This window comes from Pholcus phalangioides, unplaced genomic scaffold (assembly GCF_987345545.1).
Source record: "Pholcus phalangioides strain wild (caught in Gottingen) unplaced genomic scaffold, Ppha-v1.0 ptg000020l_1, whole genome shotgun sequence".
In the NCBI taxonomy this organism is placed as follows: domain Eukaryota; kingdom Metazoa; phylum Arthropoda; class Arachnida; order Araneae; family Pholcidae; genus Pholcus; species Pholcus phalangioides.
This window is the reverse complement of record NW_028301613.1, coordinates 79,878-151,966: the sequence shown is the minus strand read 5'-3', so window position 1 is coordinate 151,966 and position 72,089 is coordinate 79,878. Positions and strand designations below refer to the sequence as shown.

The 72,089-nt window shown below is 44.1% G+C and overlaps 1 protein-coding gene across 2 annotated transcripts; it reads left to right on the top strand.

Moving 5' to 3' along the window:
• The first annotated feature begins 18,695 nt into the window (after positions 1-18,695).
• LOC149070688 (uncharacterized) lies at positions 18,696-70,442 on the top strand. 2 transcript variants are annotated; one of them, XM_089248459.1, is made up of 11 exons: positions 18,696-18,990; positions 46,452-49,807; positions 61,625-61,720; positions 62,839-62,944; positions 63,059-63,483; positions 65,190-65,300; positions 65,435-65,601; positions 66,391-66,536; positions 66,642-66,722; positions 66,844-66,994; positions 69,262-70,442. In XM_089248459.1, exons 2-11 carry the CDS (start codon positions 46,499-46,501, stop codon positions 69,554-69,556), a joined length of 4,887 nt encoding a protein of 1,628 aa, XP_089104585.1. In that variant the 5' UTR covers positions 18,696-18,990; positions 46,452-46,498; the 3' UTR covers positions 69,557-70,442. The 2 variants fall into 2 exon arrangements, with proteins under 2 accessions (XP_089104585.1, XP_089104587.1); XM_089248461.1 differs by having other exon boundaries at positions 18,916-18,990; positions 66,844-66,998; positions 69,262-69,356.
• The last annotated feature ends 1,647 nt before the right edge of the window (positions 70,443-72,089 follow it).

Sequence of the window (72,089 nt, the reverse complement as noted above, 5' to 3'; positions counted from 1 at the left end):
TTTTCTTGCTTTTTGGCATCATATTTGGCGACAATTACCAATTTTTCGTACTTGAAATCCTGATTCCCCTCCCCCCCATATTTTTTAACGGGGTCAGCCTGAAATTGCATGGACTGGAAGAGTGGATTCCTCTTTCAAGGGATTTTTTCCATTCAAACAAAGCTCAATTTGATTACTCTTAGGGATTTTTGTATGAAGGTACGAAAAATCGGAAGCATTTTGGCACCTATGCTATAAATATAGAGGGAGGGGGCCGTGTCCTGGGGGGAGCGCGATCGCTAAACATCTGTCTCCTTGAAGCTTACTGAACTGGCCCATCCCTCATCAGGACAGAGATAATCTCTTGGTCACGCGCATGTTGGCACACTCTCTAATAACTTTAAGTAACTTTAAGTTTTAAGTTTTATTAGTAACTTTTGAGATTTTGCTGACCTGGCCCCTCTTATGCTTGCATACTGGCCCCCAAAGAGGCTTTTGCGGAACAACAAGGTTCCACAAAATACCCAGTTGGGAACCTACGCCCTGCCCAGATATCCATCCCGTGGAAGGTCGAGGAGGACGTCATTCGGAAGTGTCATTTTCATCATCATCATCCTCCATCGTTGTAAATGAATTTAAAATTTCACAAATAACGGGAGGGGAGGGAAAGGAGCCAACGTTGGCGAAAATTTAATAAAAAATCAGCCAAATACGAGAAAATAAAAAAAAAATCCCTTTTACCTTATCCCGCACGTCTTCGTTGTCACGGAGCAAAATGAGACGAGGCGGGAGAGAGAGTCGTCTTCTCGTTCTCCCTCCTTCATCTCTCTGATACCGCTCACCCTCCCCCCCCCACACTTCCCACAGTCACTCCGCCGCACATCGACAAACGCCCGACCGCGATTACAGACGCTCTTTAAAATCCCGCCGCAGGGAGCGAGCGAGGAGGAGGAAGGAAGAAAGACGACCGGGTCGGGAAGAGAGGAGAGCACACACACACACGGTGCTCTTTCCTCTCTCTCTCTTATCACCCCCGGCAGCGAAGTGTCACACGAGGAGAAGGAGAAGGGGAGAGAAGAGAAGCAATCGGGTGGCAAAACGGAGGCGGGAGAGGAAAAGAGAGTGAAGGGGAGAGAGAGCCACCCACGGCGGATCGGAGAGGAGGAAGGAGAAGAGCGCGCCGCATCTCCATCCATCCCCCAACCCCCTCCTCTACTCTCTTCACACCGGACGCGCCTAAAAATTTTCGTTGGAGAGGGGTGTTCGCAGTTCGTATGGAGATCGGGTATTTTAGCGGGATGGGCTCGCGAGGGTTTTTAAAAGAGATGATGATGTGTGCCTCTCTCTCTCTCTCCGTGCGATCGCGTTCTCTGTGGTGGAAGGCGTGCGTGAGGGAGGAAGGAGGGTGGAGGAATGAACAACGATCAAAGGCGGTGGGAAAAATGGGGGGGGGGCGGGTGATCGGTGGTGGTGGTGGAGGGGCAATTTTCGAAAAGCTCTTAAAAGCGCGGAATAAATTCTTTCGTTTTTGTGAGGGGGAAAGGGAAAAAGTTTTTAAGCCTTAAAAAAAATATATATATATATATATATTTGAGATTCAAGCTAAAAAAGGAATCTGTGTGCCCCACCCCCTTAAATCCTTGAACCGGGGTCCCCAAGCTCGGATCTTCGATTGCCGAGTTTTTCAAGGAACGACCCCCCTCCCTCCCCCGAATGTAAAATTTGTTTATACACTTCAAATTTTCACGGGCCTGAAATTACAACTCATTCGTGTTTCTCGACAAAATTTCCACCCAGCCCGTGTGACCCAGGTTTTTTTTTTGTGGCTCCGGGCTGTAGCTCTATCGACCCTTCGCGGGACATTTTCAGATCACAGAAATGACCCGGGACAGTTCCAGAACACTTAAGCGGTCCGTGACACATTTAGAGATCCCTTGAATGACATGTGACGTAGTTTTAGAGCCTTTAAGTAGCCAGTGTGGTTCTACATCACTCAAGTCAACCGCGGCACATTCTCAGATTATTTAAGTGATCTGCGGCATATAATTACGGCTCATGCGTGGCACAGTTTCAGAGCACTTAAACGGCCCGGACACTTTTACATTTAGGGATCACTAAAGTGGCTCTGTAGGGCACTTATCAATGGGGGGGGGGAATGTTACTTCAAGTGCCCACAAACTATCGAAAGGTTTTTCCCGTTTTTGGCGCACCCGAATAAGATGCCATTAAGAATATTTAATATTTTCATAAAGGGTGGTTGATGACGTAAGCATTATCCAAACACCCCCCCCCCCCGTCATCAAAAGTCAGCAAATCGGAAACCCCCCCCCCCCCATCGATGCTGACGTAATACTTGAATGGCCCCAAATATCCCATCCTGGAGGCATAACGGGATACGGATACCTCGAACCCGCAGGTAGAGGCGAATCACCGAGAGAATGCATTGCGAACGAGTGGTTAAGGAGAACGTCCACCTTCGCCTTCCCGCTTATGCCAAATGATGCAATTTTTTGTATCAAGCCCAATTCGCGACGGGGCCGGTCACATCGCGAATTGGCTAAGAGTTTTTTGGCCATTTCGCGAAGTGGCATTAAGAGAACAAAAGAGATGCCAAATGAGTGATATCGGGACAGTGAATGAGATAGTGAGTCATAGCCCTATGCAGAATTTTCTCGGGGAGGGTGGGGGGGTTCATATTTTTTTTCCTTCAAAAAACCTTACTCGGTGCAAAATAACACTATAATCTTGGCTCAAGGGGGTGGGTTAGAACCCCAAAACCCCCCTTTGCGTACGAGTGACCGAGTAATTGATATCGGGAGGACGTGAAAGACCGAGTGACTCTAGGCTTTATTTTTTTTTACCAAACATGGCCCCGCTCTGTCCCTTGCGGGATATAAGCGGATTGTTTTTTTTTTTGTTTTTTTTTTACCAGGCAGGGACCTGGCTCTGTCCCGCTAGGGATATAAGCCATTTACTCAGCTGAGTTGGTCCGTGCTGGGGGGTGCTGGATGTGCCCGACCGGGGCGCCTTCGAGATACATTCGGTAGCTCCGGCACACATCCAACCCTCTATCCTCCCCCGTCCCATCAGGCTGGCAAAGCAGTAGGTGGTGCCCCTGTGGGCTGAGTTACTAGTCTGTAGCCCCCTCCTTCAAACAGCGGTATTGACATTTAATGTCGGATGTCACATCCTGGACCAGGATTGCTTGTCAAATTGTCGTAATCTGGCGTTGTCGTAATCTTAACAGCTGCCAACAAGTCAGCTTCCCTTGATGCATGGTCCGCCACAATCGTGCCAAAATGAAGAAAACATTGGGAGGGGTGAGAGTTGCTGGTCGTATATACAAGATTTAGGCCCACACAGAGGAGAGGGTGCATTGCATTGTTTTTTGCCTAAATTATTTGGGGGCTCAGCCCCCCCCCCACAAAATTTTTGGAGGCTCAAATGGCCTCAGCTCCCTAGGTTCCCGCGCCTATGCGAGTGACTCATACCAGGAGAGAGAGAGAGAGAGAGAGAGAGAGACTGAGAGGCAAAATGAGTGCTATCAGGAGAGAGTGAGTTAGTGATATCGGGAAAATAAATGAGCCAGCGAGTGACCAAAAGTGATATCGGGAGACTGAATGAGAGAATGTGTGATTGAATGCATGTTCCCTAGGCTGGGTTCTTTTGCGGGCCCCTCGGTCAAACTTTTCACTTGCCCTTCCATAGTTAATCTATAGCGTGAAAAAGTAAAAAAATATGAGAATTGTCCCGAGACCCCATCAGCCCCCCCCCCCCGAGGATGGAGGGGGGCATGTGGGGGAGGGCATGAGTGAATGAGATAGGGAGTGGCCGAGTGAGTGAGTGATATCGGGAAAGCTTAAAAGACCGAATGATTGATATCAAGAGAGAGAGAGAGGTCAGAAAAAAAAAAGAGTGATATCGGGAAAGTGAATGAGGTAGTGAGTGACCAAAAGAGTGCTATATCGGGATGGTGAATGATGTAGCGAGTGACCGAAAGAGTGCTGTCGGGATGGTGAATGAGGTAGTGAGTGACCAAAAGAGTGACATCGGGAGACTGAATGAGGGAAAATGTGTGAGTGAATGAGATAGCGAGTGGCCGAACGAATGAGTGAGTGATATCGGGATAGCGTGAAAGACCGAGTGACTGGCACCACAAAGAGAGAGACTGAGAGGTCAAATCAGCGATATTGGGGGGGGGGGAATGAATGAGGTAGCGAGTGACCAAAAGAGTGCTATATCGGGATGGTGAATGAGGTAGCGAATGACCAAAAGAGTGCTGTCGGGAGACTGAATGAACAGAATGTGTGATCGAACGAGATAGAGCGTGGCTGAATGAGTGATGGAGTGAGAGAGAGTGAGTGTGCACATTCGTGATGATGAAGTGCTCTCGGAATTCCCCCACGGAGAGAAGAGAAAGAGACAAACACACACATGCGCAACTTTCCTACTAAAGAACCTCATCCATTCGAAAAGTGCTCAAAGCGAGGACGATTCCTCCCTGAAATTATCGGACCTCTAATTTTGTAAAAAAAAACCCGGTTTTTTAACCCATTTTGTGCTCGTTATCCCCGATATAAGTGACATCGGTGCTCGTTTACGTCTATGAGAAGACCACAGGTGCGCGCGAGTGCGGAAAACCTTGTATGATTCCTATTCTATAATAAGAATGGATTCTTTAAGATGGGAATCCGATGTGGGGATCCGTCGTTGATGGAAGCATCGATTGTTCGCCTGGAATGTGATCCGGATAATGTCCGGGAGACATCGTAATTTAGGTACAGGGTTGATTTCTGGGATCGAACCCTGCTGCGTGCATTGTTATGATTATCAGGGGCGTCCGGAAGTGTTTCAAAACTGTGGATGCGCCCGTCTTTAGTTTTATATGGGAAATTTAAATTTTTTGAATCAACTCTGGGGATGCTCGGATCCATGCCACAAATTACCGTGGGTGCTTGAGAACCCACAGTACCCCCGGCTCCGACGCCGCCGCTGATGATTATTATATATTTTTTCGTTCGCCACAATTCTTTAACCTCCACGACACTCTGCGCATGCGTGAGGGAGGATTAAGGTGCGGGCATATGCGTTTGTCACTTGAACTAGGAATCCTAAGTTCAAACGCTAGACCGGGGGGGGGGGGGGTTATTCACCTATGGGTCACCGGGGCTTCCGAGATGGGTCGTTATCTGCTAATAACCAGGGATTCTGAGCTAAGGGGGGAGGGGGTCCCGACTCAAACGTGATTCGCAGGGGCTATACCGAGAAGGGTCCAAAGGCTATACCAGAAGGGTACCGAGAAAGTACAAATCCACTAACAGCCAGGGATTCGTGAGCTAGGATTATGCATCAAGACCGAATTTTCATTCGCTTGGGCTTCCGAGTTGGATCGTAAAAATCCATTAAGCCAGCAGCTCGAGCTATGGGTCACAACCCAGACTTGCTTGGCAGGGGCTTTCCGAGATGGGTCCAGAGGAAGATTTAACGGCGGGCGCACCGGGCCCCGACGTCTCTAAATGCCCCTGAAAAACACAACTTCACACTTTTTTTTCTAATTTAAGGGGGCCCAATATTTTCTTTTGCACCCGAGGCCTCGACCAACTTTAATCCGCCACTGGATGGGTCGTACAAATGCACTTAAGCTAAGAGTCACATCCCAACTTGGTTCAGCAGGGGATTCTAAGATGTACGTACAAATCCATTAAGGGTTTACGGAAAATTCACCGACAACAATTCACCGCCGGAAAATTCACCGACAACAATTCACCGCCATGCAATTCACCGCTAGGAAAATTCACCGACCAACAATTCACCGCCATGCAATTCACCGCGAGGAAAATTCACCGACCAACAATTCACCGCCATGCAATTCACCGCTAGGAAAATTCACCGACCAACAATTCACCGCCATGCAGTTCACCGCTAGGAAAATTCACCGACCAACAATTCACCGACGACAGTTCGATGCGAGTCAGTTAGCGAGGGAATGAGCGATTGAGTTACTGAGTGAGTGAGTGACCCACTGAGTGACCGAGTGAGTAAGTGATTCAGTGAGCGACTGAGTGACCGAGTGAGTAAGTGATTCAGTGAGCGAGTGGGTTACTGATTCAATGAGCGAGAAAGTCAGTCCGTGAGTGAGTGAGCGAGCTGCTAAGTGAGTGAGCGATCTAGTGAGTGAGCGATCTATTGAGTGAGTAAGTGCCATGTCCTAAAGATACGGCGGAAAGTTTAAATAATGACTTTATGAGAAGAAATTCAGATGATACGGATTCGGGTTGCTGTATTTTTGAAATATATGACATCCATATTTATTGTGGGCATCTTTTTCTCAGCCACTTCGCTGGGTATTTTGCCTGTTGTGGCCTTGTATTTGTATAAATTACAAATTGCTGTTGCCCAATACAAGATAGTATATTCAACAAAATTCCATTAACTCGGTTTTACTCAGAAACTTCTAATGGAATGTTAAAAGGGATAATAACAGAATTAAAAGATAATAAAGTAAGTGGATACGCGATAAATCAACCCCCTAAAAATGCTTAAAATCATCTCCTGTTATAACTTTGATATTATAAAAAAACATCGCTGATCATCAGTAACCAATGGATTTTTTTTATGATGAACTAGCTGCTACCCGCGATTTCACGTGATGAACTTTCAGGAATCCCGCCCTAGTGCGTATCTAGTATATCTATATGTACTTTATATTTACTATATACGTATATATATATATACTTCCTATGCAACGGAAATTAGTGACGATTTTTTTATTACGGGAGTCGGTGACGTTTTTTGAGTGATGGAAATCTGTTACGTGTTTGTGTTACGGAAGTCGGTTACGATTTTGGGATCAAGTTTTCATTTAACTCTTGCATATATCGGGACCCATTTGACACATCGGGACCAAGTAATGTGCATGTACCCCGAGTTTCCCACATCCTACAGCAGGTCCCCTAAGCTGAAATGGATGGCGGGCCCCCAAACCAGCTTTTTCACGGGCCCCTCTGTGCTTAATTTATAGTGTGAAAATATCAAAAAGCGATAAGAAACATTCCGGCCCCTGTCAGCCCGGCCCTCGTGGGGGTCATGCCGAGAGGTATGTATACGTAAAATATACATATATCACCAGTGCTCCCAACATACAGGATCGGGGTACCCGGGGATTGCACATATACCTTCATGGGGAAATTAAAAGGTTTCATTTCCAGGGGTCCTAGCGATAGTGGAAGCCCAAGGTATATCCAGTCTGGAACCCCATAAAATTTCGGAATTCGGTCAAGGGTAAATTCTTTAATCTCTGCGCAGAGTCCCGGCATTTCTTTCTCCTAATCAATGTGATGGTTTTGTCCACTTACAATTTGCTCCATCCGAACTTCATTCAAACTCTGTTCTCTTTTTATGGCACCGATGAACTTCCACATATCTGGGTGGTGAGCAGATAATTGCTGTTGGAACGCTCGATGCCATCCTTCTATAGAATTGTTGGTAAATCGTTACGCGTTCCTTGAAAGCAGTTCCGAATGTCGATGTCAAAGCGCGACGACCACCACGACGAAGAGGACGCCCGATCCAAGTGTCTTCAAATCTATACTTCATCATAAATACGTTTTCGGAACAATCGGATTTTTTAATCATTTGTGACACTACTAGGTTAAAAACTAACTAACTAACCAATTCACTCACTCCCTCACTCACTTACTGACCATTCACTCACTCACTCACTCACTTACTGACCATTCACTCACTCCCTCACTTACCAATTCACTCACTCCCTCACTCACTAACCAATTTACTCGCTCGCTCAATCACTGACTCGATCAATCACTTACTCACTCTGTCACTCACTCACCCGCTCAATCACTGACTCGATCAATCACTTACTCACTCGGTCACTCAATCACTGACTCGATCAATCACTTACTCACTCGGTCACTCAATCACTGACTCGATCAATCACTTACTCACTCGGTCACTCAATCACTGACTCGATCAATCACTTACTCACTCGGTCACTCAATCACTTACTTACTCGGTCACTCAGTCACTCACTGGGTCACTCACTCACTCGGTCACTCAATCACTTACATACTCGGTCACTCAGTCACTCATTGGGTCACTCACTCACCCGCTCAATCACTTACTCAATCGGTCACTCAATCACTTACTCGGTCACTCAGTCACTCACTGGGTCACTCACTCACTGGGTCACTCACTCACTCAATCACTGACTCACTCTGTCACTCAGTCACTCACTGGGTCACTCACTCACTCAGTAACTCAATCACTTACTTACTCGGTCACTCACTGGGTCACTGACTCACTCGGTCACTCAGTCACTCACTGGGTCACTGACTCACTCGGTCACTCAATCACTGACTCACTCGGTCACTCACTCACTCGGTCACTCAGTCACTCACTGGGTCCCTCACTCACTCGGTCACTAAATCACTGACTCGGCCACTCAATCGCTGACTCGGTCACTCAATCACTGACTCACTCGGTCACTCAATCGCTCACTCCCTCGCATTGAACTGTTGTCGGTGAATTGCTAGTCGGTGAATTTTCCAGCGGTGAATTTTCCTAGTGGTGAATTGCATGGCGGTGAATTGTCGGTCGGTGAATTTTCCTAGCGGTGAATTGTTGGTCGGTGAATTTTCCGGCGGTGAATTGTTGTCGGTGAATTGCTGGCGGTGAATTTTCCGGACACGTCCATTAAGCCAGGGACTGGAGGATTTGCTTGGCAGGGGGCTTTGGAGATGGGCCGTACAAATTCACTTACAGTCAAGGGCTCTTGAGAATATGAATCACGACCCAAACTTGATTCGCAGGGGCTTCCGAGATGGGTCGTACAAATCCATTTACAGTCCTGTTATAACTGCACTTGTTGCGTCACAGGTTTCAGTATAATTTCGGAAAACAAAGTCACACACGGGTCGCTAAGCTGATCTTGCTGATTTTGGGTCGCGGCTGAAAAAGATCAAGAACCCCTGCACTAGACAATATCATGACCCCTACAAAGGGGGGGGGGCCGACAGGGCTCTAGCCCTGGGGCCGGGATAGTTCTCATCATTTTTATGTTTTTTCACGCTATAAATTAACTACAGAAGGGGGCCAGTGAAAAGTCTGACCGGGGTGTCCCGCAAAAGATCCCAGCCTAGGGGGTCCCGCTCCAGGATGTGGGGGGGGGCATGGACAATATACAGTATATATATTCGCTAGCCAAACACCACTATTGATAAATGTATGCTACTTAATCCAAGCATTGCGAAGCCCACCCCCTCCCCCAAATTAAAATCGGATCTTGATAGCACATCATTTGAAACGAAGCCGACCAGAGCCGCCATTAAAGAGCAATCAAGGCATAATGGCTGCTCTTTCTTTGCCCTATCGTTTCATTTATCTACTGTTGTCTCGTCCTTGCGTTCATTTTGAGCTACTTTGCTCCCCCTCTTAACTAGTATTCATCTAATTCAGACATCTTCAACAATTTGCTCGCGAGCACCACGGTGCTCCCTGAAGCACCCAGAGTGCTCGATTCCTTATATATATATATATATATATATATATGCGCTCGCTACTAGAAAAAGGCTGAAGACCTCTGATCCAATTCCCAAACTTTTTGTCCCATCGCCCGCCTCCTTCAGGAATTCCCATCGCCCCAAAACTCAAGCGATCCCATAGGATCCGATGCCGTTACCCGTAGCTTCTATTCCCCCCGAGCTATTCTATCGCCCACCAGGCAGGGGGCGATATTACCCACTTTTGGAAACACTGCTCTAGCGTCTATTTAGTTGCTGCTGTCTTGCTATAGAGTTCATTCAGTTGTTGCTCTTTTGTCCCGACATCCATTTATTTTGCTATAGCGTTCATTTAGCAGCTGTTGCTCTGCCCTAGTGGTCATTTTTCTACTGTTGCTCTGCCATAGTGTCCATTTCGTTGTTGCTCTCTTGTCTTAGCCTTCATTTAGCTCAAGCTCTTTTGCCATATCGTTTCATTTAGTTGCCGCTCTCTTGCCCCATAGACTATTTAGTTGCTGCTCTCTTGACTCCCTTGACATAGGGCACATTTAGTTACTGCTGTTTTGCCCAAGCGTTCACTTAACTGCTCTTCTTTTTTGCTGGTATTCATTTAATTGCTGCTCTCCTGCTCTAACGTCTATTTTTAGTTCCTGCTCTCTTGCCGTAGGGTCCATTTAGTAATTGCTGTCTTGCTCCATAGTCCAATTAGTTGCTCTCTTGCTCCATAGTCCAATTAGTTGCTCTCTTGCTCCATAGTCCAATTAGTTGCTCTCTTGCTCCATAGTCCAATTAGTTGCTCTCTTGCCCTACCGTCATTTAACTATCCTGCTATAGAGTCCATTTCCATGTCCATTTAGTTGCTCTCTTGCTCTTGCATCCATTTAGTTGCTCTAGCATTCATTTAGTTGCTGCTCTCTTGCCATACCGTTATTTAGTTGCTGCTCTCTCTTGTCCTAACGTTCATTTATTTTGCCGTAGCGCTCATTTAGCTGTTGTTGCTCTCTTGTCTTAGCCTTCATTTAACTCAAGCTCTTTTGCCATAGAATTTCATTTAGTTGCCGCTCTCTTGCCCCAGTGACTATTTAGTTGCTGCTCTCTTGCATTACGGCCCGGGGACCTCAAGAGAAGAACGGCCTCACAAATATGAAATAAAGTTGAAATTTTCGAGGAGTATGCATGTAAATTTAGCTGTTAAAGCCTCAGAAAAATCACTTGGCACGGGGGCACAGGTGTTCTTGAAACTATCTTGGTCTAAAGCCGGGTTTTCCTAGGAGCAGGTTATCTACACCGTGTGCAGCGTGAAAACGCTGATTGGTTAAAACACGTGAATTTCAGGTTTTTAACCAATCAGCGATTTCACGCTGCACGCACCGTAGAAAGCCTTTTCATAGGAAAACCCGACTTTAGCCTCCATTTAGTTGCTGCTCTCTTTTGTCCCAGGGTTATTTAGTTGCTTCTATCTTGCTATAGGGTCCATTTAGTTGCTTCTATCTTGCTATAGGGTCCATTTAGCTGCTGCTATCTTGCTATAGAGTCCATTAATCTCCTACGATAGAGTTAGTTTACTGGTCCCAAAGAAGAACGGCAATCCTTGCAGCTTTATTTTAAACTGTTTAGACTGGACTTTTGCAACGGGCCCCTCTAAGATTTTTTTTACCTGTGAGGAATTGTTATTGACCAACCGTGCTTGGAATAGTTCAAGCCTTTTTTTTTAACATATTAACTGGGGGGGGGGGGGGTTTGGCCCACCCCACCAGTAAAAACTATTCATTCATGGGCTATGGTCTTCTTATATTCTTCTACCAATGATTGTGACTCCCGCGCTACACTGTATGCCCTTTTTCTACGGGGCTCACAAGTTTGGATTTCTTCTAAAATGGCCTTTTTGACATCTGCGTCAGAGAGGGGAATGTTATGGTCCCGGGTAGAGAAAACTTATAGCGGCACACATTGCATGTACGAAGGTGCCGAAGGCCTGGTGCTCCTGCGCCGTTTATCCTACTATTTTTCCGTTAAAAAGTACGGAGAGTGGAGCGCCCAAAATTGATACTGAGCCGCGGGCGACAGAGTAAATTCGCGTTTCTAGTTGCGGTCCCCCCCGACGATGACACGTGTTAGAGCGTTTGACACGTGTAGGCCGCTCTAATGAGAAACGCTTGTAGGAAAAGCGCGGAGGAATGAACCAAAATTCATGCGAAGACTCGAGAACAACTTCTTTTATAAAACAAATGCCGCTGATGATGACGACGATGCATTCGGAACATCCTTGGCAAGAACTTCACACGCACAACGAGTGCTTTTTTTTTTGGAGGGAAAGACACCTTAGAGTGATTATACTCTAATAATTGTAATATACTCTAATACTTATAATTGTAATGAGACGGCAGATGCGTGTAATGGAGAAACACAAACGAAACTAAAGCCGGAGTTATTTTTTCAAGGAACAGGTTTTGTGCGGCGCGTGCAACGTGAATCGCTCAGCGCCACACGCCGTCCACTAACCTAGAGCAAAATAGTGTGGCTCGCCACACGCCTCGCGCCAGCGGTTAACGCCGGACGGGCGTGATTGGCCGACTGCTTTTGGAGGAATCCAAATGCGTCGTGCGTTTCGCCCATCTTCCAGAACAGCAAGAACGAATCCACGGGGAGAGGGGGGGGAGCGAGGGTTGATCAACCGGTTTACGGAAAATTCACCGCCAACAATTCACCGACAACAATTCACCGCCATGCAATTCACCGCTAGGAAAATTCACCGACCAACAATTCACCGCCATGCAATTCACCGCGAGGAAAATTCACCGACCAACAATTCACCGCCATGCAGTTCACCGCGAGGAAAATTCACCGACCAACAATTCACCGCCATGCAGTTCACCGCTAGGAAAATTCACCGACCAACAATTCACCACCATGCAATTCACCGACGACAGTTCGATGCGAGTCAGTTAGCGAGGGAATGAGCGATTGAGTTACTGAGTGAGTGAGTGACCCAGTGAGTCACTGAGTGACCGAGTGAGTAAGTGATTCAGTGAGCGACTGAGTGACCGAGTGAGTAAGTGATTCAGTGAGCGAGTGGGTTACTGATTCAATGAGCGAGAAAGTCAGTCCGTGAGTGAGTGAGCGAGCGAGCTGCTGAGTGAGTGAGCGAGCGAGCTGCTAAGTGAGTGAGTGATCTATTGAGTGAGTAAGTGCCATGTCCTAAAGATATGGCGGAAAGTTTAAATAATGACTTTATGAGAAGAAATTCAGATGATACAGATTCGGGTTGCTGTATTTTTTAAATATATGACATCCATATTTATTGTGGGCATCTTTTTCTCAGCCACCTCGCTGGGCATTTTGCCTGTTGTGGCCTTGTATTTGTATAAATTACAAATTGCTGTTGCCCAATACAAGATAGTATATTCAACAAAATTCCATTAACTCGGTTTTACTCAGAAACTTCTAATGAAATGTTAAAAGGGACAATAACATAATTAAAAGATAATAAAGTAAGTGGATACGCGATGAATTAACTTCCTAAAAATGCTTAAAATCATCTCCTGTTATCACTTTGATGTTATAAAAAACATCGCTGATCATCAGTAACCAATGGATGATGAACTAGCTGTTACCCGCGATTTCACGTGATGAACTTTCAGGAATCCCGCCCTAGTGCGTATCTAGTATATCTATATGTACTTTATATTTACTATATACGTATATATATACTTCCTATGCAACGGAAATTAGTGACGATTTTTTTATTACGGGGGTCGGTGACGTTTTTTGAGTGATGGAAATCTGTTACGTTTTTGTGTTACGGAAGTCGGTTACGATTTTGGGGTCAAGTTTGCATTTAACTCTTGGATATATCGGGACCCATTTGACACATCGGGACCAAGTAATGTGCATGTACCCCGAGTTTCCCACATCCTACAGCAGGTCCCCTAAGCTGAAATGGATGGCGGGCCCCCAAACCAGCTTTTTCACGGGCCCCTCTGTGCTTAATTTATAGTGTGAAAATATCAAAAAGCGATAAGAAACATTCCGGCCCCTGTCAGCCCGGCCCTCGTGGGGGTCATGCCGAGAGGTATGTATACGTAAAATATACATATATCACCAGTGCTCCCAACATACAGGATCGGGGTACCCGGGGATTGCACATATACCTTCATGGGGAAATTAAAAGGTTTCATTTCCAGGGGTCCTAGCGATAGTGGAAGCCCAAGGTATATCCAGTCTGGAACCCCATAAAATTTCGGAATTCGGTCAAGGGTAAATTCTTTAATCTCTGTGCAGAGTCCCGGCATTTCTTTCTCCTAATCAATGTGATGGTTTTGTCCACTTACAATTTGCTCCATCCGAACTTCATTCAAACTCTGTTCCCTTTTTATGGCACCGATGAACTTCCATATATCTGGGTGGTGAGCAGATAATTGCTGTCGATGTGAAAGCGCGACGACCACCACGACGAAGAGGACGCCCGATCCAAGTGTCTTCAAATCAACACTTCATCATAATGGTCGGCTGAAGTTGGTTTTCTGTGGTTCCCAACTTCAAGGCGCAAATGCGAGCCGATCTCCCCGTTAAAAAGTCTCGCCACAGAGAGCAACAGTCCTACAACGGTAAATCATTCAACCATAAATAAACTAACTTCACTCATAGTTAGTAAAACTGGGGGCAGATGACAGCACTACACATAACAAGCATTACACAGAAACAAACTTTACGTCAGGTTGCACTACACGTACACGCACATTCCCGCATGTACCGATTCGTTGGGGGGTTCCGCGGGGGGGGGGGGGGGTGCATGTGTGGTGTAGCAGTAGTAGGTAGGGGCTCGGGGATCCATGATGTTCTTAAGTCAGCCACCTCGTTGGGCAATTTGCCTGTTGTGGCATTGTATTTGTATTTGTATTTGTAAAAAAATACGTTTTCGGAACAATCGGATTTTTTAATCATTTGTGACACTACTAGGTTAAAAACTAACTAACTAACCAATTCACTCACTCCCTCACTCACTTACTGACCATTCACTCACTCCCTCACTTACCAATTCACTCACTCACTAACCAATTTACTCGCTCGCTCAATCACTGACTCGATCAATCACTTACTCACTCGGTCACTCACTCACCCGCTCAATCACTGACTCGATCAATCACTTACTCACTCGGTCACTCAATCACTGACTCGATCAATCACTTACTCACTCGGTCACTCAATCATTTACTTACTCGGTCTCTCAGTCACTCACTGGGTCACTCAATCACTTACTTACTCGGTCACTCAGTCACTCACTGTGTCACTCACTCGGTCACTCAATCACTTACATATTCGGTCACTCACTCACCCGCTCAATCACTTACTCAATCGGTCACTCAATCACTTACTCAATCGGTCACTCAATCACTTACTCGGTCACTCACTTGGTCACTCAGTCACTCACTGGGTCACTCACTCACTCGGTCACGCAGTCACTCACTGGGTCACTCACTCACTCAGTAACTCAATCACTTACTTACTCGGTCACTCACTCACTCACTCACTCACTGGGTCACTCACTCACTCGGTCACTCAATCACTCAGTCACTCTCTGGGTCCCTCACTCACTCGGTCACTCAATCACTGACTCGGTCACTCAATCACTGACTCACTCAGTCACTCACTGGGTCACTGACTCACTCGGTCACTCAGTCACTCACTGGGTCCCTCACTCACTCGGTCACTCAGTCACTCACTGGGTCCCTCACTCACTCGGTCACTCAATCGCTCACTCCCTCGCATTGAACTGTTGTCGGTGAATCGCTAGTCGGTGAATTTTCCTAGTGGTGAATTGCATGGCGGTGAATTGTCGGTCGGTGAATTTTCCTAGCGGTGAATTGCATGGCGGTGAATTGTTGGTCGGTGAATTTTCCTAGCGGTGAATTGCATGGCGGTGAATTGTTGGGCGGTGAATTTTCCTAGCGGTGAATTTTCCGGCGGTGAATTGTTGTCGGTGAATTTTCCGGACACGTGATCAACCCTCCTAAAAACCGAATGATATGAAGTAAATTTGTCCGTCCCTTAAAATACGGGATGATCTGATGCACCTAAACAATTAAGTTGCTTCTCCGACACATTGCCCTGGATATACGCCTGCCTCCGCTATATTCGCAGTTGAAGACGTTTGCCTCGGCTTCATTCGCAGCTGAAGACGTTTGCCTCGGCTTCATTCGCAGCTGAATATGTCTGCCTCGGCTTCATTCGCAGCTGAATATGTCTGCCTCGGCTTCATTTGCAGCTGAAATTGCCTGCTCGGCTTCATTTCGCAGCTGAAATTGCCTGCTCGGCTTCATTTGCAGCTGAAGATGCATGCTTCTACTCCATTCTCAGCTGGAAATGTCTGCCTCCGCTCCATTCGCAGCTGAAGATGTCTGCCTCTGCGAGAGGGGGGAGGATGAGGTGTGATCGTGTTCTTCTGAACAACCGAAACAAGTGTTCTTAGACTTTTAAAGAGTGCGGTGCCACTTCATCGGTTTGGAAAGACTGTCACGGACCACTTTGGGGATCTGTAAATGTGCCACGGACTGCCTGAGTGATCTTTAAGTGTGTTGCATGCTGCTTGAGTGATCTGTAAAAACCACGGGGTGCTCGAGTGATTTGTAAATGGTCCAGGATCACTTAAGTGATATGTAAATTTGACGTGGGTCACTTAAGGGATCTGTAAATGTGCCGCGGGTGACTTTAAATGAACGCTCGATGCATCCATCCCGTGAGAATGGGATGAAAGGCGGGATGTATCTGATCTTATATTGTCACTTTAGGGACCTGCAAATGCAACGATACTTTAGTTATCTGTAAATGTACCGCGGGCTGCTTGAGGGATTTGGAACATCACCGCAGTTCGCTGAAGTGATCTTAAACTGTGCCGTGGATCACTTAAGTAATTAGTAAATTTGCCGCGGGTCACTTAAGGAATCTTAAGTGAATGTACCGTAGGTCACTTAGAGAATCTCAAAATGTACCGCGGTCCGCTTTAAAAATCCATAAATATACCGTGGTTCACTTGAGGGGATCTATAAATGTACAGCGAGTCACTTGAGGGATCCGTAAATGCACTGCGGGACGCTTTAGTGATCTGTAAATGTGCCAAGGATGGCTTGAGAGATCCGCAAATGTGCCGCGAAAGGCTTGTGTGATCTGTAATTGGGCCGCGGACGGCTTTAGCGATCTGTAAATGTGCCACGTAAGTGATTTGTAAATGAACCGAACCGCGAGTCACTTGAGTGATCTGTAAATGTGCCGTGGGTTTAATAAATTTGTTTCATATTTAATAACAAACGAAAAGTCAAAACTTTTAGCGGAAATTCTCTCAGTCTTAAAATCTTAATTATGGTGAGACGTTACGATAAGATCGTAAATAAGAACTAATCAGAAATCGAGAAAAATTCTAAATTATAATCATAATTCCTTTCGAAACCGATTTCTTTAAAAAAATCGTAAATTTTTTTCAAAAAACCAAAAAAATTGTTATAATTATAATTAATGAGTTTTTTAAGTTTAAGATTTTTTTGGATTTCGATCCTGATTTAGGATGAGATTTTTTTTTTTGTTTCGGAATATTTTTCCGAAAATTATATATTCCGAAACAATTTTTTAAAATCCGTATCTATTTTAATCCTAATATCTTAATATAGCCTATTGTGATAAATTTTCTTCATTTATAAGAAATCGAAAAGTCAAGACTATTAGCTGGGATTAGATCATTCTTAAAATCGTAAATATGCTGTGTTACGAGGAAATCGTAAACTAGAACTATAAGATTAGCAATTTAAAAAAACTTTTTAATTATAACAATTTCTTTCAAAACCAATTTCCTTTTGAAATTTCAAAAACATATTTCGCAAATTTAAAAAAATGTTGGCATAATTAAAAAAGAAATTTTCTTAGTTTAAGATTTTTTTCGGATTTCGATCCCCATTTAAAAAGGTGAGATTTTCATTTTTTTCCGAACATAGTTTTATAGCATAAAAATCGTAAACTAGAACTAATCAGAAGTTTAATCATACCGAGGAGTTACGATAAAATCGTAAACTATAATAAGAAATTTTAAAAAAACTTCTTAATTATAATCATAATTCCGTTCGAAACCAATTTCTTTTTGAAATTTTCAAAACATATTTTCAAAAATAGTAATTACTAAACCGGAAAAAATTATATTTGGCATAATTAAAAATTTTTTTTCCTTAGTTTAAGATTTTTTTCGGATTCCCGAACATAGTTTTGTAACATAAAAATCGTAAACTAGAACTAATCAGGAGTTTAATCACACTGAGTTACGATAAAATCGTAAACTATAATAAGAAATTTTAAAAACTTCTTAATTATAATCATAATTTCGTTCGAAACCGATTTCTTTTTAAAATTTTCAAAAATATTTTCAGAAATGGTAATTATTAAACCAAAATAATTGTTAAAAATTCAAAAAGTTATATTATTTATAAAATTTATTTATATTTTAATTATGGCATAATTAAAAATTCTTTCCCTTAGTTAAAAAATTTCCGAAAAATAGTTGCATAACATAAAAATCGTAAACTAGAACTAATCAGAAGTTTAATCATACAGAGGAGTTACGATAAAATCGTAAACTATAATAAGAAATTTAAAAAAAACGTCTTAATTATAATCATAATTCCGTTCGAAACCGATTTCTTTTTAAAATTTTCAAAACATATTTTCAAAAATGGTAATTACTAAACCGGAAAAAAAAAATTGTTAAATTTAAAAAAATTATTAATTATTAATTATACGATTTTTTCTTTGTTCCTTCGGATTTCAGTCGTGATTTACGATGAGATTTTTCTTTTTCATTTTTTTCCGAACACGGTGAAAAAAAAAATATAACTTTTTTATTTTTTTTTTTTTAAAAATTAATATTTTATTCTTACTTTTTTTATTTTATTCTTACTTTTTTTATTTTATTCTTACTTTTTTTATTTTATTCTTATTTTTTTTATTTTATTCTTATTTTATTCTTACTTTTTGTTTTATTCTTTAAATAATAATAATAATAATAAAACAAAAAAATAGAGGGCGTAAAAAGACTCATCGGCTGCCGCCGCCAAAAAGCGCTCTTTATTTTATTTATTTTGCTTTTTTTTCTCCCCCCCTTCTTCCTCCTCGTCGTTTGTCGTCTGCTGCGCTTTCGCCCTCTCCCGTTCGGTTCAGTTCAGTTCAATTCGGTCGGTTGCTGCTGCTTCTGCTGCCTGCCTGCCTGCCTGCGTGTTTGTTATTATCGTCGCAGCCGCGGAACGAGGAACATCGTCTGCGCGTTGCTCCGTATCTTCCCACTGTTCTCATCCCCGTTTCGTTCGCGAACTTCCGACGAAACTCTCCGCCCGTTTAGTACGGCGAATCGTGTTATCGGACATCGTTTATTTATAACGCGAGATTTTTTTTTTTTTTTTTTTTTAAGATTTTCAATACTGGGACTTTTTAGTATGGCAAGGAAGAGACGTTCTATACGGTGAGTACGTTATTTTATTTATTTTTGATTAATTGTCCATTTAGTGCGATGAACTACGGTCGATTCCGTTTATAACGTTTTCCCGTTTACTACGACTCGTTTTCGTGGTCTCAACTCCAAGTAAATTCTCATTGAGATTTCCCGTTTTTAAACGTTTTCCCGCTTACAGCGTTTGTTCATGACGGTTTTTTTTTTGAAAAGCGTAATAAGCGGGATCCTCTGTATATTACGTTGCTTAAACCGCGTAGCACGTGCAAAATTAAAATTTTTTTTTACTGAATAATTTTTAATCTGAGATTAACTATTTTTTTTGCATAAGACGTTATTTTACCCGAGCGATAGTTTAACGGTTTCACATATAAAAACGTGTATGTACAGTCGATGCTCGTTATAACTCCCCCAATCATCCCACACGGACGTTATATTGAATGACCGTTATACTGGATGTTAAACATACAGGATATCTCTTATATAAAAGCATTTGGGACTTATCCTGCCGGTCGTCGTAATGCAGTGGTCGCTATAAAGTTGGATCGTTATGACGAGCGTTGACTGCATGTAGAAAATCGTTATCGTCTTAAGCGGGTTCGTTTAATGTATGAAATTTTGGTTTGGCATTGTGACTAGTGGAAAGTCGCTGTATCGAATTTTGTAATGTGGTTCCCGTTTCACTAATTTATCGTATAAATTAAATACAGCGTAATCTCGATATAACGACACTGCTGTGAGGAAAAATATCGTATTAGAGAGATTATCGTTATATGGAGGGCAGCAGTTTAACATGAGTGTAGACATTTCCAAACAAGACTAGGGAAAAAAACTCGTTGTGGAGAGATTTATCGTTATATTGAGTATCATTGTAGCGAGGTTTCACCGTATATCTTGTAGCATCTCTTTCATTAGTGCGCACGAATTGATACAGTCGGTATAAGACCGAAATAACAGATTAATAAGATAAATTTGTATTCATTGTATCGGGGTTGAGATTAACACAAATATAGGCTATACGCAGAATAATCAAACAAAAACAAGAGTCTGTTATGTCGGGTTTCGGCTGTATGTGGTAACCGCGAGTGAAAGAAAAAGTAATAGATCCCTTATTGCGGAATGGTCAGAGTTATGTGCATTATATACGTTATACCGGGTGGGGTTTAATCCTATTGGGATCCCGCTATTGCGGAAATTTTTATCTTCAGAGTTGTATGCATTATCGACATCAGGGGGTTCTTAACCTTTTGTGTTCCACGGACCCTTTGTGCGAATAATATCAAGTCTGCAGCATGACTCCCCTACAAGATTGGGGCTCTACCCCGGCGTCCCAGGACTATTCTTACCACTTTTTTTTCACACTATGAAGTCACTATAGAGAGGCCCCTGCCAAAGATCAAAGCCTGGAGGGCCCCCCCCCCCCTCCTGCTACAGGGTTGAGGGGGCGGCATGGTCTGCGGACCTTCCTGTGCGAATAAAATTAAGGTTACGGACCCCTTTACAAAATAGTATTCAACATATAGCAATGAAATTTAATTGCTTCCTCGTCCAAGCTCACAGACCCCCTCCCCAACGGAATCTCTCCAAGGACCTCAAGGTTAAGAACCACTGCAGTGAAACCTCTCAATAACGGACACCCTCGGGGACTGAACATTTTTTTCCGCTCTAACAGGAAGTAAAATAATTGCACTGAAGTCTATTGACGTAATTAAAAAAAATCCGTTTATGGGAGGTGTCCGTTAACCGAGTTCCGCTGTTCCGTATGAAGTGAGTTTATAATTAATTGACTTTTTTTTTTTAAGGTGGGACGATTTAGCGGGCACTCCAGGCTTCACAGGGAGATGTCCGCAATAACGGAACTAATATACTGTATTAATAATCAAAGGAGACCGACTTTGACTTTGGGGGGAGCCTATGGGCACAAAGCGAGGGCGAGCTATGGGAGAAAAAGAATACTTTCTCCCCCCTCGCCCAGCCACTAACGTCAAAAATGTTTGGTTGGCGAACAATGAGACCGTAATAACGCGAAGGGTGCGGCCGCAGAATTCGTATTAGGGGTTGTAAAACGGGATTTTATAATGCCATGACTGTGCATTTAATTTTGACTGCTTGACGAAGAATTTTTTATAATTATAATACACATTGGCGTACGCAAGGGACCCCCCCCCCCCGAGAAAATTCTGCGTACGCCTATGACAGTACATACATCTATTAGCGTGCGCAAAGGTCCCAAGCCGAGATTATAATGTTATTTTACAGGAAAAAGCGTAAACCCCCCCCCCCACCCCAGAAGAAAAAAAATTTGAAAACTCCCGCGTCGAGAAAAGTGCGTACGCCTATGCATCAATTAATAGATATACATATGTGTCAAATACGAGCTATGTGTACGATAGATATGTCAATTATGAACTTTACGCCTCATTATCGAATACGTATACCACTGGGGTCCCACTCTACATCAATTTTCACAGTAAAATTTTAATCATTGGGTGAAATCCGCGCTGCTATGCTAAAAAAATCCGTCAGCCCTAAGGACCGCAAAAATGTTTTTTTTCCGCGGTGGACCGCAAAATTTGCAAGCTCTGCCATGGACACGACCTCCTGGATATGTATAATCTAGGACAGTGGTTCTCAACCTGGGGCCATATGACCTCCCCCCCTCCTCCTGCGGTACTGGGACTTTCTAGGTGTGAGGAAGTGCACTGCTGAAAATCATATGGAAGGGAAGCCACGACAAGAGGTGAAGGGGACCACAGGGATATGTGAAGAAATAAAACTTCCAAGTAATGTTGAGGGGGGAAAAAAAGTGACTATATAGTACATTAAGAATTCAGCAGGGCCGGCCCCCATGGCTTCGGGTCTCAAAGAAGGGGAAAAACTCACAGACCTCTATCTCACGGTAGGTGCGGGCACGTAGTGATATGTCAGGATGGCGATTTATTGTGTAGATTCGCTGGATCGTCCCGTATTTTGCACAGACAAATTTTTCTCATTTAATTCGACTCTTGAGAGGGATGAACGACCCCCCCCCCCCGAATCCGTTCCAGGCCAAGGGTTACAGGCATGGCCCCCACATCCTGGAGTAGGGCCCCTAGGCTGGAATCTTTCGTTGCCCCCCCCCCCGACCAGACTTTCACGGGCCCCTTTAAGATGGATTTATAGCATGAAAAAACAAAAAAAAATAAAGAAAATCGTCCCGGTCTCCAGGGCTGGAGTCTTGCCAGCCCACCCCTTGTGGGGGCCATGGTTACAGGACTCGATCTTATTTATAAAATTTTTGTTCATTATAAGTTTAATTTCGAGGAAATCCAATTCAAGGGTCTTTCCTCCTGCAGGGAAATGGAGAGCCCAGGGTAAGACGAGGGGGCCACGGGAAGAAAATATGGTGCAAAGGGGGGGGCCATGGGCTGAAAAAGGTTGAGAATCACTGATCTAGGACATTGGTTTTCACCGGGCTTCCGCAAGAGCTGTAAAAATTTTCATTTGATGCATGAATAGAAGTACAGTATCTATAATGGGGAAATAAATATTCATGCCTATTTGGGTTCCGTAGAACAGTCTCGTAACCTCCAAAGGGTTCCCGCACAATAGTTTCTCAACCATTAAGGGTTCCGCGGGAACTAGAACGTTAAAAAACCTCCGATATCGGAGGTCGCGCCCTGAACGACCATTTGTGTTCAATTTCGGGAGTGTCCGCTCTGGGCAAATGTCCCTTTCACCATATGCTGGATTTTCTAGAGGGGAAAGATTTTTCCCCCTGCTGGGGGGGGGGGTTAAACTCCCCCTCCCAGTTTACGTCAGTTGTGCCTTTCCACTTGCATTTTTTTTTAATCTTCCATCACGTGGCAATATGGTGAGGTGCCTCCGTATGTTGCGTGTTGTAATTATGATTTTGTGTGCACTTTCTCGCTAAGTACACAGCTTAGAGCGGGGTTGGGGGGGGGGATCTTCAGCCGACTGCGCAAAAATGTTCAATGCAGTCCGCAGCCATTGGCTTAGAGAATGCATTGCCCTGGACTGTGCAGAGTGATGTGTAGGTTCGTCCGATTTTACGGGACAAAGCAATTTTTTCCAATATTTATCCAGTTCTTAATGAGGCGCGATCACGCCTATCTGGATCCGCGCCTGGAAATCTCCTACTTGCCATGCAGGAATCTTTCACAGAATAAAGGAAAGGCTTTGAACCCCCGGGAAAACGTCGCAAATATCAGATTTTTCCCTGTAACGCGCAGGGGGGGGGGGGCCAATTAGACCGAAATCCGTACCCGATGGTTGAGCGATGAAGAGCCTTACAAAAAAAAAGTAGCGAGGGTACGCGATTAATCCGGGTATAATTGAGCGCAGGGTCTAGTTGGCTCCAGTGGGTATCTTGTAGCACTCTTCAAAGCGGAGGACCCCCCCCCCCCCCAAAACCCTCAAAAAACCTCTTTTTTTGTATCTCCGAAACAACCACCATTTGGGGAATGCCATATGACTCTCTTTCAAGCTGGTGTACATGAGTCAATGACAAAGGAGTGGCCGGTATAGACATGACCCACCGTCCTACTCGGTGGCGCGGACGCCTACATTTATCTCTCGCCCCGTTTCCTTGCATTTTCTCATCCTGTTTCCCCCCCCCCCTCTCTCTTATCATCGTCGCACACCGATCTATCTCGCCCCCGTCCCCTCCTCCTTCCATTCCTTCCGTCACGACGTATTGCTCGCGCGTTTGTTATTATTATTATCGTCGTCTCCTAGTCATCATCATAACAACGGCTGATGGAGGGGAAGAAGAACGGGCGTCAACGTTCTCGTCTCTTTCCAAGTCTTTTTCCCCCCTTTGCCGTCAAAAGAGGGGAAAAACCGCGATGTCGTTGTCACTCGGTGGGAATTTCGCGTCTGGAAGGTCAATTTGAAAATGTCCGAGACCGCGATAATAAGAATGACCAATGGCAATAGAGTGGCCTCCCACATCCTGAAGCAGGGCCCCCCCCCCCCCAGGCTGGGATCTTTAACGGGGCCCCCGACCAGACTTTCACGGGCCCATTCATGATGAATTTATAGCGTGAAAAAAACAAAAAAAATGATGAAAATCATTCCGGGCCCCAGGGCTGGAGCCTTGTCAGCCCACACCTTGTGGGTGCTATGGGCAAATAGCCAGCCAAGGGTGGTCGGAGTAGGCGGGTCTCGTGAACAGGGGAGATTTGGTGACAGATCCGCGCACGGGGAATTTGGTGACGCTTCCGCAAAACATGGGCCTTCCCCTTCTTGCCTTTTTCTGTTTTTTTTTTTTTTCTTCCTGCCCTTCGCTCTTTTCTTCTCTGCCATAAATGACCTGAAGTTATAAAGAGGGGACTGTATCCGCACGTAATTGTGCCGCTGTGAACGTCTTTCATGCGTATTCGTGATTTGAAATTATGGTGAAGGGATGAAATTTATGAAATTTTATTGTTACGAAGTTAATTTTTTTATTTTTATTTTGTTTTGTGACGCCCTGAAAAGAAAGTCGTGCGCTTTGTAACTTGAATCAACCTGCAATGTTATCTCAACCATAGGCGTACGCAGAATTTTCTCCGGGGGGGGGGGGGATTCTGAAAATTCTGCAATATAACACTATAATTTTTTTTCTTTTTCAGGGGGGGGGGGTATGTTTTTCCTGCACAATAACACTATAATCTCGGCTTGGGCCCCCCCCCCCCTTTGCGTACGCCATTGATTACTACATTTTTTGGTCAAATTTGCAATATTTCACCAACACCCCCCCGGTGAATCCAGAAATAACGTTTCGATACCTCTGTCTTAAGTTCGAAGGCTCTCGATTGTATTTAGTCGGCTTGGATTAGATCTCGATCGGATTTACTCGAAGAATGACAATCCAAGTGTCCGAATGATGACTCGTGTCTTTTCAGCAAACTTTTCGTAATTTTAAACAAATATACTTTGACTTTCTACAATCACATTTTCGTATCGCTTCACATGTGAGTGCATCATTATGTATGCTAAAATATTCGCTTCATTTTTCTTACCTTAATAGAAAAACCCGAGATCACACTTCCTTCTAAAGCTTACACAGTAGGTGCGCAGTAAAATTCGTTACATTTTTTTTTTCCTAGGCAGTGCATTACATAGAATTAATTCTTCATTGAAGCAATCGATCGTAATGTTAGTTTTATGTGAACATTAATTGTGTGTGTGAAGAAAGTCTTTCAACACTTATTTTAATTTAATTTTTATGTCAAAATGCGTAACGTGAACGCATCGCAAACTAATAAACTGGTTAAATGAAGAGAACAGAAGGTGATAATTTCCTTTTTTGTATCTATTAAATTTACCGACTTCAATTGGGAATTATTGATAATCACCGGTAAAAGTGATAAACATGTTAAAATTCATAGAATTTCACTGAGTCGGATCGGTGATAATGCATAATCACTGATTTACCGCTTTTCCCGTAACATTTACCGGTAAAAAATAATTTGGAGTGAAACATTCCAGAAGCATTCGACATTCTTGTGATAAAAGAAAATTGTTGTGTGTGTGAACTTCAATTAACAACGTAATTTGGATACAGTCCCACCCCCCCCCCCTTTCCCCATACAACTCCTAACTAATTAATCAACTTAAGGAAGGGAATAAAAGAAATTAGGAGTAGAAAGGGAAAAAAGAAATTTATAAAAAAAAGTGCTTGGGTGTGTGCTTAAATGCCACCAAATTCCCCATGTGCGGAAATGTCTATACACCGTGCGCAGGTCGCCAGACCGGTAGTACGGAAGTTTACTACTGACCGTTCGAACAATTAACATTACTGGCTGGGATACTCTGGGATGGGAGGGAAAATGCACAGGATGGGTTGGAAGTTTGGTGGAGGACACGGAGAATCTTTCGGAGATTTTGATTGCCAAACCTTTAAAAAAAAAGCATTTTAAATGAACAGGAACTGATTGAAACAGCATTTGAAGTAATTTTTTTTTTCATTGCAGTGATATCTCCGTAACGGAGATAATTCGTTTGGGAATCGCGTTCGCTAGCCGAAGCGTGATTCCCCTTAGGTTTAATGAACCATAGGCTAAAATGAACCGCTTCAAAATTGGATAAATGAGAATTTGCAGAAAGATGAGATACTGAGGATCTTTTAATTTTACACTATGTAGTACACTATGTACACAACCAAATCTTCCGTCTAACTAAAGCTGGTCGAGCAACACAACCTAGTGGAGTTCGTAGGTAACCCCCCATCCATTTGTGATTTGGTCAGCTCATACAGTGGCGTCAGAGCCGGGGGAGGGGGCGGTGCTGTTGTACTTGAGCACACGGAAATTCGTACAACGTGTGCAAGCACCCCCGGATTTGATTTAGAGAAAAACGAGCATCCACAGGTTTGAACCATTTCCGACGCCCCTGAGCGTTTCACCTGCATCCGATTCATGAAGACGGAAAAGATAAGCTGCCAGAATTTACGAGAACTTTCTTGAAAATACAAGGCAGGGTGGTTCTTATAGCCGGGGTGTCTTTGTAGAGGTTTTATGGGTCCGTGTGAACTTAGAATGAGAAAGCAATTTATTGTTTCTACAAATTATGTGCTGAATATTCTATGAATTGATCCGTGGCCTTCATCTTCATCTTGTTGGAAAAGGAAGCGGTGGGTGTGGGGGGGGGACATTGGCCTGTCACAAATGGTTAAAAACCCCTGATATAAGGGAAGTTTAAATGTCTTGGCCCGGGAGAGAACTGCAAAACATTGTAGTCCACAGGCTCCACGTTAGATGTTTGAATAGGCATCTTCAACCCGCTTGCTCGCGAGCACTAGGGTGCTCCTTGAAGTACTCACAGTGCTCAATGCTCTTGTCTGATTTCGTGCTCGTGAGTAACGGTCAACGTTGTTCAACGTTCCAATTAAACAGTTTGTGCAAATTTACAAATTGCATTCAAGGATTGAAATCATCTCCGATTTCAAGCATTCGTATGCCAAACTTGCGGTAAGGGTGCTCTTCTTTTGGTGATGGGTACAGGCAAAAAAGGTTCAATACCTCTGTGTTAGAGGAAGGTCCGAGCTCAAGGATTTGGCGGCTTTTTAAGCTTTACAATGAATGAAGCATGGCCTTCACAAGGAAGAGGAGGCGGCTCACACACACACACAGAGCTGAGTTATTGTCGAAATAATTTTTTAAAAAAGGAGGAAATTATTACTATAAATATGCAGTGTTAAGTAGGGAAACCGCTTTCAAAGAGGAACAATTGGTATGTAAGTAATTTCATGAAGGCTACGCCCACCGATAATCACCAAAATATCAATAATTCAAATGGTTCTCAAACTTACAGCTCCCTTGCACCCCCAAGCATCGTGTATTCGCGGCTGCACCAGGAAAGTTTGAAAAGAGACGCTCCTAAACGGTGAGACCACACAACAATATGCTCAGCCAACCGCGACGCCTACTTTGAGAACAATTACCGCAACGGCTTCTAGTACTCTACGTTGAATTTCAATCAACAAATGCTTAGGAGTAATTAGTTGGTTTCCGTATGAAAAGTGCCTACGTTTCAAAAAAAGTACGTTTACAAATCCATTTTTTCAACACATAGTAAAAAATATTCTCCCGGTAACTAGAATAACCAACCGCTAGAAGGCCGAGTGCGCGCGCATGCAGCGCATTTCCTGTATCGTGTCAGGTCGCCCCGTTTTGGCCTGGGCATCTAACTTTTATAATTTTTCAACTTTTTGCAATAAAAATGTTCTATAGAATCAGCATCAGTGTAGGGTAGTGTTCCTCAAAGCGAGCTTCGCGGCGAGCTGGAGATATTGATTTGTGTGCTTATTTATGCGTTAGAATGGTGTTTTCTTATAAGTGTGTGTGTGTGTGTGTGGAAAATAACTACTAAACTAGTCTGTGGAGCCGCAGGTGAGCCCTGAATTGGGCAAAGGAGCCGCGGGCGACAAATGTTTGCTGTAGGTTGAGACATTTTTTTATGTAGCATATGTGCAAATCGATTGAGTTTCGAGCTATAAGCTTCGTTAACTGACCAGTCAAAATGAAATACGTCGCCAGATTTTGATAGTTTTACGACCGCTAATGTTCTGCTAACCGTTGGTGCTCCACTCTTCTCACCTGCCGCGCTGCAGTGGCATGGCTACGGTGGTAGGCCAGTTAGGCCAGTTTCATTGTTGTCCCTGCTGGCCGAGTATCTAGTAGCGGCCCTGCGCCTATCAATCACCCATGCTGGGCTCAACGCCCACTGGTGCCTCGACGTTCACTTCGAGAACCACCGGCGCAAGGGATTTTCAAGAAAAATACCCGCTAAGAAATGAGAAAACGACGATAGGTTCGAAGTTGTTATCAATTTATCTTTACTTGCTTTCGGAAATAATAGTAAAAAAAAAAGGAACCCCCCCCCCCCGAAGAACTCTGTGCGTTCAAAAGTAGTACCAAAATAAAATAATAATGATAAAGAAAAAACTACCGCAAAATATGTTCTCCCCTTCAACCAAACATCTCGAAATCCTACACGAAAAAAAAAAAAAAAGGAAAGAAAAATTAAAAAAACGGGGGAAAAAAAGTAGGGATAGAGGAACAAAAAAATATAGAAAAAATCCCCTTCGGGGAAAACTACAATAGCAACTGCTTAAGCCAACACACATTCCCCGCTCTTCTATCTACTTACTTTACCCCCCACCCTGCCTAGCACATCTCTCTCTCTTGGCAGTCTCTCCTCTCTCTCGCTCTCTCTTCCTCCTTCCCGCCGCTTTCTTTTCTTTCCCGCAACACACGCGCCGAACAAGCCCTCGCGAGCCGCCGCCACCAACCATTTATACACATATATATATATATATATACACACATACATACAACGCGGGAAGAGACCGCCGCTGCTGCTGTAGTAAAGGGATATGGATGGACGAGAGAGAGAGAGAGGGGGGGCGGAAAGAGAAGTTAGAGGGCGGCCTGTCGTCTCTCTCTCTCATACCCTTCTCTCTCCCTCCGTAACTATCCGCGCTGTACCCCTTGACCCCCCTTCTTCCTCCGTCTCGCCTCCCGATCCCGGTGAGAACTCTCTCTCCCTCTTTCTCTCGCTCTTGTCTCCCCGCTCGTTCCTGCACTTGCCTCACGCCAAACGGACCGTTCCTCCTCCGTCGATCTCTCCTGTCACTCTCTCTTGCTCCCCCGCTCCTTCTCTATGGCTTGTGTGTGTGTGTGTGTGTCTTCCACTTCACGCGGCTTTTTTTTTTTCTCTTTCTCCTCCCGCTTTTTTTCTTTCCCCCCTTCCGGCTGTTCGGAGTTCGTGGAGCGAGAGGAGAAAGGGAGAGGGAAAGAGCGCGGGGGAGCGAGAGAGAGCTTGATGGCCGCTTGGGGGTCCGTTTCTTTTTTCTGGTTTTTTTCCCCCCTCTTTTTTTTTGTTTTTGACGCGGAACTGAGTTTCGATTTACCAGCGGATCGTTGGGGTCATCTCCTGCTACTATTTTTTCTCCCCCACGTATTTTATTCTTTATGTGAAACATTCAGCCTGTGCTTTTCTTTCTTTCTTTTTTTTTTTTTTACCCTGCTCCTTGATTCCGATTCCCCGTTTTATTTGAAGCTTCAGGTCATTTTCCGTTGTGCTTGCTAGAGATGGGACGAGTATTCAGCTGCTATTCGGTGTTCGGCCTATTCGGCTCTTTTGCCGAATAATGCTGAGGTATTCGGCTGAATATCTGTGAGTGCATCGAGCTAATTTAAAAAAAAAAATTATATTTAGAATTTTTCCAATAAATTGAAAATTTACTGATCATATTTTATTGTGTGGTATACGTCCTCTCCGTCAAAAAAGGCTACATGCCAGAGTGAATTTATAGGATGAGGAAAACATGGAACTGAAAATAGAATTCCTACTGCGATGAGGTGAAAGTGAGCATGAATTATGCACAAGTTCATTAACCGAAGGATGTACCTCGACAAGATACGTATTGAGCTACTGAAAGAGGCAAAGTGGGCAAAGAATATCTAGAGAGGGAAAATATAAGAAAATGAGTGCCTTGATTTCACACAACTATGGTCCAAAATAACACCATTTTCTACATTAATCATCATAACTTCTGTATTCAAGCTATTCAAAAAAAAAAAAAAGTGTTTTTTTTCTGATATTGCCTGTAGAAAGATCAAGCATTAAATGTTATCATCTCAAGCATGTTAAACACTTCTTTTATTCCTTATTTAGTTCAAATACTATATGGATTTTTTAAAAAATTAACTTTTGGACCATAATTGTGTTGCGAAATCCATAAATCGCTTGCGAACCATAGTTGAGAGAATGTACTACAACTATATCATATATCCATCTTTATCCTCTTTGCTAGAAGATGAAGGGGGTTTTTTTTTTTTCTAATTTCGAGACCCGGGGGTCGAAAAGAGGGAGTTCCTAAAGAAATCATGCCGAGCCAAAACCCATCATGAAATTTGGTCAGAAGTTTCGTTTCATGACGTAAAGACTAACTTAGAAGGGGTTTTTCGAAATTCACCCCGTAAAGGGTTGAATAAGGGAGTTCAAGAGGGAGGATCGTATGGAGAAATCACGCCGAGCCGAAACCGCTGAAACTGTGAATATGAAATTTGGTCCATATTTTTGTATTGTAATTCACTGAGAAGAGTTTTTTCAAAATTCAACTCCCCTAAGGGGAGGGGAGGGGGGGGGGTTCAAAGGCTGTATGGAGCAATCATTACTGAGCCGAGTGTATGCTTACCCTATCAATACGTAGAAGACCTGCCGATCCCTAAAAATGCTTTCAGAAGTCGTATTTAATCCTTGAAATGCGTAGCCAAGAACCCCCCCCCCCCCCACCACAGAAAATGTAAAATGTATTGCAGATGTGTCTCTCCTTGAAATGTGTCTCCTTGAAGACTTGGAATGCGTTGGAGACCAGCGGCCTCCTAGAAATGAGTGAGTCTCTGAGGACTTTTGTACTCTTTATAATGCGTAGGTGGTCTGCCGACCCTTAGAAAACTTATGTAATGTAACTCTATATATAAACTGAAAAGCCAAAAAAACTGGTACAGGCATGCGTATGCAAATAAAGAGATATGGAGCCAATCAGAGTACGGCGCTGCGGTCGGCAACGCCTATATAACACAACAAGTGTCTGGCATAGTTGTTAGATCGGTTACTGCTGCTACAATGGCAGGTTATTGATATTCAAGTGAGTTTGAACGTGGTGTTATAGTCGGCGCTCGAGAGATGGGAACGACATAGCATCCCCGAGGTAGCGATGAAATTTGGATTTTCACGAACGACCATTTCACGAGTGTACCGTGAATATCGGGAATCCGGTAAAAAAATTAAATCTACGACATCGCTGAGGCCGGGAAAAGATCATTCAAGAACGGGACCAACGACGAGAATCATTAAACGTGACAGACGTGCAACCCTTCCGCCAATTGCTGCAGATTTCAATGCTGGGCCATCAACAAGTGTCAGCGTGCGAACCATTCAACGAAACATCATCGATATGGGCTTTCGGAGCCGAAGTCCCACTCGTGTACCCTTGATGACTGCGCGACACAAAGCTTTACGCCTCGCCTGGGACCGACAACACCGACATTGGACTGTTGAGGACTGGAAACACGTTGCCTGGTCTGACGAGTCTCGGTTCCAATTGCTTCGAGCTGATGGACGTGTGTACGGGTATGGAGACAACCTCATGAATCCATGGACCCTACATGTCAACAGGGGACTGTTCAAGCTGGTGGAGGCTCTGTGATGGTATGGGGCGTGTGCAGTTGGCGTGATATGGAACCCCTGATACGTCTGGATACGACTCTGACAGGTGACAGGTACGTAAGCATCCTGTCTGATCACCTGCACCCATTCATGTCCATTGTGCATTCCGATGGACTTGGACAATTTCAGCAGGACAATGCGACACCCCACACGTCCAGAATTGCTACAAAGTGGCTCCAGGAACACTCTTCTGACTTTAGACACTTTCGCTGGTCACCTAAATCCTCAGACATGAACATTATTGAACATATCTGGGATGCCTTGCAACGTGCTGTTTAGAAGAGATCTCCACCCCCCTCTTACTCCTACGGATTAATGGACAGCCCTGCAGGATTCATGGTGTCAATTACCTCCAGCACTACTTCAGACATTAGTCGAGTCCATGCCACGTCGTGTTGCGGCACTTCTGCGTGCTCGCGGGGGCCCTACACAATATTAGGCAGGTGAACCAGTTTTTTTGGCTCTTCAGTGTATATAAGCTGCGCGGCTTATTGGTGAAAATGTTTCTGCACACGCAAACTATCAAGATATCACGCTCACAAAAATTAGGTCCACGCAGGTAAAAAACAAAAATTATTGGGAATGTTGGACGTGTGTACTCCTTGGAATGTGTGTAGGAGACCTGCCTTGTCACACTCGCGATCCCATGCCAAACTATAGCCTGGTACATGAATACTGTAGACGCATCTTTATGCTGATCCTTGAGTTGTGACTGATCCTTGATCCAAAGTTACCGTGTGTACGGTTTCTGCCTGATGTTCGACTTTGGGTCTTCGACATTTTCCAAGTCTCGATCGCCGTTAGTGTCCATCACATCAGAAGGGAAGCACTAATATGGCAACTCCGGCATATTCTAAAACACGAATTAGCATTAATGTTAGGATGATGGTTGTCCGTCAATGACTCGCGAGTATGAAAGCGTGCATGGGCGAAGGAATCTGAAGCTCTGGGTACTAGAGCCCCACCTCTATCCCCCAGAATTGATAAATATACATAAGACTTCGAGTCTCGTACACACAGAATGACTAGCAAGGTTGTAATCCTAATATATTTTTTTTGTGTCAACTATATCGAACTCGTGTGCTCCGGTGCTCGCTAAGGGCAGGTTGGAGATGCTTTGGACAGACTCGCTTGTGACTCAGAAACTTTTGAAGACAGTTGTCCTCTGTGTATAAAGCAAAGATTCTAGAATGTTTTTGTAACGCTAGTAAAACCAGTGACGGATGCTGTCGTGACAGTTTACGTTATATCTTAGTAAGTAATTCTATACCTGCGCTCTCATGGCAGTGAGGGTTGTCGATGAGTCGAGTGAATTGTGCTTTCGGTAGGCACACACGCACGAAGTACTCGCGAATGAACAGCGGAGAGTGACATCGTTTCTCTGTATACACACGCACACGTCCAAATATCTTCCAATCAAAAGATATCGTTCCTCTATTAACACAACCGCTGGAAGCCGCGATGCTCATTCTGAGAAACATTGGAATAAATGTTCGAGTATGATTGCACGGTCCACTTGTTAGTTGTGTTATTGGTTGGGAAAGTCAGACTCCGAGAAATGTCGGTGTGTCTGGTTACGATCTCAAGAGATTTCTCCTCGGGGCCGCAACTTGGTCAGCCGGGGCAAGCATGCATTTTGGCGCCCCCTCGTAATGATGGAGAGGTTAGAGGGTGAAATTTGCGCCCCCTCTAGTCTGGCGAAGATTAGACCCCTCCCCCCCCCCCAGTTGCGGCCCCTGTTTCTCCTATTTGGAGTGAACAGTCGCACCCGTCTTAACGAATATCGTTATAGCGAAAATTTCGTTTCAACGAGCACTTTTCTAATTGCCCAGATAAGTTTACATAGGAACTGCAAAAACCTGGAATTCATTTATAACGAAATTTTGTTATAACTGATTTCTTCGGTCTCTTGGAGTTCGTTATAACGGGATCCGACTGTACCAACCACATATTCCGCTGTGACGAAAGAATTCCTCGTAATCCAACGCGTAATCCATATATGGTCAATCCTTATCCCTCGACCTGAAGCCTAATCTTGTAAAAATGAACTAAGCTGCACACATTTCCAGATCACTTAAGTGACTCACGTCACATTAGATCAATCAAGCCACCCGCACTTTCTTCGAGATCAATTGAGTGTCTTGTGGCACATTCCTAGATTACTCAAGTTTCCCCCGGCCATATTTACAGATCACTGCAGCACAGTTTCAGAGCACTTACGCGACCTATGGCACATTTAAAGATCACTTATGTAACCTGTGGCACAGTTTCGGATTACTTAAGTGGCTGCCCCCCCCCCCCCAGCACATTTCCAGATCACTTAAAGTCACCTACGGCACGTTTCAGATGACCGGTGTGACTGGTGTCAGGGTGCGACGATTGAAAAACACCGACTTAAGTAACCAGCGCCACAGTTCCAGGTTACTTGAGTGATACTCGATATAACGATAAATCACTTTGCAACGATATATTTTCTCGGTCCGCAGGGTATCAATATATCGAGATTTCACTGTACAATATCAAGAGAGTGGCGTATTTACAGGGGGCTTAGCGGGCCCAGGGCTGCAAATTTGAGAGATTAGTGGCCAAGAAAGTAGAATGGGAGAAGGAGGGCAAAATTTTTGTAAATCTCGATAAATCCGCCACTGGGTTAGTGAGTGACCAAAAGAGTAGCCTAGATAGAGTGTTTGCAAGCACGTGAGTGAGCAAAGGAGTGATATACAGGGCAATGGACCAGGACGTAGAGAATGAAGGCATGCGAATGACCAAAGAATGACCTAGAGCGTGTGCAAGTGACCAAAAGAGTGACTTGGAGAGTGTGAGCATGGGAGGGATCAAAAAATCGACTGGGAGAGTTTGGGAGCATGGGAGTGATACAGAGGTGTACTTGCAGGAATGGGAGGGGGGGGGGTGTCAAGCGGGTGTAGCACAGGGTGGCGAATTCGGGGAAAGAGTAGTCAAGGAAATTAGACTAGAATGACGGAAGGGCGGTAACATTCGTGTAGCCCACAGGCGGCGAAACCATAAATGCTCCTCTGTATCAATATATCATTGTGCCATTGTAAATATGGATTCTTCTACCTTATTATTCTGAATACCTCCCTCAGTATGAGTGAGTGGCCCGCGGGCTTCGTAGGAATTTTCAATTTGGCCCACGAAAGGTTCAAGACATAACCAGAAGCAGTAACTCATCTCGTTGTCCAAACTGTATCTCAATTTTTACTCGGTCCCTCGTATATAAAGAGGAGTATGGCAAAAAGGGGGGGGCGCAGAAGCCCGCTTTCATGTACGTATGCATCCCTCCGCCACCGCCACGTCATACTCACCTAGCGGAAGAATAAAGAGAGGAGGAGGGGTAGCGAAAAAAAAAAAGAGCTTCGGCGTCCGCTCTCTCTTTTGCTTCGAATATTTTCTTTTCTTTTTTTTTCGTTATGTGTTCGCAAGTGCCGACGGCGAAAAACTGTGGACGAGCGACATCAATAACCAAAGGGAAAAAAAAAATCCCTTTTTTTTCCCTTTCTCTCGAAAAAATTTCCCCCTTCTTCCCTCGTTTCTCTCCCACACCTCCGTCCCGTTTCTCTTCTATATAACTACTCGTGCTTATCGTCTCGTCAGAAGCACAGCCGCTGATGACGATCTCTCTCTCTTTTCGCTCGAACTCAGCGAGTACGCGAGGCTGGGGTTTTTTTTTTCCAGCTTTTTTTTTTGTAGTATTTTTAATGAATTTTTTTTTTTCATATATATTTTCTTTCTGGTGCCCGCGCCATTATTATTCGCACTTTTAACCCTCTCTCCTATCCCCCTCCTCCTGTCGGGGTGGCTTGGAAAATGTTACGGGCGGTCGCCCCCGTCGGGAGCTGCTGCTGCTGCTTGCTGCCGCCGCCTCCTGTGTTAGCACCCGCTTCCATTTATACCCCTTCTCGCGATGTGTATAAGGCAATTTTTTTTTTTTTTTCGGTACTCTGATTCTTCGCTAATTGCTCGCTAGACTTGATGGCCGCCCCTCCCCCATCCCCGACATCCCTCCCGCCCGACTGGTTGATGGGTGGCGGTGGTGCGTTGTTCGAATCACGGGTGGCGGCTCGCCTATTTTGTGCACGTTTTTTTTTTTTTTTAATATATATGTTATTTTTCTGTAGGAATCGTGGAAGATCACAGGAAGTGGGCAGGTTGTTAGTCGCCGCCGCCGCCTAGACCCAGGCATTTATTACTATTATTATTATCAGAAGGGGGGGGGGGAGTAGTGGAAAGGGTTGCTTGTTTGAATACGAAAGGGCCGTTGCCTCGAATCCTTTTTCGACGACAGGTTGAGTTCGTATCGGAAAGGTCATTATTATTTATTATTATTATTGGTGAGAGTGGACCAGAATCCGTAATGTGCTTTTGATGTTGGCGAGGACCGGTTGGAATTAGTATGAGGACTTGGTTGTTTGTTTGGAGTGATGTTGAGACGAGAAGTTCCCCCACTTAGATTTTTTTTTTTCTGGATTCGAAGGGTAAAGCCGGTATTATACACAATAAAAGTTCTTTGACTAAGATCTTTTATAAAACACGTTGTTTGAGACAAAGATATGTGATAGTGCAATGCAGTCGGTCAACTATTAATTATCCACACTGTCGGTCTATTGATCAGAAATCGAAGGTCCTCAGATTTACATACAATTAATTCATCAATTGAGAGTATTGAAATCTGTATCAGAGGAGCTGTATTATCAAAAGAAGAGCACCCTTGCCGCAAGTTTGACATATGTGTGCATAAAATTAGGATGATTTCAATCCGTGAATGCAATTTTTGAACAAAGTGCTTAATTGGAACGTTGATCAAGAGTGCTCGCGAGAACGAAAATCGGACACGAGCATTGAGCACACTGGGTGCTTCAAGGAGCACCGGGTTGAAGGTGCTTGGCGTAGGGGAGGAATGTCAAGCCCAAATATGTTTAATAAATAGCCATGGTTGTTTTTGCAGTGCATTTATAGTGCAAAAAATAAAATCCAAACAACATGGGCTCCCAGAGCCCTGTCTGCCCCTACCCCGCCTTGTGTGAGCCACTACGTCAATTCGAGACTTCTCGGGACAATCATCGGACCGCTATATACACACACAACGCAGTCCCATGCCTGAGCAAGACATATTATGTGAAGCCTGTGGGGAAACAAATTTCCAAGTTTCCTCTGCTTTTCTAGCACAGGCTGCGTTCATCAGAAATAAAATCACTCACGTCTAATACCATCCAGTAAACCAAAGTTAATGCTAGCAAACACCAATCTCTCAGATCAATTGGTTGTGTCTAAATGGGGGCTGGAAAGGGAGGGGGAGACTTTCTGATGATAATTAATATACTGGGAGTTGGAAAATTTTAAAAGGAGCAATTTGAAGCAATTTGAATTTTTCGATTCTTTTGAAGTTCTCAGTGCCCGAAATATCTATATAATATAAAATTATAAATACATATATATATAAGTATTACAGATATGTGTAAAACTTAAATTCATGAATAAACCTAAAACTATGTTAAAAAATGCGCGCGCACACATTTATGGCCCCATACAATTTCAAAAAAGGCATTTTTACCAAAAAAGTTAGAAAATAGGCAAAAAAAGACTTTTTTTTATGGCATTGTGCCTGAAATTCCGGGCTCAATAAAGCTTCTTCAATAAATCAGACATCGAAAACGAAATGATATTTAATTACAATAATCACAATACCTGAAATTTTTACTCTTCATTAGGAAAGTTAGTGCCCTCTATTGGCTCAACAGGGAACAAAAATGAAATAATTAACTGTACGTTGTACGTATTGAAGACAGCTTGAATATGTACTTGGAGGCCAGTACCCCCCCCCCCCCCCTTTGCGTCCGCCATTGAGAGGTTGATGTGTATTAACAGTTGACGTGTGAGGCGTGATATTCGATTAAGCGGAGGAAAAATCGTTGAAATTGTCATATTAAGCGGGGAACTTTAACATAGTCTCCGTAGGAGAAATTTTGGTGCCGGAGGATTTTGTATCCGATTAAGGGCGGTATTCACCGACATGGTTTAAGCTATAGTCACAATTTTTTGATAAGAGATCGACACGGATTGGTTAAATTCAGGGTTTTAACCAATCTATGTTGATCTCTTATCGAAAAATTGTAATTACAGGTTTAAACCATGTCGGTGAATACGGCCCTAAGCTGGGCGTTGTACACTCAGAACACACATTGATCATTACACTCTGGGCCGTAACTAGGATTTTTGCCGGCCGGGACTTTAAAATTCGATGATTTTGTAATATGGTGTTCTTTGTTCCCACCTAAAACTTCCGCCTGGGGCAGTCCCCCCCCCCCCCCCGCTAGTTACGGCCGTGATTACACTATCATATATCTTTGTCAAACGTGTTTTATGTACCCATGCGTTAGAAATTCTGCAAAGGAATGAGTATGAGTGTTGTATATACGGCTAATTAATATTAGTCTTTTATTTCAGGATGTTATTATGTTTTTGTCTCTTATTGTTTTTTCGGATTTGCCGTTTTCTTTGTAGGAATCGTTAGTTTCTTCCAGATGGAATTTGGATCGAATTTTTGGGGGCTGTTATATTTTTACTTAACGTTCCCTTTCGAAATCATCGCTAATCTCGCGATTATTATCGTAGTTTTGTTAAACATAAATCAGCTGTAGACATGACCCATGGCCAGTAAGAGGGAATACGTTTTTTTCCCCTAGTGTGTGTGTGTGTGTGTGTGTGTGTGTGTGTGAAAAACAAAAATCGCTAAATATTCTATTACGTCCGACGAAACGACCACAAGCTGTCACGTGACACAAGAGGAAACGTTTCTCGCAGTAGAAAAAAAAATCAACCGGACAGAATTTCCAATCGCAAACTCGTGTGCCTGTTAAAAGCAGGAAGATGACGCCAGTGGCCTGGTGTGTGCATGCAATTTCCTCTCTCTCTCACACAACCCTTTCTTTTCTCTATTTTTTTTATGTATTTTTCCATACCGGATAAAAGTCACGATCCCGCCGCCAAAAGTCTCCAAATTTAACCGTGCATACAACGAATGCAATCATTACACACACATACACACACACACACGCGCGTGCATTTCTTTGTCTTTCGTCCTCTGGAAACAAAACACGCAGCAGCAGTAGCGTCACCCGCTTGCTTCTTGCCGTTTGTTATCATTCCAAAAAAAAAACAAAAAAAAACTGGGAAAGCAACACGCGCTGTCACATCCCTAACAACAGCAAAAAAAAAGCAGATAAAGATAAAAGACGGGGCAAAAAATAATAATAATAAGAGGAAAGACGAAAAAGAGCGCAGATGCGCGAGCGTGCCTTGCGAAATTAACAGCAGCCCCGCTTCGTTGTGTGGCGAGAGGCGCAATGGCAAGGAGAAAAGTCGAAGCCGCGCTTTGCGGTGGGCCTCTTATCACGTATTTGCAGTAGTGGGGGGGGGGGGGGGAGAGATACAAATGTCCCCCCCCCCGGTTTTTTTTTGTTTTTCTCGTGTTTACCTCTCAGTGCTCTATTTTTCTCCCCCCCCCCTCCTTTCGGATGTTGTCGTGATGACTGAGACTTTTTCTTCCATCTCGTGGAATCAATGTCTGTAACGTTGCTGTTGTTTATTTGCTATCGCTGCTATACCGCCTTTTAGTATCATCGAACTCGATTTGTTATTATTTTTTCCCAACCTGTTTCTACCACTGGGGAGTAGAAACCATTGGCAAAATAATTCATATCGTCGTAGCCAGATATATAACTTCGGGGAAATAGAAGGACCAAAGTGGGTAGACTCAAAAGATTGGAACAAACTGAATTGATTTGAATTGATTTTCTCAATTTTTTTTTTTCAGTTATCGTATTTTAACGTGTATAAGGAATCCCCAGATTTTTCAGACTTGAAATTTGGAACGGTATAATAGGGGCCATTCAAGTATTACGTAAGCAGATTTATAGCCATTTTTGACCCCCCCCCCTTGTCAGCAGCGTAGAGTATTTCATATCTTCAAAAAGGGTGGTTGATAACGTAAGCAACCTTCAAACCCACCCCCCCCCCTTGTCATCAAAAGTCAGCAAATCCGAAACCCCCCTCCCCCTCGATGCTGACGTAATACTTGAATGACCCCATATCTATAATACTACCATGTGTAAGAAACCCCTTCTGTTTTTGGTATACAATTTTTGGTAAAAAAAGGGGTTCCTTTTACACGTTAAAATATTCAGTGATTCTTATTACAGTAAAACCTCGATAAGTCTCGACTGCTACTTATGACTGCTCCAGTGGAATGACGACTTGAACGAAGTGCCGTCAGTTTCAATGTGCAATATTGCGAAAATCGTATAAATTTGAAACAACATAACATTCATTTTAAAATATGAATCAAAATTACAATATATTAATAAAATTCATCGATAGCAGAAGAAAAAAATAATCGAATTTTTTTACCTTTTTTGATCTCTTATTACTTGAGTTATGGTAAAATATATACTGGTACACTTTGATATTTATACTGGTGATTTTTAATTTAGACTAATCAGAGCAACTGTCAGAATATTTAACTTTCCTTCACAACAGAACTAACTATTGCACATTAAATTTGCATATACATGAAATTTTAGTGTTTCAATTTTTCATCAGTAGTTCATGGTACAAGTAAAAGGTAATCTCGAACGCAGGATCCACTTATGATTTGGGTTTGGGGGGGAGGCCCTCTGGGCAGAGGAAAATAAACATTAGAAGATCTCAACTTTGGAAAGAATGTCTGGTTTTTGTACAAAGATATTTTGTTTAAATTTGAAGCCCTAAATTAGTGAAGCACATGCAGAAATCGGGTCTAGCTCGAACAGTTCCTAACGTTTCAAAAACCTTAGCGGGCAAATGAACATCCCCAGCGTAACTTTCGTCACTTAAAGTGTTCCTTTTTTTAGGCTTTTATGGTGACTTTTAAGCATATGGCAATGCTGTTAACAAGCTTTTTTTTTTTGGATCCATAAAATAATCTGTTGCTCTCTCTCAAACTTTTTCATAGTGACGAGTAAACGAGGGTTTAATAATATTGTTTTCTATGAAAGCCTGAAGAAAAACGATGACTTATCCGGAGTGACGACTTGACGAGGTTTTACTGTATTTTCCATCCCGCACCCCCAGCGCAGTGCGTATTAACTTCCTGAATTCCCTGGATTATGCGTTTTCTATCTGCTAGAAAATTTAGTTTTTTTTGGTAATTAATTACATTAATTCTCAATTAATTTCTATAAACATTTTTACTTTTATGGTAATAAAACGAGGTACTAATGTGAACCAACCGCGAAATATTTCAAGTATTAATGATATTGTTTTCTCAATCGGAATGAAAAAGTATAAGGGGTCATTCAAGTATTACGTCAGCATCGGGGGAGGGGTTTCGGATTTGCTGACTTTTGATGGGGGGGGGGGGCGGTTGAAGGTTGCTTACGTGATCAACCACCCCTTTTTGAAGATATGAAATATTCTAAGCTTCTGACGAAATTTTGCTGACGGGGGGGGGGGTCAAAAATGGCTGAAAATTTGTATACTAGCGTACTACTTTAATGGTCCCTAATTGCTAATCGAGAGAGAAACTTTTCCAACGCAAATTTCGCGTGACACATTTGTGCACGTGAAAGCTGAAGATAAGGTGTCAAAACAGGCCCGTCATTTAGGGGGGGGTGGCAGGGGGGGCCGTTGCCCCCCCCCCCGGCTTTTGAAAATACACTACAAATGGTATATATATATATATATACACAGTCAAACCTCGTTAGTGTGTCACCCGGTTAACACGTCACTCCGCTTACCGGATCACTTTTTGGAAGTCCCAATTATCCTCAGGCAGGAATTGGCACAGCTATGGCTTACTCTGTTTAACGAGTCACTCCGCTTATCAAGTCATATTTTTGCTCTCCCAAGAGTGCAAATATATATTGTATATATATTATATATATATATGTGCTTGTATATATATATATATATATGTGTGTGTGTGTGTACCTTTAGTACATGCTCTTTGCCCTCCCCTGGCAAAATTTCCCCCCCCCCTGGAAAAAGGGGCAGCCCTGTGTCAAAACATCGGTAATAGTCATATTTTTCTAAGAATTGAAAAAATTAATTTTTACCATTTCTATTTCCCTGGGTAAACAGTCAACTTGCTGGATTTCCCCCCCCCCCCATTTCGCGCTTCCAAAAAATGTCCTCTCGCACCCCCAGTTAAGAACCATCGCTTTAGAGATATCACTATAAGATTCATGAAAAAAAAATTTCCCGCGTGTTTTTCTGGACTTGCTCATGTCCATAGAAACAACATAATTAAATTTTATTCTTCCTTGAAAATCGGTGATTTAAAAAAAATTAAATTTACGGCGTAAAAGATGCCAAGTTGGGTGCCCTGGAAATGAGCCTTGGTGTCATCTGCCGCAGGGGCGTAGCCAGAAATTTCGTTCGGGGGGGGGACCACTTTCATTTCGGGGGGGGGGACCAAAGTGACAGAACAATGGATTTGGCCATCTTTTTCCCTTTTTTCGGTCATTTTCTCACATTTCGGGGGGGGGGGGGACCAGACCCCCAAGTCCCCTACCCTGGCTACGCCCATGATCTGCCGTGCCCTATCAGATGATTCCGATGGTCACAATGGATGGTTTCGAGGAAGATTCCTCTCTGGTGCGCCAGTGCTTCTAGCTCGCTACGGATATTGAAAAGTAAAAAAAAAACATATCAACAGCGATTCGCGGCATCCTAGGGAGCTCTGCCAATGTTACTACAGTATGCGCAAGGATCGAAAGTTAGGTTCATTAACATTATTATTATTCTCTTTAGGAACCGGGGCTTTAATCAGAGTTACCGTTATAACCGAATTTGACTAGGTACGAGACCCCAGATTTTTTTTTTCCAATTCGTCAACTCGCTTAAGACGTTCTCTTTTTTTTTTTTGAGGAAACTCCTAGGAAATCCTTAACTGCGGGTGGTATTCCCCCCCCCCTTTTAGACACCCTCAATTTTTTTCTCCCTTCTGTATGAATGCAGCTGGTCTTACTGGATATACATTTTGGGCAGGAAAGCAAAAAAAAAAGTCCTTTTTTCCCAACAGCAGTGCCGTCTTTCTGTATAGGAGATACGTACATTCCTCGATTTTTCTGTCTGCTAATTCCGATCACGAATTCCGATTCCGATAACATGAACGAGACCTCCTCCGGTTTTCTTTCTTGTTTTTTTTTCGGGGCCTTAGGGAATTTTTATATATATTTTTTTTTCCCCGCTTAGCTGCTGTATTTTTTTTGTTTGTTAGGGATTTTTTCTTGTCCTGTTATCTTCTGTTTTTCCCTTTTTTATTTTTTTATGTTTTTTTTTTTCCTTCCTGGCTCTAGCCGATTTTTTTTTTTTTTTGCTTTCCTTCCCCCCCCCCCCACCCCTATCCTGGGCTTGTATATATTTTATTGGTAACCATTGGATATCGACCCGGGGCTGTTGGAGGACGTTCTTCACTCGTTTGGCGTTGGCGTAATCCTATATGGTACGTGTGCCAGCCATATCCGATAAATCGAAGGTGGGTGCATCCTATGTCCAGTCCATCGCCGACCAGATTGACCCGAGGAAAACTAGTCCACACTTTTGGATTTTTATCTAACCCCGGATGTCTTTCAAGTCCCGCTCAGTTGGTAATCACTTGATACACAGGAACGCCAGAAAAAGACCGCTGAACTTGCTGAAATTCCTCAAGTCCGTTTGTTATCCCCAGGAAACGGGCAGACCCGTGTGAACACGTTACGTAGAAAATACGAAACTGGCATATACCACTTTCAATTTAGAAGATAGATGGCTGCACTCCAAACACTTATTTCACTCGAACCATCCGCACCGATCTCACTGCGCCCTAAAATGCCGCGACGAACCGCATATGAATTACCACTATAAAATGTAAGTGTACGGAACATTGTGCACGCTTTTTTCCGATTCTGCGAGTCGGCGCCGTTACTGATACGCAGGATTTTCTTTTCTGAAGGGGGGTGGGGGTATCGAAATTTTTTTCTTGTGCGCGGGGGGGGGGTGTTATGTTTTTTCCCGCAAAATTACACTATAATCTCAGCTCAACCCCTCCCCTCCTCCCCTTGCATATGTCAATGACAGCGTGCACTATGTTCTTACTAACAGGTAAGTTATTACCTGTGCAGGACCGCAACTAGATACTTTGTCAGCCTGGGCAAGCACGCATTATGGCGCCCCGTGTAATGTAAAGGAGCAGTTAAAGGGTCTATTCGGCGCACCTTCTGCTCCAGCACCCGGGGCACCAGACCTGCCTGCTCCCCTCTAGTTGTGGCTCTGAATCTATGTACACTAAAGAGCAAATTGAATTAGAGATATGTGGGTATGACTGGTTGGTGCAATTAAACGTTAAATCGCTGAATCATTTGTTGCACTGTGACGTTACCATGAGAGTTGGCCGACGTCGCGACCTCGCTCATCCGCGCTTTCGCTAGTCCACGGCAGTCTGCCCTGGATAAGATTCTTTTACCGGAATCGATGCACTCACAACAACTGCACGACTTCTGAGATTGAGTAACCCATGTGTCGGACCCTCGATGGTTTTCCCAAATGCACTTGCAATAAAAATCGTCTTACCCATGATACCAACAAAGATTGTATTGTTCCAGTAAGTTGCACTCCTTCTAAAAGTGTTGTTCTCATGTTTGGTTAGGTGGAGTGTATGGGCTATGGGAGGGTGTTGCTACTTTTTCCAACAGGTACCCTTTACGTTAGAGGTTTCGTAAGGAGTATTAACGGTGGTATCTGTCTGGTATTTCAAGTTCAAGAACGCCTTCTATTGCCGGAGTACTGCTTATGTGATGCCCGTGTTGGTCACAAGCCGCTCACAGCTTTTGTACATAGCGAGCCAGCTGTCTTTAATTCAATTGCTCTTGAGAAATGAAATTCCGGGCAGCAAGCACGGCTGGAAAAGATCTTGACAACGAAATAATTTTGGTGGGCCCGCAGTTGATGGTGCGGAAAGGGTTAAATGCATTGGCAAACATTTCTCCTCCAAGTCAACTTGGACATTTGGTCCTGCACAATTGGCGCTTGAATTCGGCAAAGCTATTTCAGGATGGGATGGTCCAACTGACTGTTCATGAGAAATATTACTTTTTGCTCTCCTTCATTTATAACAGAGTTCAGAATAAGAGTATTTGTTTTTATCCCTCCGATAGGGGTAATGACCATTTGAAAAGTTTAAATCGGGGGTCTTCAATCTTTCAGATCCGGCAGGCCACATTGAAACTTCCCACGAAGCCCGCTGTCCTTGACAAACTCATGTAATTTAGTGCCATCTTAATAGAAGAGGCAAATGAGGTAAGAGTTAAAAGGGACAAAATAACTGAGAACTTTTATATTTATGCGGAAATTATTTCTTCCATTAATTCTAGAATCAATCGTTTTTCAACGTTTTTAACCATTTTCTGAAAATGATCGGCGGTCCACGACAAAAAGTTCCAAGGGCCAAAATGTGGCTTTCAAGCCATGCATTGAAGACCCCTGGGTTTAAATGAAAATTTTTCACGAAGATGGCGTAGGCAGTAATGTCATTTGTGTGCTGTTGATTTGACGTGCGCGTGTGGTTCCGAGCTTCTCGAGATTAAGGTTCCTGTCTCGGAATAGTAATTTCAGGAAAAATCTCGTAGCGCCAAAAATTCGGACAGCTTCAAATGACTCAAAAAAAGCTCTTTCCTCCGTTAATTCGACGAAATAAGAGCAGTCTGTGCGCGATGCGGTAGACGTTGATGCCACACAATCTCGATTCAAGAGCGTGTGGAACTTAACAACAACAACAACAAAAAAGAAAAAAAAGAGGGGAATAAAAGATCGGCGTCGACGAACGGCTCGAGCCCCATCATCAGGACCCGACGAAAGTTAAGCGCCCCGTCGGCAGTCAGTCTGCGTACGTGATCGGCTTACACAAGAGAACAACAGCAACGAGGCTCCTCTCTCTATCGCCAACCCAAACGCCCCTGGAGGTGGTGGCGGTGGTGGTTGTACTTGCGTCAACTTGGCTGGTTGGTCGGGTCTGTGTGTGTGTGTGTGTGTGGTGTGGAATCGAGTCACTTCGTTGCTTCTTCCACCACCACCATCATCAGCACGAGAAGCAAAGCACATTTCTCTTCTTTTTTTTTTCGTATGTTATCTACAACCGACCCCAACGAATTCACGACACTATCTCAATGTGGAAAAGATTAGGACGTGAAAGAAAGGAAAAAAAAAATTCTTTTCGGTCTTTTTTTTTAGTTTTTATTGTGTGTCTGAAAGTTTTCTGGCAGCCGTGAAAAGGGCGTAAAAGGCTGTCAGGTGCAACAAGACGAGACTCTCTGACTAATGGTTTTCCTCTGTCTCTCGTTATTATTTTTTTTTCTCCTCTTTACCCTCTCGCAAGTAGATTCCTCTGTGTCTCGGGTGTTGCCACCGGAACTTCTCCAACTTCTGCCCTATCGAGAACACGCGCGCAAAAAAACAAACTTTTCTGTAACACAGCTGTAAATAAACAGATGTGTTGTGTGGACGGACGTCTTTGTCTTCCCACGAACTATCGAAACGAGGCGGCGCCAGATATCGCCTGGCGACTGGGGTGGAAAGGGTTCAAGGCTTTCCTGGTGAGGGATATAATGTGTGTAAAAAGAACCCTTTCTCCACCTGATTATGGATCCAACGGATGTGTTCAATGAAAAGCGATTGATTTGCCCTTTATTTACGATTCCTTTGTCTTTTTCTTGCAGGAAATGTTGAACTCACGATGCACTGAGCACTGGTCAGTCAAGCGAACATGTATTACCCGCCACCGCTTTTCACTCCAGTGAGACCCTTCGAATCGAGGCCGAATCCTTTGGAGGGAACGGCGGCCACCGCTGGAGATGTCCCGTCGGTAGTGGGCACCGGAACCCGAGAGAATCCTCTGGACCTATCCGTGAAGAATCTGAGACAAGGAACCGACGGCACCGTCGTGGAGGGCGAAGACCTTTTGTTGCTGGAGCACAGGAAGCTGGCCAGCCTGGCGGCTTCGCATCCCCTGTCGGCGCTGGCCCGCCCGGGACTGGTGCCGGGATCCGCAGCGGCCCTGCTCGATCCGACCCTGTACCGTCTGGCTTACGGCCCCGAGGCCTTGGTGCCGTCCCCTTTCTGCTATGATCGAGCCACTGGAGTGGCCGTGCCGACTTCGCTCGCTAGTCACCAGCTCATGTCCAGCATCTTGCAGCAGCAACAGAGGGAGCAGCAGCAGGCCCTGCTGGCAGCGAGGACTTCGGCTGCAGCCCAGCAGGCGGCCGTGGCTGCTGCCCTGATGGATCCGTCGTCGTTGCCCTTCGGACTAAGAGGGGCTGCCGCTATGACGCAGAGGGAAGTCGCAGCGGCGTTGGCTGCCACGAGGGGTCTATATACCCCGGCTCTTCCCACTCCTGTAGTTTTGCCTGGTTATCCACTCTACGCTGCGGACGAAAAGGGCGCCTTCACCTCCCTGAGGAATGGTGTGGCAGACAAGGCTGCCTATTTGAATGGAGCCGCAGCTACTAGTACCGCTCTAGAAGCTGCGAGATTCGCCGAACATTTGCAGAGACTTCGAGAGCAGCACATACAACAGGCCGCTGGGAAATGCGCGAACGCCTGCTGTACTGGTCTGCCGGGTTTAGGAGGAGCCACCGCGGTCCCGTGTGCCTGTTGTATCCAGAGCCCGTCCCAGTCGGCTCTTTGCGCCAGAAGTCCTCTCGGATCCATGAAAGATCCCACGACAGCAGCAACGGCGGCGAAAGTGTGTAGTGGTGCTACTAGTTGTGGTGACTACTTGCAGCCCGGTCTGACGCTTCTACATCGGCCCGCACCAGTGACAACTAGCGAACTGAAGTTGCCCGTGTCTAGTCTGTGCAGCACAACCACGCCGACGTCCAATTACAGCACTTCTACCGAAACTATTTCTGTAGGATCCGGTTTTCAACCTACGACAAATTGGACTGGAGCAAGCTTACCGGGGTCATCGACTTCCGGAAAGACTGCTTTCACCGTTCCGAAGAAAAAAGACGGCACCACGCAAAAAGATGTCATCAAGCCAAGCGTAAGTCACGCGAAAGATGGCATAAAGAACGAATTTCATCATCACCATCATGACATACACAAGAGAGACCATCACCTCGATAAAACCCCGGTCACGACGACATCTTGCTTTTCTTACAATCCGCCAGTGACAGCGGCGACATCCATCAAGAGGGAAGGCAACGCCAGGGGTGGCGATGCTGAGTTCATCCCGAGAACGGACATTAACACGAACGCCTTGTTGCCACCGCATCCAAAGAAAGAACATGACGTCAAATCCATCCTCACGCCGAAAACCACGGCTCCGGCGATCATCACGCCGAGCGTTTACCCGGTGCACAAGTATAGTGCTCACGGGTACATGGGAACGGGAGCTCAAACTACCGTGACTGCCGTCACTCCCATAGTTCCGACAAAATGCGAGGGTGGTACCATCATCCCGAAGACAAGCGTCGTGCCTCCGACATTGCAGCCATTCCGAGCGCATGATTTACAGTACGCTGGTCGGCCTGTCGAACCGCAGCGGTCGTTGCCGAGTCCAATGGGCCCACCGCCTCTTATAGCAGTTGGCAAGCCGGGACCGAATAACAACTCGCAGAAAACGGCCATAACGGCGAGCGTAACTCATGCGACGGTGGTGACAACGGTGTCGACGACAACGGCCACCACCAGTATTTACGGTGCAGGAATCGCCAGCAAACCAGATTACAGCCGGAACAACTCGTACCAATCCACCGACGCCCTGAGACACCAGGCCTTATTGCACGGTGCTTACCACCCCGGGAACTTCCAGAAAAACGTTCCCCTTCACACCATCGGTGCATCGGACAGATTCATGGCGATCGATGTCAGTAAGAACCATAAGAACAATTCTAAGGTATCTTCGGTGGGAACGTCCAACCTGGCTACACCTCTGAAAGCGAACAGCGTGATGCCATTCATAAAAGAAGAACCCGTCACTAAACCCGTTCCGCCGGTGTCGATACCCAAACCGATACCGCATCATCCCACAGCTACCAAGCACATGGCTCAAACAAACATCAACGCGTCACCGCATTTCACGACCAACCCTTACTTGCCTTACCATCTGCCGAACAATAACTGGATGCCACCAGCCCACCCCAACGTGACTGTGGCACCGCCGATGCAACAAGTCAAGAACCCGATCACGACTGGCTCGCTACACGCGATGCCGCCATCTACGTTCACCACGACCGTTGCCGGCAAAGTGGTGAAAGCCGAATCGATTCCCGCAATCAAAAAAGAACCCGATTATTCTTCTTACACCAACAGCGCCAATAACAACAACGTCCTCCAATCTTTGCTAGTTCGGCCAAACAAAGGTAACGCCGGCAACAACTCTACGAGCGTCCACCAGCAACACCAGAATGCGACTACCTCGATCAACCTTGTCCCTAGTGTCGTGACCAGCATAGCTACGACCTGCGTGAATACTGCCAGCAGCAACAGCTGCATCACCACCAGTAGCATCACTTCCACGGTGCCACCGTCGGCAGCTGCCGCTGCGGCAGCCATGTTGCACAACGCGTGTAGCGTCATCATGCCGAACCCCAGCACTTACCCGCTGCTGGACTACCAGTATCAGAACATGATACGTGGGCTGAACGGCCTCAACCTGTCCAGGACTGCCACGGGACCGCCCATACTCTGCGGCGGAGTCAGCAGCACCACCGCGGGCGGCATCAACGTGGGATGTCCCGCGATCGCTAGCACCGCTCCCGTCCTGCCGAAGTTCGAGCCCAAGCCCGAATGCAGCATCGCCGGGGGCCACGCCCTGCCCGCCGTGGACTGCAGTTCGAAAACGGCCAGGAAAAGGCCCATCGGAGGTATCTTTAATCCCATCTGCTCCACCGCTTCCGTAACATCGGCCGCGGTCACCTGTGCGAACACGACGGTATCAACAAGCGTCGGAAAAGTCGTCCCTTCTGTGGACAGTGGCCTTGTCCTGGGAGAAAGCGCCGAGAAGAAACGTTGCGTCGCAGTGGAAACCAACATCACTACTCCGGCGTCTCTACATCCATTTTCATTGCAGGTAGGTTTTTTTCATTCGTATCATTATAGGTGACTTCTCCTTTATTCCGAGACTTGACAAATCAAATTTAAAAATATTAGGTGCCCGCTAAAGTGCATAACAACCAAGAATTTCCCGCCCCTGACAGAATCGGTCTAAAGTAGTGTATTCTGCTACTTGTCTCTCTATACTCTCTGTTACTCTGTCAAATTTGTGGAATGAGAGGTCAAGAAATTTGTCATTACCATCGGTCAAATATTTGAATATAATTTGGCAAAAATACTAGTTGACGACAAACCTTAAAGTAATGCAACAAAAGAGATGTGCTGTCGTGTTTAAATCAGTGGTTCTCGACTTGGTAGCCTTAGGATATTATAAGGCGCTACGGGTGGAAACCGATCATGGGCTGAGATACGAGGGGGCCGGGGGCATTGCCCCCCCCCCGCCAGCGTCAAAGGTGGAGTCGACTGATCTAATGTGTATATATTAATTGACATCATCATCGTGCCCCCCACCCCCCAGACTTCCAAGTCTATCTCCGTCTATAAAACCGATTGAAAGGGGAGCTTTGGCAGCTGATCTAAGATCAGCCGATCCTTTCTAACGGTCAATCTCCCCGTTTAAAAGTTTTGCCACAGATAGCAACAGGCCTCCCTTCTCTCGTAGGTAGAAAATTGATGGCAGATGTGTCACCACATTACACATAACAAGCAGTACACAGGAACAAACTTCACGTTACGTTCACTACACATGCACGCACATTCTGGCATTTACCAGTTCATTAGAAATTCCGTAGAGAAATATGTACGGTTAAGTAGTAGTAGTAGTTGATCGAAGAAGCCACAGAGACCTTGAAAAAAAACAATAAAATATATACTGCAGCGGAGAAGGTGCGACTACTTTTAGAATTCCGTTTTTACCCATAGGAACCCCACGGGTTCTTACTTACTAACCGAAACAACGAACCAGTCCATAGCCCGAATTTCTAACCGGTAGGTCACCGCCAGAGTAAATCAAAACGAGTGGGACACGGGCAGAAAGTGCTAATATGATATGATAGGACCAAAGTATCAATAAATACATGGTATTTAGAATGCAACGGACTAGTTATGCGTACACACATGTGCATACAGGGCTGCAGGAAAAAAAAGTGCATTTCTTCCAAAATTGGGTAAACGTGCAATTACACCTGATACTACTGGACAGAAAGTAAAAGTGCGTGACAGGGCCTACAGAATATATAAGAAAAGATGGAATTGTGCGCCAGCGAAAGGGATGCAAAATTTAGTAGCTAAAAGAAGTGTACGCATAACTAGTCCGTTGCATTCTAAATACCTTAGGATACACAATTTTTACATGGTAATAGGTGAATAAGCAATCCAGTTACGAACTTGGAACAAATATGTAGTACGCAAACAGCCAGAGAGAGAGAGAGAGATATAAGTGGGGCGTGGCTATCGTGTTTCCATGATATGCAGTTACAAAAGAGAATGGTGATAGACCTGAGTTGTGCTCGGTTTGAAAGAAAGAAAGTTACAAAAAATAGAATAACACAAGACACATTCCCCACACGGGTTCCGGAGATCCACCCGTTATTTATAAAATTTGTGTATTAAATTTGGTCCTCGAGAAATAATTCAGTTGAAATTGAAGTTCAGTTGAAAGGCCTATAACACGTGTGTGTCTAATTACAGTGTTTAATATGTACGATATGTTTAATGAAATTTTAAAAAAATTCACACCTACATCAACAGATTTGGGTGTAACTTATAAGCATGCCACACAATCCTTTAAATTTTTGTTCATAACCTGCATCATCACTTGCTGAATGTACAGTGAAAATAGCAAAACATTTCATGCATAGAATTTTTTTGCAATCGTGTTTCGAATAGTACATGAATTTTACTTAAAATTCGGCATAAAAATGGCATAGACAGTCTAAAATTTATTAGGCCCTATTGTTTTCACTATTTTGTTGTTTTTCCTATGAAAAAAATTTTAAAACCACGTTTTCCTATGAGCAGGTTTATGCTGCGCCGCGTGAACCGAATAGGAACAATACGCGTAGGCAGAAACGTGTAGCTTTATCACGCTATGCGTTTGTGTATTTTTATCATCTGTCCTGTCTTCTGCACATCCACGTATTTTTGTGGAATAAAACGGACACAGAAAGGAATGGAAAGGAAACACAAAATCCGTGAAATACACGGCGTACGAATTACGCATTTGACTCCTCCAGAAGCGGTCGGCCAATCACGCCCGACGTAAAGCGCTGGCCTGAGGTGTGTTGCGCTCTGTAGGAAAACAGTCATATCGCTTTTCCTATTGGTAAGTGGACGGCGTGTCACCCTGGTCGATTCATGTTGCACGCGTCTCAGAAAACCTGCTCCTAGGAAAACCCGGCTTTTCAAAGTCCATTCCAGTACCATTTAATAGAAAAGCATTAAGAAAGGTAGTCGGATACCTTTAGGCTTTGGCCTGAGAACAATCTCACATTTGATTTGGACTACACCTGTTGAAAATTGCTCGCTGTCTAGAAATAGACACTGCCTGTTTCGTGAAACTGTAAGAAAGATAATATTGATCATTTCAGTCGCACCACGGGTATTATGTTACGCATGCACACGAGCGCTAAATTAGACAGAGTCATATACCTGTCACTGCTATATAGAAGCAGATTCCATTTCTATTTATTACGTCACTAGGATTCGAAGACCTGCCCCATCGAAGGTTGGTGTGTAAGGAGAGAAAATAGTGTTTGTTGTAATGGACTACTATATTGTGCAGAATTTTGTGCAAATCCGCAGTGAGAGAAAATATTCACCGTATAGGAGAGAGAATGTGCGAACAAATAGAAATATTTTTTTCCAGCAAGCTATCCGAATGATCGCTTAAATTCCGTAGAAGTTATAAGAGATCCTTTCTGGAACGAAACGGTCGCTCAGTTGAAGAAATGCCAATTTAATAGAAATCCGAACATGAGTGAGAGATAGATAGAGAGCAATAGCCTATATAATCGAGAGGGAGACAGATTCCGGGAATTTTTATATAAATTCCGCGGCGAAAGAGAGCGGTTATTACAGACCCTGTGAATTTCTCCCACCCTTTTAGATAGAAAGTGTTTGCTATTAAATAACATGGATAGATTCTGTCGATTTCTAAAATAAAAATCGGCTGTATGTTTGTGACGAAATGAAGCATTGAATTTCTTAAAAATAACGTGGAAATATCTCTCTCTTCCGAGTATAACATTTCAGGTCTTTGCGCCAATGAAACCCAATATCGAATCGAAACTTTCCCTCTGGTGGATACCGGAACTTTTGAAGAGATAATTTGAGAGGAAAAATGCCGTAGAAAATCTGCCGAATTAAAAAAGAGTAGTCATTACGTAAACATATAATTTCCAGAATTTGCTTTCACGGAGATCTATTTCTGTGGAGGAGCATGTTTTTTCTCAATAAAATTGAGAAGACTTGTGGATATCACAAATCTATTTAATGGTCACTCGAAAGATGCAATTAGTAGGGGGGTTGCATTTGCTAAAACATAGTTTGTGCCGTCGTGCGGTAGTAGCCAGAATTTCCTATTAGAGATACAAACGGCTTGGATTGTAGTTAGTCGTAACTGTGTCTACTGCAATTGATAAATCGGCGAATTTCATTGAAATCGGTCACAGTTATTGGAGAGAGAGAGAGATTGAAGAAAGTGAGATTTGGTCAGGATTTCATGAACTTTTCAGAAATCCGCTGACTATGGGGATGATAAATCAACAGAAAGGCAAATCGATAGAATCGTGTGGAATATTATTAACACTCTAGATTTGGCTAAGTTCATGGAAATCCTCCTTGGAAGAGACCAATACCGATCACGGTTTCCAAGGAATCGGGCTATACAAGGGAGTGGTATAGATAGCCCAGTGGTTCTCGAACTTTTTTTCACCCGCGACTCCCCAGAATAGTGTAGAAAAAGAATCACTTCAAACATTGAACAGACACAAATCAATACACCAATTCCTTGCGACGCACACTTTGAGGAGCACTAGTGTAGCTCAATGTTCTTCAACCTCTTAACAACAGCGGACCAGAGAAATAGTTGAGAAATTTCATTGATCGGTGGAAACGGGAGAAACAATTCTAACAATGACAGAAAATTCATAAATTACAGCAATTATTTGCTGACTTCAAAAAAAAAAAAAAAAATACATGAATAATTCGAGGACCGGTATAAAATGCAGTAAAACCCCCTCTTTTGCGGACACCGGCCGGGGAAAAAAATTCGTCCGTAGAAGAGGGTTGACCGTTAATCAAAGGTTTGAAATGCATACCGCTAGAGAAATTATTATTAGGCCGTGAAAGATCGGTGACCGTTAGGGGTTTTACTGTACCGGCAAAAAATACATAAATAGGAGAAATAATTTGAGTACCGGCCAAAAAAAAAAATGAGAGAAACAATTTGCGGACTGGCAAAAGATATATCAGACTACATTTTATTTATTAAATCTAAAACCATACAGCGGCTTTTTTCCTTTCGACCGTGCTCTATCTCCACTAATCTCGTGCTCTCGCTCCATCTCCGATCGGCAATTTCAGGCGAGACCATGTCGGACTTTTATTCAAATTAGATGAAATTCACATGGAATCTCAATATTCGATTACGTCATAAATTTGAGGATATCTAATGAAAAAAAAATCGTGAATAAAATTCAAAAATATCTGAAATAAAATCAGTAATGAATTTGGAGATAAGGTTTCGTGAATTCTTGAATTCATTCTCACGTGATTTGGACGAAATGTTTAGTGCAGAGAGTGGTTCTTAATCTTTTTCTATCCCGCACCTCCTTGGATAAAGCGTTTTCTACTCGTATTTGTTATGAAATGTTTTTATTATTAATTACATTATAATCATCCATTAATTAATTTTTACAAATTCTTTTACATACTATTTAATTCCTTTTTGGCATGATTAGTAGGTTTATATTTTGATTTCTCTCGTTTTTTCTTTTTAAATTAATTCAAAAACTAAACTTTAAAGAGTAATATTGTTTTTTGGAATTTCTTGAAACTTGAAAAATATTCATTGAATTGTTTTAAACTTATTAATTCCGACTGGAACATTAATAACCATATGTTTGTTTAACACTTGATTGTATTTTTTTTTTAATCGAGCATCATAATAACACGAGGTACGAATGTAAACAAACCGAAAAGTACTTCGAGTATTAGTGGAGTTTTCCCCCTCATTTAAGATGGAAAGCAAGTACCATCACTAGCCGAAAAAGAAACTTTTGCGACGCGAATTTCGTGCGAGACATTTTTGCAAGCGGAAGCTGAAAAATGTGTCAAAATGTTGGTTTGATCCCTACTTTTTCAAGAATTGAAAAATTAAAATTTTCTCAACATTTTAATTTTCCTGAACAATCAGTCAACATGTTGTAATGTTTTTCCCCATTTCGCACCCCTAAAACTGCTTCGGGGAGGAATGGGGGGGGGGGGTCGGGATTTCCATTTCTCGCAACGAGGGGCGTTTGTGCGCATATCAAGAAAAAACATTGCGCTCAAATAAAGTTTAAGAATTCAACTTTCAAAATTTATTTGATCGCGATTTATCACCTTGTCGTGCGTGCGCCCCAACGTTCCCTCGCCGCAACATCTGATTTTGTAATATCAGGATTTCGACCTGTCGGGATTGTGGCTCGTTAGGGTTATGAACGGAACCGTGTAGCATCAGTCCACGGAAATGTGGTTGAAGAACGCCGCTAACTCAACACAGGCACGTAGTATTTGAACTTGCATTTGTAAGTGCTCGAACGTGAAAATCATAGAAAATTCGCTTGTGCGAAAGAGAACGGCCAGCTAGAAGAGAAGGTATTGTTTCTACCCTTCGCGAGGGGATAGAAATTGATCGGCCAATAGATCACAAATTTTAAAATAAATTGGCACTTCGCATATTCAGCCGAGGAGATGAGATGTGTGTTATGTCCAGCCGTGGTAGGACGTTCATAAATTTGAATACGAAAGCGGGATGTGTGTTGTGTATTGCAAAGGAACAACAAACAGAAAGAGAGGAAACTGCTCTAATAGACCGATCTTTTCTCTTCTCTTTTTTTATGCCTCGCCTCTTGAGGCGGCCGTTAAAAGGAGGTTTTAGTGCGTATAAAGAAAAAGATAAAATACATAAATTAAAAAAAAAAAAGATATTAAAGAAAGAAATATAAGAGAAAAAAAAAAGCCAGTGGTGGTGGCGGTATAATTTCTCAAGGCAAAAGGAAGGGCAGCAGCGGCGGCGGCGGGCAACTCCTCGTGTAAGAAGTTGTGACAAGTGCAGTTCTTTTTCCTCCTCTCTTGCCTTCTCTCTTTTCGCTGCTAAATGCCACTAGTCTCTTTCTCTCTCTCTCTATAGGAAGAAGAATAAGTAGTAGGGAGGATATATAAAGAAGAAAAAAAGAAAGAAATTGGGAGGAAAAGGACAAAAAAAAAGTGCGTGAGTAAGAAAATGGGGAAAAGTTTTCGGAATAGCGACGAAGTCGGAGGGTTTTTGAGGGAAGGGATGAATTACGCCACTCACTCACTCTACTGTTCCTCCCTACGCTCGTGTGTGTGTGTGTGTGTGTGAGAGACTCACTCCATCTACTACCACTATCTCCACGCACACGCCACTCTCCAACATACATATCCTCGAGACTATACCTACCGCTTTCCTTCCGACGGCACGTAACTTTCAGGTCCTTCCAATTTCGGTAACGAGAACGGGGGCCATCGTGTAATGTAGATATGTTTCGGTTACAGCCCTGTTTTCGAAACGAGGTGAAAGTATAAGATGTCTTCAGATGATCGGAGTGATTTCGGGATCTCATTGCTGGCATGTTATTATTTGACACCATGGTCTTCTACAAGGGTGGATGTCTCTACAAGGGTGGAGGCCGAAAGGCGGCCTGGGACAATTCTTACGATTCTTTTTTTTTTTTTTTTCCAAACTATAAATTTCCTTGAGAAACCCTAGCCTAGTTTGCAAGCATTTTAAATACGATCAGAGAATTTTACTTTTACAAAGAAATATACGCATAAAAGGTTTTTTTTTCTTTATACTGGTGCACCTTTAATGACTCTTTATTGTTATCAAGTTTCTCGCGCACACACACGATGAAACGTGTCCCTAACATTTGATAATTGATAGTTTTTGATAATAGCTGGTTAAGGAGTCCACAAAAAGACAAAAAGAAAAAAAAAGTCAAACCGTTGTATCGGATGATCGTTGGATCCGGGAATAACACCTTATCTACCGTGAATAAGGGACACAAGCAAGGAAGAAAAATTCTGAACGCACGGGTATCCGTTATTGAGAGGTATCACTGTAATCCCAGAAGAAGAAAAAAAAAATGAAGTGCGGAGGATTAAATCGAAGAGGCGTGAAGACTACATCCTCGTGGCATATGGCAAAAAAAAAAAAAAGAAATACGCGTGACAAAAGGTATAGTCATTATTCCTAATATGAAGGCTGTGGCAATTCGCCATCGCCACGGAGCAGCATCTTGTTGGTAGATGAAATTTATGGCTCCCACGTGGGTGGTACTGTCTTTGTTCCCGCCCCTCTCCTATGTGACGATTTTTTTTATTTGTTTCTGATTTTTCACATTATAAATTTGGCCGGACATCTCCGGGGCGAACCCAGAATTCATTGAGATGTCGAAGATTCCATATAATGCATCGTTATGAAAATTACGTAAATCGAAAAATAGTGTCAAAAATCGAAGTGCAAAAGGCACCAATAATGAACAAGCATAGAGTGCTGTATAAAATGAAAGCAGAAAAAAAGCGTAATCAAAAATTTTTTAACCCCATGCATGACAAAAAAGGTCGTAGCACCTCATTCAGCATGGCCAGTTCAACTCTTGAACCATAGGCGGAGATAGACTTGGAAGTCTGGGCGGGGCGGGGGGGGCACGATGATGATGATGTCAGTTCATATATGCATATATACATTAGATCATTTGTCAATGATCATTTGTCAATCATACATTTATGATTGTCATAAAGAGGGGCGTCCTGTTGAATTCGGACTGGGCAAGGAACACCTTTCGGAAAACGCACTGCTACGGAAATTCGTGGACGATCCCGCCGCCACCCATCGAGCATTTTCGCTTCTTCCCTCCCCCACTCCCACCAAACCCCGCTATCCAGTGACGAACGCGGACGGACGTAACACGATCGGCGGGATTCCCTCTGCCGTCGCCGCCACCGCCTTGAAGCTTCAGCAAGCAAGCAGCAGTAGCTACCGAAGTTGACGGTCGGGAGAGAGAGAGAGGTGGTTGTGGCGGAAAGGCGGCGGGCGTGAGGAGCCTTAACGGGAGGTGGGGAGGCAAAAGCGTGAGACAGAGCGGAAAGTGTCGGGGATGGAAGCAGGAAGGGGGGAGAGACGAGAGAATGAAAGCGTGGGAGGGGGCAAGAACTCACTCACCTCTTTCCATGCTGCGCTCCATTCCCTCCCCTCCTCTCTCTCTCACGCGCACACACACACAAACTCCTCCGTGTGTTCCCATCCGATCTTCTCTTCCCCTCCTTCCCACCCCGAAGAAGAATCACACGCAGCTGTCCCTCCCGAGGCAGGGGAGATCGATCACGCTAGCGGGAGGGAGGGAGAAGAAGGAGAGACGCGGCGGTGGAGAGCTCTACCAGCACGCGGAAGCGACCTCCGTTAGGGAGGGGGGAGACCGTAAGAAGAAGAGATTGATGGGAGGGGTATGGTGGCGGAAAGTTCTCCCCGACATCAGGGAGAAACCTCTCCCCCTCTCTTTTCCGACTCCCCCTGCCCCCTTCCTTTTAGCGATCACGGCGGGGGCGTATATATATACACATGCATACACACACAATACTACTGGGTTGATGTGAGAGTGGCAGGGAAGGTCGGGTTGGGTGGTGGACGGTATAACGGTGGTTTTGTGAGTTTCGCGGAGGATGTCGTTTAGTTCTCATCCCCTCTCCCTCCCTTCTCCCTCTGACTTCGCCCCCGTGAGTTGAGATGAGTTGGGCGAGGCGACGCGGGTGATGAAGAGATATGCCGATGGGAGGAGAAAGTGGAAGGGGTTTGAGTCCTGGGGGGGGGTAAGTACCGAGGAAGTGTGTGTGTGTGTGTGTGGGATAAAGACGGTGGTGGGGGAGTTGAGTGGAGAGAGAAAGAGTTTGTTGGTTGAAGCAGTCCGCTCTCCTAAACGAAACTGAAACGAGGGGGAATGAAGATTGTGTGTGAGAAAGAGATGGGAGGACGGCGGAAGAGAAGGACGGCGTGAAAAACGCAAACTTTTTTTCCCCCCTTCTTTCGGAATGGGGAGGGGGGAAATTCCTTTTTCCGAAAACTTTTTTTCCCCCTCTCGTTGATGGTTTGGTTTTTTTTCTTTTTCTTTTTGTACAGTGTCTCTCTTAAGGAGGTTCCGCGGCCATTTTGAGGAAGAAAGTGCATGGGAATTCCGTTTATTATGGGTTTTTTTTTTGGGGATTTTGGGAACTCTTTTCTCCCCCCACCCCCTACAATTTGGATAGAGAAGAGGAAAATGTTTTTTTTTGTTGTCGTGTTGCTGCTGTAGGAAAACACTCGGGCTCAGTTCCGTGGTCTTCGTGGACGATGGCTTTCAATTGGCACTTACGTGAGACACGTGGCACTACTCTTGGTTCACCTATGTTCAACCTATAGCCCGCGAGTCAAATGTGGCCTTCTCTGATGTGACCCTCGAGCTCAAACCTAATTTTGGAAAATTGAACTGAGTCCATTGTTCCATTGTTCATACATTTATTGTTTGGTTGCGGCTTTCCGCTGTGAATGTCGGTTCTAGATCACTTTAACGAACAGCGGCGCAGTTCCAGATCACCCGAGCTGCCCGTTGCACATTTACAGAAAATAACTCCTTACCCCCGGCACAGTTCAAAATCATTCAAGCAACCCGCGGCACATTTACAGATCAGTTCAATGGCCCTCAGCTCCAGTTTAAAATCATTTTAGCCATGTGTGTCACAGTTCCAAATCACTCAAGCAGCCCGTTTTTACAGATCACTTTAGTGACCCGCTGCATATTTGAAGATTACTTGAGTGGCCCGCGACACCCTTCAAAAACCAATTCATCCTCTCAACCAATCTCAAAAATCAAAAGTAAGTGGCCCCGCACTCTCCGAAACGTTGGAGCGCCCTTGCGTAAAGGCCGCTACTCACTACGCTGACATGACGTGTGTCGAAATTGACGACGACTCTGAGTGATGTGGGATCAAATCGTGTCAGTGTAGTGTGTGTGCCTTTAGTCAAACACCTTGGGGAACCAGGGACCTCCATAATCGCTCGCTGTTTTCTCCACTCTAATTTCTGTTTTGTTGTGAAATCCGCGGACATCTTAGCAACCCCATTTTGCTGATCACTTTTTGAAAAACCGCTGTAGAAAGTTCACGATGCTTTTGACAATGTGTTGCACGAATACGAGTCTGGAACATTCAGGGTTTCCTTGACAACTTTTCTGGGGTGTTGTGGTGAGCCACAAGCAAGGGCCGCGCCAGAAATTTCTTTCGGTGGGGGGGGGGGGTGTTATATCAGTCATTTTTTAACGTTTCAGGTGGGTCGGGACCAGCTCCTTGGCCTCAGGCGATTTCATCAGAAATTCAAACTGGTGGACACCTTGGAAAAAAATAGTAGTCAACGAGGAGCTGAGTTTTAGTCAAAGATTTAGAAGCTTCTCGTGCTTGCTGCACCCTTGCAGCGTTGGAATTTTCCGCATCTCGCGGCACCCCTGCCCTGTATAAGTTTCTCAACAGCATTGCTAAATTACCTTGACGCACTGGTTAGGAATCACAAACGCATATCAATTCTCAATTCAATTTTATGCTCCAAATATCTCTTGGCAAATAATGACGGGCTCATAAATACCCTTGAGCAGAGCTTTTTGACGTTTTGGTTTTTGTATAGAACCCTTGGGTTACAGAACCCGAAGAAACACGATCATTTTTCTAATAGAGATAGTTTTCGCTCCACCAATGAGAAATTTCGTCACTTTCGATGTCGAAGAATCGTATGTTTCCGCGTAATACCAGTTGAGAACTTACACCCTAACCCTTTCAGCAGGGGGCCCGAACCAGAAAGGTGCAAAGGGGGGCAACTGCCCCGGGTGGAAAAAATTGGGGCAGAAAGTTTCAGAAGGGGAACAATAACACCTTGATAAAAAAACATCATCGAATTTTACAGTGGTGGAGGGGTGGCAAAATCGTGTTTGCAAAAATCCCAGTTACGACCCTGCCTTTCAGACCCAGTGCTAACATTTCCCCTATCTAGATATTCTTTTTTAACTCCAGTGAGTTCAGCCCTATGATGTATCCAATGATGGAACATCTATAATTCTTAAAATCAGGGCTGAATTTCCTGAGGTTACAAAAAATTATCTACAGCGAGAAACCCCCCCCCCCTCCCCCCGTTTTGCATACAGCGTACAGGGCTCTTGCGCCTCAAGGGGAGCAATGACTAAAAACTCGACGAAAATTTCGCTGGTGGAGCCAGGTGCACCGTCCATGGTACCTTTGAAAATGGCATCTCCAGGAGTGCCGAAAAACGCGTCTTATTTAAAATTCTTTCATTATTTGCCTTGGAAAAAGGTGCTCGAATTGCAATTTTTATATAGCCTCGCAACCGTCAAGGGTTCTTTCTGCGCGAACTAAAATTGTTGGGAACCTCTGTTCTAATTCAGTTCATGCAAATTTGAATCTTCCGTGGAAACCAATGTTTGTGATCGCCATTGAGAGGTTGATTGTCGATATCTGAATTCAATGCTGCGAGAGAAATTAATTCCGTAATTCTTCCTCTCTCTGTTTGCAGTGTCCTCCGCCCACGTGCAATGTGCCGCCATCGACGTTCTTGCCATATCCTTTTGTCAAAGAACCTCAGATACCAGTACCGTCGGACCAGCAGCAGGTAAGGAGTCGGATTTCGATTATTTGTGTGACTGGTGGGGTCGGGAAAGCCGGATCCACACCTGCACAACTCTGCAGTTTCACAACATAAAACTAGTTTTTTTTGCTTTACGGAATTATGCAGAGTTCTGCTGATGTGGAACCGGCTAAATCGTCTTTCGCCAACATCACCTACAGAACAAGGCCTCCGAACGAAGCTTGTGACGTCACTGAAGAAGGTCATTTCTCTTATTGCCATTGGATATACGGCAGAAAAAGGTAAAGATGTCGCATGCGTCGGCCTGCTATATCCAATGGCAATAGGTAAAATGGCCTTCTTAAGTGCGTCACAAGCTTCGTGCGGAGGCCTTGTTCTGTAGGTTGTGTTGTTTTTGCTCGTTGACAGTGTGCTGCCAACTTAGTTATTTTCCAACTAGATCTGGTCTTTTTTTTCGGCCATTTAGTTGGAAAAATCTAGTTCTAGTTGCTAGTTGTTTTTCTGATTTTTTTTAAGAAAATTTCCGTGTCAGTCTTTTAGTAGTTTTTTTTTATTATTAAACCTTGCAGCGGCAATCCCGAGATATCGCATCAAACTGGATCTGCTTTATTCGGTCACCCCGAAATATCTCGGGTTCTTAACACGCTTTTATTTCTACTGTGGCAGTTATAACGATCCAGCGCCCGAGTGGCGCAGTGGTAAAGATGCTCGTCTTCCACCATCAAGGTCCATGGGTTCGAATCCGGGCATAGAACATCAGAAGCAAGTTCTTTACCTACCGAACCTAGGGCGACCACCGATGGATGGAGCCTTCATTTCCCACCCAACTCCACTGGTTGGAAATTGCTGTATGGCGATATATGACCGGAGTTGGTGTGCGGTGAAGTAGTCGTTATAACGATCCGGAAAATTTTAAAAACCGTTTAAAGGGTTGAATTACGTGAAAAAGTACGGGAATTTCCCGGAAAAATACGGGAGGTATAATCAATGAAATAATGGCTAAAATTAACTCTAGTTGTTCAAGCCCAGTTTTTTTTTATGAAGAATCTGGTTGGAAATTTTTTTGACTGTTGGCAACACTGCTCGTTGATTCGGTGTGGTCAAGAAGATATCTGTAATGATCATGTGTTTTCATCTTTTAGGTCCTTCCGATCAAAAGCACGCGTCCTGTCAGATCCGTCAGTTGTTCCACGGACACTCCTCCGGAACTCGAAGCCGTGAGGGACGATGAGGCCGTCCAGCCGCAAGGTAGGTTTAAAGAAAAAACACGCTGAGAGAAATTCTACTTTTAAACTTATTTTTGGCCAGACCTAAATATAAAAAAAAAATCGTACATTCTCATGTGATTGTTCCGTATTGCAGTTGTGGCCCCGACTACGACACAGGAGAACGCTGCGGTAAAGCCTACTAATGCGACCGATATCGTTAGTCCTCCGGCAACAACGTCGTCGTCATCGTCAGTTCTGGCAGTCATCCAGGCAAGAAACAACCGGCGTTCGGCCTTCGCCAGGGCTTCGAGCAGACTTAGGAAGCGATGCTTGGCCCACCTGGCGTACCGGAGACGTCACCAGGCGACGAACGGCCAGCAGTCGGAATCGACGAGGGTCTCCCAGCTGTACACGTCCTGGAGGTATAGGAAGTACTTGTACGGAGTGCTTGGAACGAGCAGAGGGGGCATCTTCGCTGGCGACGAACCCGGGACGAGTGCAGACAGGAAAAACAGGAAATGCGGCGGTATCGCCTACAAAGTCAGACCCCAGGGTGGTTTCTCGGATTGCGCGCCAAAAGTGAGTCTTAATTATTTTTTTTACCATCCCCCTTACCTCGTTAATGGGTGATAATAGTTATAATTGTACGAGACCCATGGCTCGGAACCCTCCCCCATCCGTAGGATACGGAGTTGGGTTGTAAAACTAGGTACCGAGCAGAATGGAAATCCGACGCCCTCGGATAAATTACACAACCATCACAGCAATGAGTAGCGTGACGCCTCCTGACCATGCATGGACAGACCCGTGTGTTAAGAAGTGTAATGGACCCCCATGTGTAAAGTAGTCACATTTTTTCCCACACTATTTCTCACATAAACCTTTATTTCTTCACGTCTGGATCGTTTTCACAGCTCTCTTTGTGGCCTTCTTAACCTAATACTTCACCAACTCTGGCCATATCGCTATATATTGCAATTTACTGGCATTAATGAGTTGCGTTGGAAATGAAGGTGCCATCTATCGGTGGTCGCCTCAAGCTCATTAGGGAAAATATCTATGTTCTTCACTAGGTTTGAACCTGGTGGCAACCTTCACTGTGGTAGACAAGCATCTTAACACCCCCTCAGGCACCTGAATAAATATACTGTGTAAATACACTAGGACATTCCGAAGAGGGCACACCCTTGTATTTACGGAAAATTCACAGACAAAAAAATTCATCGACTGAAAATTCGGCACCGATGAGTAAGGCACATTCGACTCCGAAAACCAAACTAACCTCGACGTATCACTGAAGTGTGATTTCTGCCGTACTGGTTGGTTCGGGAGTGAATGAGCGAGTGAGACAGAATTGGTGGGTAAAATTGGGCGAATAAGTAATTGTCTGAGTGACCGAATGAGTCAGCGAGTGGCAGAGTGAAAGAGCACGTGAGTAACTGAGTGACCTTGTCCATTCACATCGCTTACTCGCTCTCCCACTCACTGCTCATTCACATGCTCACTCGCTTACTCGCTCTCCCACTCATTGCTCATTCACATGCTCACTCGCTTACTCATTCCTCATTCACATGCTCACTCGCTTACTCATTCCTCATTCACATGCTCACTCGCTTACTCATTCCTCATTCACTCACTTCCTCACACACTAACTTTTAGCAATTGGACTGCGGGTTGGTAAATCTGCCTGACGCGCCCCGTGGTTCCTCTGAATTTTGCGCTCTTTAGGGCGGTATTCACTGACATGGTTTAAACTATAGTCACAATTTTTCTGATAAGAGATCGACACGGATTGGTTAAATTCAGGTTTTAACCAATCTATGTTGATCTCTTATCTAAAAATTGCGACTACAGTTTAAACCATGTCGGTGAATACGGCCCTTAGGGAGATAGTTGGGCACCCCCTTAACAGAGAAATGATATACGTGCATAATAAACCTCGATTATCCGAAACTCTGTTAGCCGACGTCTGTTTTCTTAAATGACGAGAAAATTACCGCCAAATTAGTTGTATATGTAACAATAAGTTAATTCAGCAATAAACTTGCTTGGCCAGAGCAACTAGATCATTCTGATCCGTCCGCTGTGTCGGCCCAGACTAACCTGTAGGCACATCAAGTCAAGGGAGCCAATTAGCCTAATACCAATTTGGCTTTTCGGGGGATTATTTTAAATGTTTAATGAGCGTTTTCTGATGCAAGGCATGCGTATTTAAGTCAGTTTAAGATCACTTGTCATTTATCGACCGTCCCTGACGATTGTCCATTTGTGTCCAACCTCAACAGGTATCCGAATCATGCAGCGCCCTGCCAATACCAGCAGAAATGAAGAAGATCATGGTCAACAAGGCGCTGGGTGAAACCATACTGCATCGAGCCGCGAGGTTGGGATACGTGGTAAGTTTGAAAATTTTGGAAATTTTCATGATATGAATTGTGAAATTTTTGATGTGCGTTTGGCGATCAGTAAGTTTGACCCCGTTTGTAAGTTTTATTTATTTATTTTTTTTTTCTTTTCTTTCCCTCGTAAGGAAGTAGTTGCCTATTGCCTCGAGACGAACGGCAGCCAGATAAATTGCCAGGACAACGCCGGTTACACGCCGCTCCACGAGTGTTGTTCCAGGGGTCACTTGGACATCGCCAGAGCATTGCTGAAATACGGGGCTGACGTCAACGCTAGTGCCGCCGGTGGTATACGGTGAGTTTTTGCATATTACCAAAGCCGAGGACACACGCTCGTGACCAGCCCGGCCGAGTACGTTTCAAGGTTGGTCATTTCGGTGAGTTGTGTGGTCGCTACATCATTGGCAATGATTGGTGGCTGGGAAGGTATTTTAAGGCTGGTCGAAGGTAACTACCAGGACCTATTCCAGCCCAAGTCAAAGAGAAGCTGCCTTTCTTCCCGATCTTCCAATTAGTCTGGCCACACATTGATCGAAGAACGCCAAGTCACAGCACGCGTTGGTGTATTAAGGTGTTGTGAAAGCAAATATTCGCCCAGGAAATTGAGCCAGGAAGGTAGAGCCACGCACGTGTCCAGCCTGGCCCAATAGATCTCGTGCTACAATGAAGCACCAGCGACATAGACTGGCTACACACATGGCCCAATGTTCCTTGGCGAATATTTGCTTCCAGAACGCACTCTTCAATGATATCCCCGTTAGCGTTCTTCTATCAATGTGTGGCCAGACAGATTGGGAGATCGGGAAGACTCCTTTGACTTAGGGTGGGTGCTGGAAAATCCTGGTTGTTAACTTCGACCAGCCTTCCAATACCTCCTAGCTTCCAGTATTTGATGATCATTGCCAATGCTGGCAACACTATTCGCTGGCTAACCAGAACGTATAGGCCAGACTGGACACGAGTGTAGCCTCGACTTAAGCCGCAGACAAGTTTTGACTTTTTCCGACACTTACCTCTCACCAATTATCTTAGATCGCATTTCTGAATTATTATTATTATTTATGGGGTTTTTTTTGATTCTCAGACCTCTTCACGACGCCGTCGAAAACGATCATGTGGAAGTCGTCCGATTGTTGCTGTCGTACGGGGCCGATCCCAGCATATCGACGTATTCTGGGTTGACTCCTCTGAAGTTGGCGAGATCCGCACTAATGGCCGAATTTCTTCAAGGTTCGTCGATTCAAATACATTTGAACGAATTTCTCGAAATTTCTTGATAGTGATGAATGAGCTTTAGTCTTTTAATGATGACTGACGACTGTTCCTATTTTGCAGGTTTCATTGCGGACGTCAGTGGGGAGATGGAAAACAGACCGTACCTGCCGTGGAAATTCTGGGGCTCTTCTGTATGTCTAGGTAAAAAGTTTGTCTTCTTCCTTCCTTACTTGGAATGTAGAAAATTTATGTCTATCTCGTACGTTTGTGTGCGGTCTTGCGGGTTGTTAAAATGTGTCCTTTCGCATTTATTTCCTCACAGATCCAGATGTCAACGGCTACGATGTGTTCGATGGTGTTCCGAGTGACGGAGAGCAAGCACCAGAGGGCGAAGAAGATGACGATTTTGTGTTTGAAGTGAGCGATTCCCCGCATCTTCCGACGTTCCGGTTGGCGCTCGGCAATTCCAAGTCGTAAGTAAGACCAATGAACATGTTAAGATGTTATAGTACAGGGCGGACCCTGGACATATTTTAAAAATCAATGACAATCAACCGATTGATATTAAAAGATGTGGTTTGAGCTAAAACATTTATCAGGGCCAGAGGTGTTTTTTTTTTGTTTTTTTTTTGATAAATTTAAAAAAAGTTCAAATTTTACTCACAGGTGGCGCTGTACAAATAAAAACTCGACATAACACATGAAATGCAACACAAACAGTATATAACTAATGTTTATGACAATTTGCGTAACCTGAAACTGTCACATTTTTCATATGAGCTACATCTAAACTTGTGAAAGGGTGATCATGATGACATACGGTAGTTTTTAATGGACAATAGCAATTGTCATGAACATTGATCGTGCACTGTTTTGTGTTGCATTTTATGTGTTATGTCGAGTTTTTCGTTTTAAAGCGCCACCTATATGAGTAAAACTTGAACTTTTTATTTTCCATTCGTCAAAAAGAAAAATCTAGGCCATGATAAGTATTTTAGAGCAAACCACATTTTTTTTTTTGTCGATTGGTTGATTTGTCATTGATTCTTAAAATGTATCCAGGACTTCTCGTCCACTTTGTATCTTATGCGATGAATATAGGCCAACAGTACTTGAATTCAATTTGCCCTTGTCGACAAAACACTGACCTCCCCCCCTGTCAGCAGCTTAGAATATTTCATATCTTCAAAAAAGGGGTGGTTTATGACGTAAGCAACCTTCAAACCCCCCCCCCTGTCATCAAAAGTCAGCAAATCCGACCCCCCACCCCCCGATGCTGACGTAATACTTGAATGACCCCATGGAGCTGGTCTAGACCAGTGTTTCTCAAAACCATCTGGCCCTGATATAATTCATACCGGGCCGCGATTGATTGGCCGTTCCATTTTTCCTCATTCATTTTCCGTTAGCCGTGTTTTTGACCAGGCCTTTGACTCACAAAAATGAATGAAACCGAGCCACGGGCTTGAAAAGGTTGAGAACCACTTGTCTAGACCAATAGTTCTTAATCTTGATACTGTGCACTCCCTCAGAGGTTCATATTCTCGTACCCCCCTCCCCAATGAACTTAAAATTATAAATTCTCGCAACTTTTTAAATAATCAAACTACGGATCATTCCCAGATCTGCCCCCCCTCCCCCTAAAGATTGCGCTCTTGGACACCTGGTCTAGACCAATCAACTCGCAGCGCCGAATCAGACAAAAACGAATTTGGGGGAGAGACTCGGCGCAGGACCGGCGATTCTGAAAGCAAACTACGCAACCTCGTGAATCGCACTCAGACGAACAAGATCTCAAGTATGGGACTATCTACAAAATTGGTTCGTTCATGCTTGTTGTGCTTGTGCTCCACTCCACCATACCCGTTCTTGTTTGGTTCGTCGTAGCACTGCGCAGTTTATCTGAACCCGACTGAGCCATTGGTTTGCCAAACCAATCATCTTCGCGTATCCCCACCACCAGAACTGCACAGAATTCTGCAGCGCAACAGCCGGTTTCGGGGTGCGACTGCGCAAAATTGACCATTAAAATCGCCCGCGCTGTGCAAGCCACAGTTCTTCGAAATTCCACAGATTTCAGTTTACACATTCTTTTGAGGTACTTCTAAAGGCGCGTATACACTAGCGCGCCGATCTTGCAACGCTCGACCCCCCTGCAGCGGTTCTAATCCGCTCGTGAGTACACAAACTTCCTGCGTTCGTTAAAAAAAAGGTGGGTCCAGTGTGTGTGAAAACAGCTCAAGAATCGTTCTCAACACCGTACAAATTACTGAACAACCAATTGCGAATGATTTCATTGCATGATCTGCGCGCTAGTGTATACGCGCCTTTTAACGAACTGGTATAACTCAGAAAGTGTTGCGTATCTAAAGCCGGATCCGCAGCAGCGGAATCGCGCAGAATTCTACAGCGCAAAACCTGTTTTTGAGGTGTAGTTGGCATAGTGCGGGCAAGTTTTTTTGCTCCGCAGGACTCTGCGCAGCCCTGCTGATGTGGGACCGGACGGGTAACAATGGGTTAGTAGTGTAGTGCTCGTTCTTACTTATGAGAATGCCTCTCAAACTCTGCATGATTAGCGGGTACCACGTTCTGGAAAGGCTAGCATTTGCCTGCAAGCATCTCTTTCTTTACGAGCCATGCTCATTCAGACGTTAAAATGGTCAGTGATCGTTCTCTTAATTTGATTCCGAAAAGCAAAATATTCATGAAAGTTATCTCTTTTTTTTCTTCCTCTCCGCAGTTATTCGAACTACCTGAGACTGTCGGACGTCCTACGCAAGGTCCAAATCACCAAAGAGTTCTTCCTGGAGAGGCACGGTAACATCGACATCGTCGCGGTCCCGAGGCACGAGTTCGAAGCCATCGCGACGTGCAGCCAGCTGCTGACGGGCACCAAACTCGACAACCTACTCGCCAACCGTGACTTTTCCGGGGGCATGATGATGATGATGGACTCTGGACCGACGGTCGAGCTCGTTCGACTGGACAACGGCATCAGGAAGATACTCGGAATCGAAACGATATCGGTCCGGTAGCGTCCACCACCATTTCCTAAGAAGGGCTCAAGAATAAATCGGCCTTAATCCCGGCCTGATATGCGCATGTTGAACTCGACAAAACCCCGGCGCCCCCCCCCCCCTCCGCCTGCCAAGATTTCCTAATTTGTACATATATACATGTATGTATGTAATAATTGTGTTCATGTTCGTCGTGCAATATGTATAGTATGTAAATGTCTGATCTGGCTACTGGTTGTGATATTTGGTGCTCCTTCCTTCTACCTGAGGAAATCATACGTGCTGCCATCTCGGATGTTTAACGTGTTCGCTAACGCATGAATTGTTCATACATAGATATATAGATCGTCTCTCGCGCTTAATTCATGTCTCATGTAAAAGAGATCGAGTTTTCATGTATATATTGTGAATGTTCTTGACCACACGGGTGTCGTCCAACGGGCAGAAACAAAAAAAAAAACAGGGTCCTGTAACGAAACTAGACTAGAACAACTGCCCGCAACTAGCTTCGTTCATTAAATAACTGGTGCTTTCTTCATGTTTGTGACATGGCACGATGTTGTCGCAATGGCGTCCATGACCGAGCAATGTTTCTTTCTTTCGAGTGACCTCGCCGGGAGGAAAATCATCGTAGGCTATTGTAAAAATGTGTGTCTTTGCTCATGTTGCATGCGCGTGGGTTGTTGAGAATTTATTGTAAAGACAAAGGCTATTATATATAAATGCGCATAAATGTCTATATATAAAGTGTACATGTACATTAGCGCATGTGATTTTGGGGGAAATGTATTATTCTGATGTGCGCGGCTTGGCATTTCGGCTCGAAACCGTATGTTGTGCCGCTGCTGCTGCTGCTCATTTGTATAATTGTAAGGTATTTCCATGTGATATTTGAGTCTTTATTAAAAAAAAAAAACCAGAACAAAAACTATCGGTGAATGGGATGGTGGTTCTCATGTTAATAATGCTCGATGTGATTTTTGACTACTGCCTGTAACCAGCAATAGCTGTTATCGACTGTGATATGTAAATGTCATCGCGTTGATCAGTTGTGACTTTTTCCTCGAAAGTGATTGATCACATTTTCCCACACTGATCGATAGTTTTCCCTAACTGACATGATTTTTCACACTGATCGATATGTTTGCACATTCATTGAACACAAGGTAGTTTTCTACTTGTATAGTTTTCACGCTGATTGATCACGTTGATTTTCCCAAAGTGATTGATATTTTTTCACGCTGATTGATCACGGCGGTTTTTCACACTGATCTATAGTTTATCACACACTGATCAAGTAAGTTTTCCACACTGATTAATTACGGTGATTTTCTACCTCAGATCGATAGTTTTGCACATTAATTGATGACGGTGGCTTTCCCAAACTGATCGATAGTTTTTTTTTTTTAAACTGACTTATAGCGGTGCTTTTTCCCACACAGTCAATCACGATAGTATTCCACACTGATCGATAGTTTTTCACATTTAGTATTCCACATTGATCGATAGTTTTTCACATTTAGTTTTCCCGCACTGATTGATCCCGGTCACGCACTGATCGATGATTTTTCCACACCGACCGATCGCAGTAATTTTCCCGCACTGAGTCGGCCACGGTGGTTGATAGTTCTTCACATGGATCGATCACGATAGTTTTCTCTTACTGAATGGTTTTACCCCCCTAACCGACTGATAGTTTTTCACACCGATTGTTGATCACGATAGTTTTTTTACACTGATTATAATGGTAGATTTTTGCCACTCTGAGTCGACTACGGTGGTTTCCCGCACTGATCGATAGTTTTTTCCGCATTGATTACGATAGTTTTCTCACACTGAATTTCCCTCATTGGTTCATCACACAGGTTGAAGGATAGTAGTTTTTCCATACTGACGGTCACAGCCCTCCCACGTTACAATACCTTTTGCACTCATCAAATGAAATTTTTTCCACACTAATTAATCACGGTGATTTTTCGTTTTCTCACATCCTAATTAATTATGGCAATTATTCATGCGATCGATCACAATCGTTTCGCATTCATAAATCAATCACTAATTTTCCTGTCGGACTCTTCACGCGGAAGCTTTTTTACATTTTGATCGATCTCGCTGTTATTTACCACGGTATGTTTTCCATGCTGATCGATCACAATAGTTCGACTCTCAAATTAATCGCTGGTGTTTTACACTGACCGATCGCATTGCACTCTTAGTTGCCGTTTTTTTCCCACTGGTTTATTGCCATTCAACGCAGTGAAAAATGATTTTCATCCTACGAGATTTTGCACGATCACTATATTAATCACCGATATTGATCGCACATATCATTCATGTATGATGATATGTGCGATAATCTCAAAAATTGATCGGTCACAGTAATATTTCTCGATCGTAAATAATCCCAGTGATCAATCATCACAGTGGTTCCCCCCCTTAAATTAATCGATCATGATTATCAATACAATGATACGATCGATGATCGATTAGTGTGGTGAAAATGCATTTATTTTCTGTAATTTTTTTTCAATAAAGTGATTGAACACTAACG

Excerpts from the sequence above, each read along its gene's own strand:
- LOC149070688 (XM_089248459.1), top strand. The coding sequence starts at position 46,499 with ATGTATTACCCGCCACCGCTTTTCACTCCAGTGAGACCCTTCGAATCG. Across the intron at positions 49,808-61,624 it reads TACATCCATTTTCATTGCAG|TGTCCTCCGCCCACGTGCAA; the intron begins GTAGGTTTTTTT and ends CTCTGTTTGCAG. Across the intron at positions 65,301-65,434 it reads CCGCGAGGTTGGGATACGTG|GAAGTAGTTGCCTATTGCCT; the intron begins GTAAGTTTGAAA and ends TTCCCTCGTAAG.